The 62,544-nt window shown below is 40.9% G+C and overlaps 2 protein-coding genes and 1 non-coding gene across 3 annotated transcripts; 2 read left to right on the forward strand and 1 right to left on the reverse strand.

The window, feature by feature from the left end:
- The first annotated feature begins 8,753 nt into the window (after window positions 1–8,753).
- On the forward strand, window positions 8,754–8,826 carry Trnam-cau (transfer RNA methionine (anticodon CAU)). Its single transcript has one exon. It is a non-coding gene; the product is annotated as a tRNA-Met (tRNA).
- A 22,849-nt stretch (window positions 8,827–31,675) lies between these two features.
- LOC135484103 (dual specificity protein phosphatase 10-like) lies at window positions 31,676–48,419 on the reverse strand. The gene is made up of 4 exons (XM_064765218.1): window positions 47,533–48,419; window positions 44,527–44,691; window positions 42,875–43,060; window positions 31,676–37,034 (listed from the first exon to the last, which is right to left on the reverse strand). The coding sequence occupies exons 1-4, from the start codon at window positions 48,215–48,217 to the stop codon at window positions 36,769–36,771; spliced, it is 1,302 nt and encodes a 433-aa protein (XP_064621288.1). The 5' UTR covers window positions 48,218–48,419; the 3' UTR covers window positions 31,676–36,768.
- Window positions 48,420–48,630: 211 nt separating this feature from the next.
- LOC135485509 (kelch-like protein 10) lies at window positions 48,631–60,745 on the forward strand. The gene is made up of 7 exons (XM_064767606.1): window positions 48,631–48,717; window positions 55,717–55,967; window positions 56,641–56,787; window positions 57,421–57,610; window positions 58,207–58,325; window positions 59,718–59,873; window positions 60,318–60,745. The coding sequence occupies exons 1-7, from the start codon at window positions 48,692–48,694 to the stop codon at window positions 60,536–60,538; spliced, it is 1,110 nt and encodes a 369-aa protein (XP_064623676.1). The 5' UTR covers window positions 48,631–48,691; the 3' UTR covers window positions 60,539–60,745.
- Window positions 60,746–62,544: the final 1,799 nt, after the last annotated feature.

Consider the following 62,544-nt stretch of genomic DNA (forward strand, 5'->3'; position numbering starts at 1 on the left):
GGAAAATCGTTACCTTTGTTGACCCATGATTGCTCTGATATTTTTCCTGATACTTGGTTGCATAGCTTCTGATTGCCTAATGCAAGAAATCGGAGCTATCAATGACATTGCCATGGTCATTTCTTTTGTGCAGTCCACGGTATATTCTTCAAAACCGGAATCGTTCGATAGGTAACGACTTCGAGATATCGTCATTCGTGGATCGACTGTTGATCAATATTTCCCTTCACACCGTGTGTGCTCCATTGATGGAATGTCCATCAGTGCTGGTATGTGCACTGTTGCTTGTGCGATTAGGGGAATGGAACCGTTGGGGTTTTGTAATGAAATCTGTGCAGGGATTGCTCATTAGCGCCGTGATCAGGTGGTTGATACCGTGTCTATCACCAACAGGCGCTCGTTGGGGTGACTGCGGCAAGGAGTGGTTAGCTTGTTTGGAATATTAACAAGACTCCGGCGCTAAGAAATAAAAAGGTACTCGGTGCACTCTAAATATTAGTTTGTAAAAAGAACTTTTATAGTATTTTTTATCACTCTGGCAGCTCCTATTGCACCGACTGTGAAATTACAATGCAGTTGTATGAACTCTCGGCCCCCTCACTCAGCAAATAAAAGGGGAGCAGTGCTCGGACAAATATTCTAAAATGACCCCCTATAGGGGATTGCCAAATAAATGTTGACCCCCTTTCTATTTAATTAATGGTTAGCTTTACTATCATTATTACTAATTTCACAGTTGGAGCAACAGAAACTTCCAGATACTAGTGGTTTTCACAAAGAGATTTTGATACTGCGCTGGACAACAATGTTTTTTTTAAAACTTCTCTGACCACTACGTCATCTTAAACTATCAAAAAAAAAAAAGCTTGATGACGAATATCCCGCGGATCTCATGTATAGAAGTCAGGGTTTCTATAAGAGAATGGTCCCAGGGTCACAGAACCATTGACGGGCAAATATGTTTTATATGTCACTCGGGGGAAAAACTGAAAGACATAATTGGTTAAAACGTCTCTCGGCTGTTCCGATTCTCCAGCGAGGCCAACGAAAATATCAGTCTCTGTTAATTTGTGAGATTCAGCTGAGATGATTAAACAAGCGAGACTCCGTCGCTAACCGGCTTCGATCAAAGCTTCATTTGATTTACCAATGTTTGACCAACTGTAAGAATGCCGATGTTATGAGGATTCGATGGATAGATTTCAAAGTTTATGGTTCACGTGTTCGTGACTAACTCGGTGTTGGATATCAAAAGATATACATGTAATGACCTTTTGATGAAAAACTTCTCGCATTTCACGTTTGGCTCATAAAGATTTGCCCGAACCAGTTGGTTTGTCGTTCCTTTTTTTCATTTAGCTATTACTTCAAGAAGAAATGATTGAATTAACTTACGCAATTCTTGATTTTATTTTAACTAGATAATGAGGAAACTTTTCTCTTTCTAAAAAAAATTGGAAAGTTACATTTTGGGTTTTGGGCAGGAAATTGATTAGTGCTAGGCGCATAACATGAGTTTTAGTCTCTCTTCATCCTCAGGCATACTGATACATTCAACAAGGCGTCATTTCCCTTCTCTCTCTTTTCAGATTGATGGCAGGTCAAGGTGCAGTCTCGGTATAGAGAAACTGGGGGCCAACTGAAAGCCGGTCCGTAATCCAAGACGAAGCTCACACTAACCGCTCACGGCTTGGAAATCTTCCTCATTATTGCTCACTACGGAGTTTAAAAAGTACAGAACTGAGTCAGCGGCCGTGGGTCTCGCATCTGGAACGTTTAGCTCTGGAGTGCATCATAAATATATTGTTTTTTATTGGCACTTAATTAGCAGACAGACTTTTATTAGATAGGTGACAGGGCTTGCCAGTTCATGGCTGCGGCTTGCTTAGTCATCGTAAAAGTTAACTTCAAGCTGCTAAAGCTTTTTACGGGTTAGTAATAGCACGTTGACCTGAAAAATGACTTCTTTACAATGTTTCCTGGGGACCATTTCCGTTGTTGGAGATGATAAAACTTTGTTTCCATAGTTTGCCCGCGAATGTTAAAACTTTTCGTTCTGCGCATGTCGCACCTATAGGAAAACTGTCACGAAACGCTTTGAAAAATTGGCAATATTGAACGGCCAGGCAAAACCCTAATTCGGGAATAGGTTCTCATAAATTTTATCAGTTTAGATGACACCCAGGCGGCACAGTAGACCTACCCAACTTTATATCCCATGAATAAATTAGCAGTTTCTCAAGATATATTGTTTGAAACAATCCAAATCAAAATACGCACGTGTCTGGCGAAGAAAATTCTGAAGTATTTGTTCCATAACATATCATTCATAGCGCTGGTTAGATTTCTTTGACTACACGATGACAGCTTTTTCTTACACGGGTCAGTTATGATTCCAAGAAGTCTAAAGAACTCTCTTCCTTATCGTTATTCCTTGCTATTCAGGCGCATGATTGGAGAGTTTTTGTGGTGTGGTCCCGTGCCTTTGTTAAAGTCTCTGCCGCCCATGGTGATGACTCGTTTCTGAGATGTTCCAACACTCTTGACAAGTATCAGGTCTGGAAGATGATACTTAAAAGACTGGCTCCGTCTGGGACACCTGGATTCCATGTCCGGACCACTATTAGTCATTCGTAATTGTAACTGCGCAGTGCAAAATAAATTACAGTAAAACGAAATTGCGAAGTTCACATTTTGGTGAAGAAAAATATGTGAAATATAATTATATTGTAGGACAAAAATGTAACGCGGACCGACAAAATGTTACACAGTTAGCAAATGTTTATTTACGTAAACAAGTACAAGTAATGTATCACACAAACAAGTAATCTACACCACACAATAATTTCTTCTTTACATAAATCTTTGATAGAATATATTTGTTTCTTACTGAGGTAGAAAGGTGTATCATGTAATGTACATGTACCCCAAGAGCAGCGTCGGCTATACTGTGCAATTTTGTATATATCTGTACAGAAAATAGCACCATTCATTGATTATTAACAATTGAATAGCGCGTGTTACATCTAATTTGTCCGCATTGACAATTGTTCGTTTTATATCAACACCGATACAAGTCTGTTGCAAAATGCAACTTGGTCCCGAGTCACAACATTCTCAAGCGCCAACATGAATCAACTTGTAACAAATACTGCAACATAAGACAATCCCTAGAAACTCCATCGGGCATTGTTAACTCAGAAAGAAATGATAAATGTGCTTCCTCTGAAATGGCTTGTAAAATATGAGTTTTAGTCACTGGAGAATGACGCCAGAACGCAATTTACCTGAGGACAAAACCACGTGAGAAGAAATGAGAGAACGTGCTGTACATGTAGCACGCTCAGTCTCAACTAGTGACGTCATCATGATTGACCAGGTGACTGATTACAGCACACGAAATAAACGTTTCCAAATTAGAATTTGGCCTACCAATATCACAGTCATACAATAAAACTGTACTCTAGTTTCTTCTATTCTTTTCTATTCGGATTTTTTTTCACGAAATGACAAACTAGCTTAGCGGTACATCACATCATTCCCAAGGCATTGTTTCCGAGAAGAAAACACTCATAAAGTGCACTAGTGTTCTAAACACTTTTTCCCTCTTTCTAAACAATTAATGCGCGCGCTACTCAGGCAGATGCTGGGAGGCCATCATCAAAACAGTTATTACCCTCTTGATGTGAGCGCTATCTTTTGTTTATGTCTCTTTATTGCCATCATTTAGATTATTCAAGTTATTGGCTGCTCTAAACTCAAATGACAGTAACTATTTTACTTAGATAATGGTATAAAAGGACATATAAAAAGAACAAAGTCATGTCAATAGCACCAAACGTAGTGGTTCTCCTTTCCAATGTGGTAGAACCTGTAATAATTCGATGATTCCAGTGACAAAAACATCCTTAATATTTACAAACCACATATACATGTATTGTTATAATTGATATCTAGACATGTCAGACATGTCCAATAAAACACTGCCAATGTAGTTGTTGATGTCGTACAGATGCTGCATGCAGTACTCAGACTGACAGTGTCTTCCATGTCATCAAGAAAATTTTCAAAACATGTTGATATTTTTTTGAGAACATGTCCAAGTTCTCATTTCGTGATATTTAATTTAGAGGAATAAATGGTTAATTAGCATTGATATCATTCGCTTTAGCATCAATCAGATTATTAGCTCACGTCTGGGGAGCTTATACGATACCGTGGCGTCCGTCGTCCGTCGTCGTCCGTCAGTGGCGTCCGTCGTCGTCCGTTAGCGGAGTACATTTCGTCGTCCGTTAGCGGAGCACGTTTCGTCACCGCTGGGACTAGATGGCTAAAACTTGGTGTGATGGTAGCTTTGGGCAATATGCCCAGACGTATTTTTCTTTTTCACGATATGAGCTACTTTCTGGCCTTAAGGCGGCCATCTTGGAAATTGGGTTTTTGCCTTTTTGAAGCTAATGGTTGTAGGTAGAGTGGCCTGTGGTCTAACCAATCCCATTGTGAACCTGTTTACTATCGTACCCACAAATGGCAATCAGCTGAAAATGTTTTCAAGTATCAGAAAAGTCCACCAAGTTTGAGTGTGCATTATAGCCTGATCTTTCTACACCACCAATAACCATCAACACCGCCTTCAATCTCATCGGCATTATTGACAGAAAGCTCCACTCAATCACATGCTGATCGCGATATTGATCAGCAATATATTCCATGTATATGTTCACCTTTATTTTCATAATTGATAAGTTTAGCGCTGTAACAACAACTAAGAGATTGGTACATTCATGTATGTTGTTTGGGAAGCTAATGTGAATGCAGACACCAGTTGGGTTTCATACCTAGATGGAAGTTGGAGTATTTCAATGCTTTCATGAAGTTCGCCATTGTCGCTGGTTCGGAACAGTACGTAGGGGGCCTGCGATCCCACTCCACTCTCAAGTGTTTGTTTGTGCCTGTTTTTTTCTTCTTTTTTGTTTTTGTTTCTGTTTGGCCGAAACGATTGAAGATAAGCAATCAGCTCGATGGCCGGGCGAGCACTCTTCCCCCGTTGACACTGTCCTAGCGATTCGAAAGAAGTCATTGACAAAATAACTAAATCTTTTATAAAAGCTGATATAAGCAAATTACCACATTTTGTTGAGCTGACGACCAGATATTCTTGCTGATGCTGTATGTTCTACGTTACCAATTGTAGCCATCTGAGGGTGAGGCTAATTCAATTTTGTGGAATCTTAATTACTCATTCGTCATTAAATCACTTGGAGTAATTTCATTAAAAGGGTAGCGGGGGTTGCTGAGGTCCTCTCCCCGATACATTCTGGTCCCTGACTCATACGCAATCTGCTATCGCGGTATTCAAATCAGGAATTTCAATTTCAAAATACCAACACTGGCGTTTTGTTCCGGTAGATATGTCACTGTTGTGCTGCAGAAAAAAACATAAAAAGCTGTTAAGGCGAAGGACAATTAGTCACGACTGCTGTGTGAACTATTAATACGAAGCGAATACCTTCGCGTTGAATCAAACGGCTCTAAAAATCAGCTAATGATACGATGACTAATCTAGCAGATGTGACAAATTCAATGATCGCGTGTTGGTCTTTATCACAATAATCAAACGCACCTTGAGTACGAGCTTCCGGTCCGCTACTGCGCATGCTCGCGCAAGCGAAGACATTACTAAATCGCCAGAGAGTATCATCACCTCTTTGATTTGAAAATGACGCACCTCGCGCCTGGTTATATTTCAGATGAAAGCCCAGCATTGGCTGCAGTTGCAGTTAGAAATCTGATGTCATCTTCGGCAGGTGAATTTGTTAAGAATCATTTGAACGGTTTTGCATTGAATGGCAACTTAATTCGATCACATGACACCCCGATTTCAGCAACTAAAATGATTATCGTTCCCAGTGTTGACGTAATCAATGAAGTCTTTGCCTGAAAAAATCCACTAAATGTGATGTGATTAAATTCACACTACGATGTGAAAAGCTATAATTTCAAGATGCGTTTCTCTGTTAAATGGGTCGTGTAAGATCATAGTTTAATTTCAATGCGCTTTAAATGTTACCATTAACAAGATAATTGCTTTCTGACTTGTGTTTCACGTGAGTCACTTGAAGAATTCGAGTTCATGATGTTAACGATGAGTAGAGGATGAAACGGGCGCGTCTTCACCATGTTCGACTCGGCCTGGCTATTTCAAAACATCATATTCATGTAGCATTGGAAATATATCGATGAAAATACAAGGTCAAACGAATAATCTTTTTGTATCCTTAATGGGTGATGAAAAAAATAGAAAAAGCGGCATTCGGGGCAGCTCTTGGAATCCTTGTGATCGTTTTAGCAAGTTTGTAATTAAAGAGTTGAAAAATATTAAGCCGCATTTTTGGATTTGCCCCGTGTGACCTTCAGATTATGAGACTGACGCGCTGCCTACTGCGCTAAAGAGGCGGCTGAAAATTCTTTCCAATGATCACGACCTTGCTGACACTTCCAGAAAGTTCAGAAATGCTAGTTCAGTAGGTGTACATGCATTTTGGTCCACAGTTTTCAGCCAAGCAGCGCAACAAGCCACCGTCCGTATATTAACAATTTACTTCCCGCGTTAGTCATCGCGCTATGGCCTGGGAGCTACTAACATAATCAATAACATTATGTACGAAATACCTATATTTTCATAATTCATGATAGGTATTCTAGATTACTTGTTTAAAGGTTCGATTCGGTTCGTTATCCCGCTGGTTGTTTTAATACGGATTAATTAGCACGTGTTTTTCTTGCCCTTTTCGTCAAAATAACGGCTTTTTATTTTTACCGCGCACGGGTGTTGCGCTTCAGGAAGCAGACGTTACACAATGTACAAAAACAAAGTGGACGAGGTACTAATCGTTTGGGGCGGTTGTAACCGCGGCTTGAACCCAGTAACAGCTTTTGAGTGTTAAGCCGGAAATGATATCTTTACTATGTTTCCACGGGTGGGTTTCAAGGCAAATCAATGGATTGACTTCGAACGCGCGTTCGAATGCTAACTTTCTTATTGAGATATAACAGATATGATTTTTGAACATGCACTTTCCTCCACTTGCAGGCATGTTCGTTCGTGAAAACTGGTACATGTACATTTGTACATTTGAACATTTGTACGTGTGGCCGTTCGGTGTAAATCAAAAAAAATAAACATCGCGGGCGCGGTGTTACGTAGGTTTCGCCGCCGCAACTCTTCACTTATTCACCCGTCCATTTGCCAGAGAAAGGATACGGTCAGTGGCTGACTGGGAGAATTACCAGGCAGATTCATAAAACTTTATCTAGCAATGTTTCCTGATTCGAAAAGAAACATCACTTGATAGCGAAGATACCTTTGCTAAATCTCAATCGACAAGTCTCAGAAATCTGCGATCTCCGAAGATTTTTTCTTCATCCCAAATACGATCTGGTAAATATTTCTGGTTTTGGTTTCACTCAAATTGCTTCCTGCAAGGAATGCAATTTTCACTGTAAAGTATATTCGCCATCAGCGGCAAAACTACCCATCAAGTTGCACCCGTGGCTCCCTAATTGGCTGTGGCACTGACTCACGTATGACGCATGCGCACTCTTGTTTATTTTCGAGTATACACTTGATGCCATGATATGGTAACCAATCGATGACGCACAGATCGAGAATTGACCATTTGAGTGCGGAGAATTAGGCTAATGTTCGGACTCTGCTGTTTTAAACAGCTAATTAACAATTAGTCAACTATAGTCTTCGAGCTGAGCAGTTCTAAGATGGACAGTTCTCACACCTGAGTCATTAAGTGGTCTTGCCATGGAATGTGTTCTCGTTTGATATGACTAATTATCACCCCCCCCCCCCCCCACTCCCCTTATTTAGGGAGTACATAGGCTTGTTCCCAAGTTTTAAAATCACCCCCTAATGGAAGGAAACAGCATTTTTTTGTACCCCCTATTTGCGGGCTTTTGTGAGGAAATTGACCCCCTATTTTAAGGAAGGATTTGATCTTATTGAGGCCCGAGCAGAGTGTAGGAGTTGAGTGTAGCTCAACTACATGGAGAGGGAATTGACACGATTACCAACACCCCTGACGGACCCTATTCTCTCTGCAGCGTGGAAAGAGCGGAAAATAGCAGTAATAACACCCCTATTTATTGATTTTTCGGGGATTTTTCCCCGAAACAAGAGTGAAAATTAACCCCCTTTTCCCGAAAAATCGGGAACGCGCCTGCGGCCCCCTTGACTATGGAAGTGGGGGGGGGGGAATTATCATTGTCATAACACAGTTGCTTACATACATTATACACATGCTTTTACAATACATTGATAACATTTGTTGGGCTACCAAATGTACATCTTGTACGTCATGACGTGAAGACACAGAGAACTTCTTTAAAAGTACACTCGTGCCACTGAAAGACTGTAGAAATTGTCAATGCAGTTTGTAATCTGTAATCTATACATAGATTAACAATAAAGCCAAGACAATCTTTAAGGTATTCATGAGAAATCAAAGCATTTGGTGATAAAGTCGTGATTCCATCGTGTCTTTCCGAAGGTCAATCTCTCCCTCATGACACCTACAAGAGAGCATGATGAGCAATGACACCCCGGTCAGAAATTTGAGCCAATAAGATCAGATACTGTGTCCCCGTATCGTACTATCCTTGATACAATCGTTATACTTTGCCTTTGCGGCAAATCCAAGCAAATTAAGGTAAAGACCGTGTTAACCCTGGTATCGTCAGCCGCCTCGTTAGCGCAGTAGGCAGCGCGTCAGTCTCATAATCTGAAGGTCGTGAGTTCGATCCTCACACGGGGCATGTTCCCAAGTGCGGCTTCCTTTTTTCATCAATCTTGATTATCAAGATGGATAAAGACAAGCGCCACTCAGGACTCTACATCCTTTTTACTTACTACTCCACTAATTATCTTCTAGTGTATCTAATTCGACATTCGATATCAAATAAAATGTAATTGCCTTTTTTTCTGTTGCTCAATAACGGCATTGCACAATTAGCTATTTATATAATCGATGAACAACGAATTTTGGAACTGCATTGGAACCAATCCCATCCTTTTGCCGAATAATCCATTCCTCAAATAGCAGACATTTTACTTGTTTCTAAAATAGACTCAAACGTTCAGAGCATTAAGACGTGCTGTGGGAGATCGCAAGGAACCCTCCCGCACCAGGGAATTGCAAAGCCATCCGTCCTCGTCAATATATTCGTGAGAACATACACGGAAATAATACGATTGTTTTTTCACCTCATCAGGATGAGTGATACCGTCCTTGAGCAGTCGTGTTATTTGCTTCCAAGTAATCAACCTTGAGGGTAATGTCTTGGATTAATGACGCCGCCATTTCACTTGTTCCCTAATTGCATTCTCTTCTGTCCCCGGATTTAGCAAGGCAGATTCGGCTCGATTGACACCCTGGATTGCCTGATGGATGGTACATGATGAATTTAAAGATCGACGAAAAAACACACCTCACACGGGGCAAGTTCCAAAATGCTGCATTTTTTGTAAAGAATGAAAAGAACAACAATATTGTTACGCAATGACCAAGTGGATAAATGGTTGAACACTTTTATTTTTATTTTTACTTGATGTTAGCATCGCCTTTGTTCTTATTGAATCAAAATTTGATATTTCCAAACAAAGAGTGGCTAAAAACCCACTTCAGCTCGACTATCGAGCTTTGTATAGTTTTCAAACGCAGAAATATCCATTCACAAAACTCGAGCCAATTTAAAGAAATGGATTTGATTTTATGATATCGCATTTCATGTGAAAGAGACTCTCATCATTATTGCAAACGGGGTCAAATTCCTCAGCGAGATCTTGAATGAAACTGGTAATCTTTGTAATAAATTGCTATAAATCTTCCAGGCTCCGGCGGACTTTGACACCTTGATTTGTAGTAATAAGAGAGAGGTGTCACTTAACTCGAGAACTGGATCTGCGATATCAAAGTTACCGCACAAGTGATATTACACTCGGCTAATTTCAATCTCTGGAAATACAAAAGTTGGTACAGACTGGTGTGTTACGTGATTCACGCCGCGTGCGTACCCTGCCGCTCTGAGTCACGTACATGTAGCGTCAAAAGCGTCCCTTCACCAACAAAACTCAACTTTAAAATATTCATGAAAGAATCTAACTGCTGAGTCTTTTAGTTTAAGACGCATGGTTGACTCGTTAATTTTCGAAATGAAATTTAAAAGTTCGAATGTTAAAAATGATAATCTGTAAGCTCGAAATGATTAAGTGTAGTGTCGGAGACATTCGAGCGGAATTGACACTTCATACATATTTCATGAGAGATGTTTCTACGCCGTTACGCTTAGGACACATTACGCGATTGGATTGTACCATTTTGAGACCTCTGTTTGATGTACGATAAATTGCGATGGACCCCTTCTTCATTGGGAGCTACATGTACTAGCACTAGATTTCAGACCCTGATATGGCCGCCACGTTAGCGCAGTAGGCAGCGCGTCAGTCTCATAGTCTGAAGGTCGTGAGTTGATCCTCATACGGGGCAACTTCACAAATGCGGTCATATTTTTACTCTAGAAATGTAGTAAGGTTTGCTGTCTTCATTATTCGATATTTTCAATCTATCGCCCAAGGAGGGTGATTGCTTTTTGAGTATCATTTTTCGCTTTTTTTCATTGGGTTGATGTTTCGGAAAATTGACCGAGATAAAAAGGGCCGGAATGGTGAATGACTCAGTACAACTACATCATGACATGTACGTCTAGTGCGTCAAGTGTAATCACGGAAAAGGTCGGAAACATTCGGCGATCAGGAAGGCCAGTCGTTCCGGAAACACTCAACTCTGATTCTACATCACTTCCGGCCATAAGTGGTGTGCGTCATCTCGTTGGGGGTTTCCAACCTCGTCCATATCAATTTCAGAAACAGTCTATACATCACGTGCTTAGTGGTACGATGTACAACATACCTGATATAGGTTTGATGTTGACGAGGCTGTCCGGTCGATGTCCTTGGTGAAGAGGTAGTCATTGAAAGAAAGAAAAACGCTTGAAAATATGAATCAGGAGGATCCTTGAGAATTATCCTCACCAATGACTAAGTGACAAAGAAATTGGACGTTTCATTTATTTCGTTTGCTTGCATTTTTCCTTTTCATCCGAAAATCTACCTTTTGACGGTGTTAAGTTTACACAGATTAAACCCGTCTGTTTGAAACTGATCGAAGCTATCAGTTCTGTATTGTTTAGTTATAAGAAGATAGCTTCGAATTCTGAAAGTGAGAGCGGGCGCTGATATCATGGAGGGTAATGACAAAGCAAAAACACATTTTGCGGTCATCAGTTTCGGTTAGATAGTCCCCAGACCTACGGACATTCACGTCAATCATGTGCAATTCGAAGAAGATATCTATAGAGTTTTTCTGAAACATCCTGTATAGTGTATACCCATTGCTTCCAAAGAATGCGCAATGAAATGAACATATCAATGGTATCTTCCCGCCATCTTTCCTTATATTCGCCCGGAGCCGGGCATGAGCTCATGCGTCTAGAATGGTCACTATTCTGGGCAGGTCGCCGCTATTCCTCTTTATCTTCTTGTTAGTGGCTACTAATGCTAGCTTCGTTGATACCAGTTATCGTCAGAGATAATGGACCAGTGAAACTAGCCTTTGATGCAGCGGTACTGATACAGCGCATTATCAATATTCGATTGACCATCCGTGGCGCCTGGGTTCCCATTACCATTGGGAGGGCAAGAAGGCGAAGATACCAGCAAGAACTCGGAAGTCGGGCAGCATTCAATAGGGAAAAGTTAGTTTAGAAAACATGACCTTTGAAAATGTCAATTGACTTTTGGGAAGGTCAGTTTAACATGACCTTTGAGAAGGTCAGTTCAGATAACATGACCTTTGGGAGGGTTGTGAGTGCCTTTTGGTCTAACCAATGAAAAATAGAACCCTACCGCTTGGCTCAGAAACCTGCCCTCGGCACGAAGAGGAAAGCGAGAGTAATCAATATGACAGGGTTTTTTAGACGTTGGGAAAAGTAAGGAAAATAGTATGACCGATGTTAAATGTCCTTCAATGACCTTGATACCAATATCCTTTTTGCGAAACGACCTTGCACTTTCAACCCTAATCATATGAAACACCAGGGAAATATAATCCCCACCATGTTCAGGAAATACGACTCATCCAAGAGAAATTGAAGAAATTTGAATTTGTAATCTATTTCTCGAGAAATTTCCTGTGGGAGTGGACTGGCCTCTGGCCGGCGCCATCGATCTGACGAAAGCAGCTCATTCTGTTCATCTTGGGATGCATACAGTCGTAGCACTGGAAGAGGCAACTGGTGGGTGCATGCCGCAATATGATGATTAATCCCCTTTGTTGATGCCGTATATACACGAGGTCTTAATGCAATTTATCCATTATTTTCATTTCTGGCCGGCCATTGATGATAAATGCTTTCAGAGAATCCTTTATATTGGCCTTGAGACTCGTCAGCTTTCACGGACTTGATTTACGAAGAACCGTTTATTTTTAGAGAATATGCCTTTACTGATACATCAATACAATCTGATTATTTTTCTGAGATTTTTTTTTGTCAACACATATATGCATCCCTTGAGGTTTTTTCAGCGAAATAACAACCCTCTAAGGTTTTTCAGAATCTCAAAACCAATTATACGAGTTTTTCACCTCCCGCAAAAACCTCTTCGAGGTGCATCCTTGTGTTGGCTGCAAAAGAAGGTAGTATCCATCTAGCGAGCGGGTCAACAGCGCTGAAAGAAAGAAAGACACCTTCCACAAAGTCAAATAGATACGGCGCAAATTATGACCGCTTTTAGTGGACAACGCCATTGATCGGACTATGATGATGCCATCACAACGCTTTCTTTGTTCGTCAGAACGCATATCGCCTTTTTTACTGCAACCATCATTGTTTGCGGCCACTGCTTACAGAAACATTATTCCCGGTGACAAAGCTTCGAGTTTTTTTATTCCCCAGTGTTAGCTTGACCAGTGAGTGACGGATCAAACAACTCGAAGAACTGAGCGCAGGAAATGGCGGATTGGGTATCGCTAATCGCCATACTCGATCATGAAACGTCAAGAATTGGTACATGACAGGAATCGATGACGTCATTCACATCTTTAGAATGACCAATCGAATGAGAGAAAAAATGCACTGGTCAAGGGATAGGTGTTTTTCTATGCATCGAACGCGTCTCTGATGAGGTTTTGGGCAGCTCGATCATTTCTCATCACAAATTAAACCGTTGGTAGGAAGGTCAATGTAATGAATTTGTGGCATGGGCGGAATAGGCAATTACGGTAAAGCAACAGAGGGATGATTCGTCACTTTTTTATCAAATCGTCCTTTTTCTTGTGTAACCGATTGCAATGACCATTTCTATCATGCGTTACGAAGTAACGTGTGTTCATTCAAAAATAACTTACTGCGTACGTTAATCCAAACGTTGCCGACTTGAAAAAGAAAACTTGGCATCACATTTGTAGTGGTATGTACGTTTGGATAACCTCATATCTTACATTGCAGAGGAATTGATGTCAATGGAATGACTGACGGGTAGAGCATTTATAAGAATGCGTCACTGTCGGGCCATTTGGCGTCTTCTAATTGCTGGCGCCGACCGCAGACCCACGATGCCTCATCAGGCGGTTATTTGGAGATAACCTTGGGCGCCATCAAGACCATCGCAGCCATGCTCAACCCCGGATTTATCCAGATTATCTAAATTATATTAATATTAGTAACTCATCCGTATTTGATAAAGTCTCGTCCGCATTGCGATCTGATGACTGTTCGTGACGTCATCAATTCTCCGCTCTTCTCTTGGGGAGGGTGATTTGTACATTTTTGAAATGTCGATGGAAACTTGATTATTAGTGAAGAATGGCGCTGAGCTTAAATTGATGACCGACGACTTGGGAGTTTGTCCGAGACGAGATTTAATTATCGAGATTTATCCTTGATATCCCGCAGACTTTCTCATGTTTGAGTCGTGATGGCATCTCATACCGTTTAAGTAGAGTTACTTCTACGCATAAGCTATGATTCCTCAAGAGGAATGGCGGACTTTGAGAAATACCAGTGGCCTGAAGTATGGCTCATTCATATTCGTATGAAATTAATTGATCAGTCATCGATATGATGGTTACAGGATGTTTTCTGGCGGAAAGTTTCTCTTGCGCTTTTCATCACTTGAATCCAGGTTAAGACTATTAAACGGAGGCATAATACATGTATGTCAGTCGTTACACCTCAACAACATGCTAGATTGCATCACAGCAATACACACTAGGAAGATTTTAATTGAAATCAACGCTGATTTGTAACAAATTACTCTAGAATGTTTGAACCAATTTAAGCCAATTCACTCAATTTGCAGCGACATTATTTCACTTAGGTTACGTGTCAGCAACCACGAATATTCCATCAACAAATTTGTTATATTTCTCACCAGTTTCCCCGAGTTTATTTTCACTGCACTCACCTCATGGCAGTGCTAAATGAAGAAGTACGCTTCGATGAGTCAGGTTCGATAGAAAAGTGATGAACGGAAAAAACATACCATCACTGCGACTGTCAATTTTAATGGAATAGAATGTTACCGTGAGAGACGCGAAGTTATACTGACGCTTTTTCCACCCGTTTCGTTGCTTTTCTGGTGACACTCTCCCTCCTTTTTATCTCTTATACGACATTAGCTGATTCAGATTATTTTGCTCGCAGGTGATAAGGAACATTGACAAAATTAGTACCAACATGCTTTGGTCTTTTCTGTTTCAGTGCTTTAGATTTATGTTTAGAACGCAAATAATACTAAGGATTAACTTCGAAGGAAAACCATTTCGAGAAGATGATATGTACATTCCAAACACATTACAATCTAATTTAATGGATGTTTTTAAGTATCTCATTAATGAACCATGTCCCTTTTCTATCATTGCAATTCTCAAAGTGAATCTATGTACACAAGTTAATTAAATAAAAGGACGACAGGTTTCCGGAGTTCTCGTAATTTATTTGGCCTCATCATCATTCCTCCTTTTGAGGGTTGACCATTAGCATCACTATTCTGGCTAGAACTCGAATCCTTAGCCAATTAGAAGTCTTTTTCAAACGAAGTGAATGCCACTTTCAAGGCTGTGAGCCTTTTTTCCAGAGAACAACCTCCTTTGATGTTTTAGATGGGAATTCACTTCATTTTGAATTTGTTCTGATTGCTTAAGGATTTCCACTTCTATCCAAAATTGCTTCGGGATTTCTCTTTCTAACCAAAATGGTGGTCCCTATGATCAACTCTGAAAAGAAAACCTTTGGTAACCCCAGCAAATATATCTTCAGTCGCCAATATCATTAGTGCATGTTTCATAACATGCATCCGAATATAGAAATACATAAATACATAGCGTATTAGCTATGACGTATATAACTCGACCAGGAATGAGTCATCCAAGTATACATGTGTTACATAGAGAAATATGAAACTTGTGGTCGCTTGTGATGCCAACAACAATGGTATCGGATGAAATGGCCACAGGCGGTACTTGCAACGAGCATGCAATCGCCTTTAGGCCACAAGGAAGAACAATGGATTTATTTCATAACGCAGAATATGGATTTATTGAAATCAACATGTGTTTTAATGTTCATATTCTGTTGCACTCAGTGTAAATGACTGATTTGACAGAGCACATATTCTTTAACTACTTAGGGCAGTTGTTAAAGAAAATCAGTGAAAACTCGATTTTGACCAAAGATTCTCACAAAATTATGTAATCGAATACAATTGTCGCTGTCATATAATATCACTTACATATACTTTCTAAAGGGTGACACAAACTACAACTTCTGTGGTAGAAGAGCCGGCGTATCGGTTGTTTCCCATATTTATGATCCGAAACACGGTGTGACAGCGGATATAGTCCCCCTGGAGTCATAGTCCGGTAGCATTGTATTTGATTAAATAAGCAGCATGATCTATTGTACCGCTAACCCTAACCAAAACATTTAGCAATGCGGGCTATTGTTATACGGACTATCAGCCCTAGGACTACTATCCCTTGCACACCGGGACAATTTTTAGTACTTAAGCATGGTTAAAATCAAATTCCTTTAGCATGTCAAAAGCAACTTAACAACGATAGATAACTTTGCTGATCGCCAGCGCATTACGTCATGGATAATAGCATGACTCTTCTCCGTTCCGTTTGGCTGTCAACTTCGAAAATAACATCTTCCAAGTTATCTTTTCTTTTTATTCTACCACACAACATTCATGAGCGTGTTAAGCCCAATCTCGATAAACCCGCACTTTTTATCACTCGCATCAGCTTTGCCATACGCAAGGCTTTTAGCATCGCCAAAAGGTCGGGGACAGATTTTTTCTGGATAAATAGGTTAATCGGGAAGAGTGGGTTCGCCTGTCAATCGAAATTGTTCAGTTTTTCCCAACAGTGTCCATTGTCAGTTCTGTATCTCCTCGGCAAAAAATCGCATCCTCCAGGGGCATGTTGAGTCACATGTGATGACGTCACGCCTGAGCGGTGCTAAAAGGTATACGGTGGGAGTTCTTTGACTTCTATATTGCTTCTAGGGTTTCTTTAAAGGTTAGTGATGTTATGAGCGGATGATTAGTTTACGATCGTATAAGGTTTTACCTATCCCTTTGTGAGTCATCTGAGGTATTTCAATAAAGGGTCCAAGGTGTATTTGACACCCACTGAACCTGTTGCTGAAATCTGAATGAAGAGATTGAATTCCTTGATGAGACATCTTGTCATCCTTTTCTCCTCCAAGTACAGTCATACTAAGGAAGAAGGGGGGCTTTTGAAACGGTGCGGTTGTTGATCAAACATGCTAGTTTTCATTGCCGTATGGATAAGGTATAGGTTGACTTTTCATATTGGCGACGGAAAATGTTGGCGGCATGCTAGGAGCTCAGTGCGGTTAAAGGGTTGTAGATAAAACATGTTAGTTTTTCATTGACGTGTGGATGCGGTATTGGCTTATCTTTATTGTAGGCGACAGAAATTGTTGGCGGCATGCTGTATTTGACGACGATCTCATAATTTCCCCTTTTTTCTATTACCTTTAGCCTATTCTTTTAAGATTGCAAAGACACCAAATCAAAAACATGAGCAATGACCAGTGAGCAAGTCTTCATGTCGTAACAGGCAAACTAAAATATAACTGTCATCCATTTAGTGCCTCGCCTAGTTTCACCACCTTCTGCGGACGGGGGCCTGTTTAGTGACTCAGACCGTACGGTATAATGCCCGGTTCTTGTGATGGAGAAGACTGGTCATCTTGCCGATGGGGTCATCGGAACAGCCCGATGACTATGCCTTATTTGATAAATGTTATTGTCAACTGGACCAAGAAATTGTCTTGCCTCGATGGTTAGTCTAGTTGCGCTTCTAATTGAATGCCGAAGTGCTGAAGAGGAGTTATGAACATGGTTAATGAAATTATGTGCCAGTGCCGTGGATATGGCCAATATTCTTTCTCAAAAAGCCAACCTCTGCAATTTGCATCAAGGCTCCCTGTCGTCACCTCATTGGTCTGCAGAAGAAGGTAACGGGGCTTGCCATAGAAAAGGGTTAGGGGCCAAGTTGAGTTCACTAATGAACACTATGTTTTGGTTATCTTCGACTGCCCACTGCCCACTTCAGTTGGCGCGTCTCCCGCCGTTTGCCGTCAACGGACACGCCACTAAAGCATCGGACGTGCATGATGAGCTTCTGCTGGAAAGACATCGCTGACCATCGCTGACCATCCTGCCAAACCCAAGACAGTCCTTCTCTCCTTCGGGCCGGCCATACGCGTACATCCCTCGCCCATCATCCATCGTTTGTTGTCAACGAAACTGCTCCAATGGCAAGATGGGACTCGAACCAGCTTTCTTTGCCCAAGCCTTTATTCAACCACTCTCTAGCCGTCACTCACAACTCCGATCCATTCGTTTTCAAATATCTTAAAGCCTATACAAATCAGTGCGTTATCATCAGTTACGTACGTCCCCTCTCCCGTGCTCCCGCCACTCCTCTCATTGAGCCCACTCTGACAATCAACTGAGCTGACTGATCTAAAGACAGACGATTCGGCATCAGGGAATTACCGACATAGTTTTGCTGTCTTGCTATCCTTCGCGCTAATGGTGGAATGACATCACAGATCATTTTCTGACTCCCGAAGTAGTTTGCGTCTGCACTTCTGGCCCGTCCCCGTCACCCTCCGCTTGCTGTCAACTCATCCACCCGTGATCCTTGGATGACATCACGCGATCATCTCGCGAGACCTCAGGCAGTTTGCCTCTTCCCCTAATTGATTTTATATACGTTTCGCGCCTGATTACCCGTTTGACAGTTATAACGCCAGCTCATTGTCGCCGTCTCTAAAACTGATTCATTATGGTAAGGAACAATTCATTGATTCGGTTTGTCATCGCGGGGTGACTTCAGCTAGCGGGCGAATCGATGATCAAGGCCGGAAGATGGTACAGGCATATCGTATCATATCATGAGACGCCAAAACCTCACATTATGCTGGTGTTGGCAGTACATCTAACTCAGGCTACATGCCTGGCAGGTCATTTCTGACGATGTTTATCATTTTTATTTCAGGAAAATAACCACACAATTGTGGGTTTTTACGCACTGAAATGTGCTTCAAATGGCCATTTTTGTCACTTGCAACATCCAAGCATTTTTGGCACACGAGTGAAGATGGTGTGAAATTGACTTAGTTTTAACCCCGAAACTAAGCAGTCTCGTTCCTGATTTGTCCTCGTGCTTATATTATGCAATGATAAGTTGCTTTCATTTGCACGACCCATACAAATGCATCACCTCGCAACCTTTTCCTTTCATCTTCTGATTATTCACAGCCAGGGCACTGATCACAATGCGCTTTCTTCCTAACTAGCCGTCTTCATAATCAAGCAGAAACGCGTCGCTTTGTGTCTCATCATACCGCGATTAACGCGACGACATCCGCGGATATCTCATATGTCAACAGACTTTGTGACAAAATCACATGAAATTCCTCTCTTTTCCTGCGGTGATTGGACTAAAGAAAGCAGCAAAGGGGATTAGCAAGCTTTTAATTCTTGCCATGTGTATTGCGCGACTGCGGCAATATGACCAGGGATATAAAGTGATTCATATTTGGAAGCCGGCGAGATCTTAGCAAGACGTTGCTGATTACTTCCCCGCTTTGCTACTTCACAATAAATAAGGCATTAGCATTTGAATCATAGTTAGCTGTTATGACAATCCATGATTCAGCCCCAGTCAGGGAACGCTCCGCGGCGACGGTTATGTCATCGCTACACCACGATGACGCACATGTTGTCTCCATGATTCGCCATCCCATCGAGGACAATGACGCATTTTTTCAATTATACAATACAAATTTAATTTCCAGTATCGGCCTTGTATGATATTTGAAGAGAGCGTATTGGGAGTATCAGGTTTCTACAATGACAGGATAGCATTGATGATGTCATCAGACCCAGATTCAGACTGGTATATTGGATGACGTCATAAAGTTTGACGGAAGAGTTTTCAAAAAGACTTGAGAACAATTTCACTGTCCTTTACTCTTGTGCGTTCCCTCAATCCATCTTGTGATACAAATATTTGTGCAATTTTCCGGCCAGGCTGACCATTAAAACCAGTATGTCAAGTTTTTCTATTTTGTCCTTGTCAGTTCCGCTAAAGGTCAATTGCAGTGGATTATTCATCGCGGTTTAAGGTCACCGCATTTGTCTCCTTCTGTGACCGTTCTTTGTTTATTTTCCGCTCCTATTCTACGCGTCAAAGATACTGAATATACCCATTTGGCAAATACGTTCTGATCAAATGGTAAAGAAAATGTCATCAACGGTTTATTCTCTTATCTGCACTCTTCAGTTTCGGCAAAGGTCAGTTCTGTAGAATATAGAATCCCCCACCCCTGGTGCCCTCCATCAGTGCGCCAGAAACAATAGCAAGTGGGCAGGAATATCCAATAGGATTTAGGAAGTGACTACTTGGCAAGCCCGGCTTACCAAACAGCGACTTTTTCTTGTCCTGAATGGAGAGCCGAACTCATTAATATTAAAGCAAAGTCTCCAGCTCGCCAAACAGGGTAGATTTTTTACCTGTTTGGCAAGCCCGGCTGGCCGAACAGGGTGGCTTTTTACTGCTGTTTGGCAAGCGGCTCTCCAAACAGGACAAAAAAAGATGCCTGTTCGGCGAGCGGCTTGCCAAATAGACCCAGCCTAGGATTTAACAAAGTACCCTTCTCTGTAATACACTCAATGAAACATGACTCAAGCTGACGTCGATATGATATACTATGTACTATCTGAAGTGATTGAACTTTTATATGATATTGATAGCATGGGTGGCTTACACTCTTACTATGACATGTATGATTCAGTTGCAAAAGCAGGAACGGTCATTTGGATGGCATTTGGCTAAAATGCCAAGATGGCTACCGAAAACTATGCATGTATTAAGGAGATATCTTGTTCCAAAACTTTCCTCCACGGACGTCATAGACATAAGTGGGAGCAAAATTTGGATTTCAAAGTTTTATCTAAAATTCCATTATGGCTAGGTGTCATCAGGGTTTTTTTTATGTCAGAGAGCTCATGCTTTCAGAGTGAGTGTTTTCCTTCAAAAGGTTAACTATCTCGTTCCTTTCATATCAACAGAAGATTCAGTTAGGGGGAAGTTGTATTATTTCCACAGGTCGTCTCAAAGATTCATATTTCGGCGAATGGACGATCAGCTGCAAAAAACTCGGGCGTTTCAGCTGCTTATTTGGCCTTGTCAGAATCGTGCAATCCGCCCAAATCTTGGATTAATTCATCACACAATCCGCTTCTCTTTCAGAACGTGACCATTCACTGATCTGATGGAGATAGCATGCATCATGCTAACCCGCAATGAGCCAAAGAAAACAACTGAGATAGATTGTTAAACGATAAAAACCTTAGTCCAACATGATGACGAATAAAAAGGCCATGAACGGTTGGAGTGCAGTCTTATTTAGCAGCGAACTCACTGCTAGGATGAAAGAAAACACCCATCTTATAAAATTATAGCTCAGTTAGTTTCTACTTGTTTATTTATTCCGGTTAGTCATGGCGGTTTGAGGCTTTGGTTCTGGCGTGTCTCGGCGTGCGATCTGATGTCAGAAGCCCGGTGAACTCTCCTCGGGGAGCTAAGGATGAGATTCATTGAGATAATCGCACTCAAGATCAGCGCCAATACTGCGGCAAGCTGTCAACGAGAAAACTCCAGTTTATTATGAATCATGTCAGTCGCCTTGAGGATTGTTCCACGCGAAAGAAACGCGTGAATTGAGCGGAAAAATGGCGCGGTAATCATGACAATTATCACGTGATACTTCCGAGATTGACCCGTGACTTGTCAGCCTTGTTTCGGTTGACAGGCCCGCCCGGAGGAAAGACGCTGATATCGTTCTGGCAATCAGCGGCAAGATTGCTGAAGTTGTCACTGAGTTGAGACATGCCACCGCATTGACCCCCAACATTCAATCGCAACTGCTTCGAGTCATCGACTAATCAAACTCGAACTGAGCTGGCTTTTTGACAGGATTCAGAGGTTAAAAAGAGTTTCATCACGTCAGTCACGCGACGTATTCTGACTGTTTTCTTGATTTGGTTAAGGAATATTGGTTTCGTAAAGAAGAAGAATAAGCTTTATTCTTGCGCTTTTGACATCTTCAATCGACAGGTCAGGGTTTGTGATATTGGAAAGTGCCGGGTAGTCACTTGCATAAGTATTTCTTCCATGCTTGTTTGCTGGGATAAGCGAATTGCATTGAACACTGCGCAAACGCCTTGAATTTCGTTCCTTCTCTTCTTAACATGTTTTGAAAATCTAGCTCTTTACCGCATCACTACCATGACTATTTTCTGCACTCGGCAACGGTGGATAGGGACAAATGATACCGCTACGAAATACATATTAATTCTTTCAATTGAGGCTTAATTTTGAGAGTCGAAAAATCTTTTGGTTCTTGAGTAAACTTTATGAAAAGAGACAGACCCAATGACCAGTTACGACTTATAGCAAAGTATCGCATTGGTCAACTTTCGCACGTACGGCCACCGCAAAACAACGATAAAATCCAAAGTAATCGATCAAAGCGGCCCGGGACTTTTATTTATCTGCAAACATTCACCTCCCAGCTCGTGATTGTCAATTTAGAATTCATTTTCCTCTCCATAATGACAAGCTGACCGATCGATGGCGTATCATAGCTTCATTTCTTCCGCTTGCTTAGCGCGCAAACCCTCATTCATTACGATGATTACTTATTGAGTTATTTCCTATTCAACATATTCCTGTTCTGACACCGCGCGCTTTCTTCAACCGCCGCAATCTCATGGCGGAGAATAATGGTCCACAATGGAGTATTATTGTTGGGTATCGGTAGTGATATTGATAACACTGGCAATAGAAACAGCTGCCAGTGTTGCGCACTTGACAGGCACGATCCATTTAATGAAATCTCTGGGCGAAATGGATGGACAATTTCCGATGAAGTAACACAAAGCAACTTTTCAAAGATGGTAAGAAGTCACGTGATGATCATTTGACCAATGAGGTGACGTTATTTCAGGTTGTCGATTTCCTGAAGAAGAAGGTGTGATTGGTTTAGTAGGTGCAGGTGTAAACGGAAATGTAGTCCCAGAGAGAATATCCTCACAAAACTAAATAGTCTGCTGTACCCAAAGGTTTAGTTTTGTCATTTAGAGTGAAAGTAACTTTGCCAATCCGAGTTTTTTCATTATGAAAGCCATAACAAAATGTGCTCGATACATTTATTTTAACCAATGATATACTGCGACAGCACTTTCCGGTATACCTGGCCTCATGTTTTGCCTCATATCCCGGCTTCATACAATCTGACTGGTTTCCGGTCCGGCCCTGAATATCAGCCTCAGACGATTGTCCTGTTGGCAACCTGGGGTTGATGTTAGTTTTTTTTGTAAATTTAACACCGGGGAATAAAAGTTGGCTCAGTTTTTATAGAGTAACCACAGCAAAATGGCCGACATTAATGGCAGGTCCGCAATTATTGGCATTGCCATGCGTGATGTCAAATATTTATGGAAAACAAACAATTGCCTCCATTATATGGAGGAAATAGAACCATGGAAGTCGTGAAGTGACTCATTCCTGTTTAAATTAGTCAAAGATATATAACAAATTTATCGCAAATATCCCAACGGTTGGTAGGCTGCTCTACCATGAGAGAAACAAAGATTGGATCGACGGAACACAGGAGCGTTGTCCGATTCTTGTTTGCGGGGAAATAGAATTTATGCCATCAAATGTTTATGTACTGAATCATTTTCTGTTTACATTTTGCGAAGCAGATGTAGTCTGATGTTATATCAACATGGTATGATTTGTAATGCTTCGATGATCTGCTGTGGACATCATACAATGTAATGACGTAGGCTAGGTCCGCAGCAATTTTCACCCACATAAACCTCGTTCCAGAGTGCTTTGTTTCCATTTCGTACACACACGTATACATTGCAATATGGGTTATTTGTTTAAAGGATGCGAGGTTTTAGCGTCACCCGCATCCTCACCATCACTAACCGCCAACACTTCTTGGTGGCCAGCATCACTCTCACAGGATGTCTGATTATGATCTATGATTCAGCGATAATTAAGTATGTTTTGTTATAAAACTCACGAATACAATAGATAATGATGGCTGTTCTAATACAGACAACTAATAGTACATCATATATACATATCTGAGTCATAAAAATTACGCATGTGGGTCTGCGGAATATTCGTAAATTGGTATACCTCTAAGGTATTACAGGCTATTACAGGATGGTCATCCCGGTGTAATGTTTTTGAGTATTTCTGTTTTTGAGTGTTTCCCCTCATTGTTTGGGAACGCTCAAAAATAGATTGACAAGTTTTTCTGTGTATCCCCCCTATTGAAAAGTCGTGGTCTCTCTAGCTGCCTATTGTTTGGAAACACTGACACATGGGAAACAACCACAGATGTTACACCGGGATTACCTACATACATATATGGGCAGACATATGTCTGCTGAAAAACTTGCCAGTAATTGCTAGATTTTATTTGAGAACATATTGTTATAATGCTTAGTATTCAAATTTGATTTTTGCAACAGCGATGGTCCGTTTACATATTATATGGTACTACACTTGACCAACTACGTGTATATATCACATCCTGAACTTCATGGTCTTATCTTAAATCCTAATAAGATACGAAAAACCTTCAGTTGGTGATCAAAATGCCTACATAATGGCTGAGCGTCAGTTATTCAAGTAGGCATGTATCCTCAGGGGAATGGTTCCATGACTATAAGTCAGAACTCGTATAGTCAGGCAGAATTTTAACAATATTGTCGATAACGTACAATGACCAAATTATTCTCATTACATTAAACTGTAGCTGAAAGGGTGGATGTCGTCCTGGGTGCCGACAAATGGTACCCAGGTTCGAGATCGACTGGACAATTATCTGTTCTTTTTATTTCGCGCACTGCTAATGCCGCAAGTACCACGGCGCGAGATAAAACGAGATTGCAAGAAACGTCCTCGTCCCTAAGATCCGTAAGCCAGGCAAAAAGAAGCTGGGTGCTGTTTGTCTAGCGTAATGGCACCCAGGGTGCTTATTGTCCAGTCGATCTCGAACCTGGGTACCATTTGTCGGCACCCAGGACGACATCCACCCTTTCAGCTACACTGTGCATTACAAATGTGTAATGTAATTGTAATGAATGATTTCTGTAATTTTAATCACTCGTTTTGATCACCCAAGCTTCATCAATTTCAAGAAGATAAGCATAATATTGGTATAGATAAGTGATGCTGTCATCTAATGTGCTGATTAATGAATTACCAAGACAGCGTGAAGTCATCATTTCGGCCAATGAGACAGGAGTCCACCACTTCAAGGTTGTGAGCAAGACTTCCTACAGAATATCTGATAAAACCTTGACATTATATCCATAACAATATTACAAAGTGACAGACCGTTACTCTTGACATTTTATTAGGCAACTTGGCGAGCGTTTTAACAAATGGTTGATGGTGATGTCACTTTGAAGTGGGTTATTCTAACATCTGAAGTAGACTAAACCAGGCTTCATCGGGTGCTGCGCTGACTCACTATGACGAATGTTCGCTGGTTGCTGAGAGAATGCCAGTGCCGCTCCATCAAGGTTCCTCTAATTCAAACTTACACTCGTACTAATGGGATAAGACAGACTAAGGTCCTCAATGGGCGCTGGATGAGCCACTGATGACCCCCGAGAGACGCGAGGAATGTCCACGCGGGGTACTAGACAAGGAGAGAGATAAATGTTTGGTCAGCGGATCGACGAATTATGCCTAGTCAAACAATTATTTCGATATGACCATGGTCATGATGTCATATTGGACACTTAAGAGTTGTTGATAAGTTACTCATATATCAGTGCTATAGTCCGTGTATGCCAACATGGCCTCGATCTATTGGCAGGGTCCGGGACGCGGGATGGAAGATTTTAGTCCTTTTCATGAGTGGTTCGCAAAGCAAAAAAAGTCACGGAAAGTCTGACAGTGTTTTACTTCAGGTTTTAACGGAGGGATAAAAGCAGTTCACCACATCAGTTAAGACTTTAGAACAGAGGGGTATAGGCAGTTCACCACATCAGTTCAGACATTAGAACAGAGTGGTACAGGCAGTTCAGCACATCAGTTCAGACTTTAGAGGGGTACAGGCAGTTCAGCACATCAGTTCAGACATTAGAACAGAGTGGTACAGGCAGTTCAGCACATCAGTTCAGACTTTAGAGGGGTACAGGCAGTTCACCACATCAGTTCAGACTTTAGAGGGGTACAGGCAGTTCACCACATCAGTTCAGACATTAGAACAGAGGGGTACAGGCAGTTCAGCACATCAGTTCAGACATTAGAACAGAGGGTGACAGGCAGTTCAGCACATCAGTTCAGACTTTAGAGGGGTACAGGCAGTTCACCACATCAGTTCAGACTTTAGAGGGGTACAGGCAGTTCACCACATCAGTTCAGACATTAGAACAGAGGGGTATAGGCAGTTCACCACATCAGTTCAGACTTTAGAGGGGTACAGGCAGTTCACCACATCAGTTCAGACATTAGAACAGAGGGTTACAGGCAGTTCAGCACATCAGTTCAGACTTTAGAGGGATACAAGCAGTTCACCACATCAGTTCAGACATTAGAGGGGTACAGGCAGTTCACCACATCAGTTCAGACTTTAGAGGGTACAGGCAGTTCAGCACATCAGTTCAGACATTAGAACAGAGGGGTACAGGCATTTCACCACATCAGTTCAGACATTAGAACAGAGGGGTACAGGCATTTCACCACATCAGTTTAGACAGGTTCAACCTATCGGTGAGATAATAATTAAATGCTGGCCTGGTACATTTAAACAATTGGTCGATATTGTCTATCCAGGGTCCTAAAATGTCCAGACATTGTCACGTAATATCACGAAGCTATCTTCGCATTTTTCGTAACATGATGGAGATTTAGTCAAAAGTTACAGCACGAGTCCAAAACGGTTATATATTTCTTGTCATAACCTAAGATCTCTGTTCACAATCAGCGGTGAAATTACAGACAAACATACGTATCGACGTCGCAATAACATGTTATTGCCACAGTGTTACATAACAATTTCTGATGACGTAAAGCACATACTAGTGATAATTGCGGATCGGAATGAGTCATCAATCCGTTTATATCGTGGTGGTTTGCAATGTGAGGGAATAAATTATTTGATATCCCTTCTCGGCCATTCTACAGGTTCTATAGATTTTAGCCATTTGAACTATGGAAACTGGATATACATGTATTAGTAAGCGGATTTGTGGTTCCCCTTGCAACGTACATGAACAGCATAGTGTTGCATGTCCATCCATGTGACGCAGTGCACTGCTTGTTAAAAAATCTCAGTTTTGCATATTTTGCTGAACCTCCGCTTGCTATTTGACTTGTGGAGTATTCGGTGAAGGTATAACTTTGGGTAATGACAGAATTGTATATTCTGTCAAAGGGATGCAAAAGAAAACCATTATGTGTATCTTAATCTGAAACTCGTAGTTAAATGCAAGTACATCGGTTATTTATTCATGATTGTACCAACGTCTATTTGTGATCTCTTGGCGGCAACTAACATGACTAACCTTCCCTTCAAGGGCATCATCGTGATCATGTCAAGGCTAAATTGTTAGCACGGAAGAACAAGCCATTACAATTACCCATAGATTAGCAATAAAGCCTGGAAAACCTTAAAGGCATTAGTGAGAAATCCGCGATTCCATCAGGTCAATCCCGACCGAACAATCTCTCCTTCATGTCGCACCTTAGTGAGCGATTACTCCCCGGTCAGAATCACACTTGAGCCAATAGGATCTGATAATTTGTCACCGTAAGCTACAGGCGTCCAAGCGGAGAGATGCCCGGCCGCATCATGGTCAGTTAGGGTAATGGCTGGTGTTGATTCACCAACCATCCCAGGGGGGCTCGTGCTGCCATGATAAATCAAGGACCGTGAAGATCACATCAGATAATATGCAGAAAATGCATGGCCCTTTTGGTCAGCAGTCATGTTTCCCCATTTCTTGCCGCTGATCGCAGCATGCATGTACATGTACTTCGATATTGAAGCTTACTTGCAATTGGGACTTATTATATAATACAAACACAGTACGTTTTACTAGGACCTATATATACCTCACATCATATCTTGATCCTTAGGTTTTGTCTGGACTCCACTACGCCGACCCGCACACGGGGAGGCTACGGACGGCGTACCTCTACGAATTCAGAAGGACATCTTGTGAAGGTAATAATGTATAACGGTACCTTCCCATTAGCTCATTTCTTATATCCAGATCACTGACACCGAAATGTACAAATGCAACCGAAGTTTGCTCGATAAAATTGAAAGTAAGTGACCTTTTCAGTGTCTATCTCAAAGGTGGCGTCATCATATAGTGATCTCACGACTCTTTATCAATTGGTCAAGTCTGTGGACTCGGGCTAAATGAACCAAACATGGTTATTCTCAGAGGTGGTGTCAAGAACAGCCCCGTACATATCACGACCCAGTATCACGTCGCCTCCACGGGCTGGTGTGAAATGAACTGGACACATGATAATGGTGCATTTCATGATTCAGTATCAAAACGGTCATCTCGTGCACATCACTCCGAGGGGAAATGAACTCGACATGGCCATTTTCGCCGTGATATCAAGATAAATAGCTCTTCTCACGCCAGGCCAGTGGTCAGCAGTTTGCACGAAGGGACGTGGCAGGGAAATCGAATCACCGATAGATTGTTAGGGATTGGTCAAGGCGTGCCATCATCTCGCGCAGCCGGCCCAGGGTAAACAGAAGGTAATTGCAAAATAATAGAATGTTTCTGCAAGGTAAACTGAGGTATTGACGCGATATTTTGCTGGACACTTGAGTTATGTATGGTCTGGGGATGTTGCGGTGTTGTGGCAGTCACGGCATTTGCAACTCTACACTTTCTCCGTTGGCCGCCGAGTTTTAGCTGTGAAATAACTGAAGCGCGAACGTGTCCACATCAGAAAGAGCAACTTACCAAATATTGCAATGATCTCGAACTTCTAGATAGCACCGCGTCTCGTCGTAGTTTTCAAAACTAAGATTACCCTCGCTATTGTCCTGAAAGGATTTTCTCCGCCGCAATTTCAGGGGGATGGGCCCATCAACCGCTTGCAGCAAATGACAGCGAAGATTACAACGACGTAGAGGTAATTACTACTGTGTTGAGGTTATAAGGGGAGCTGCAGCTCCTCGATCTCAACACGTGCTCCATGGTTTACGGCAAGAACAAATAGATTGCTTACTCGCTATAGCAAGGTTCTTTAATCTATCAAGACGCTGACAATCCCATTAAAACTTTTTCTGAAAATTGCGTTAATGTGATGACTTGGTTGCATTAACATTCTTTTATACTCTTTTCTGATTCTAAAGCACTGGATGGTTGCTTAGAATTTGAAAGTTCAATGCCGGAGAACCTTGGAGCGTGCTATGCTTTTGCTCCTTGTTGGTTGTGTCTGTCGCAGTAACATCCAAATGAAACCCGTGATTTTGAGCCGTTTTATCATGTAAGATCTAAGTGGAGAAAAGATTATCCCCTTTATTCATTTGGAAAGCACCGTTTTTTTCGTCTCTGAAGATGACATCATCAGGTGACCAAGCAATAAGTCATTAAGAGTGATGACAAAATGGAGACGACTTTAGCTTGTACTGTGTTTTTCTTAGATTGTCGCGTTTCAACAACAACGTGTTCTTCAATTGTGTTACCAATCTTGCCATTTCTTTTAGTGTTAGTAGCAGCAAATTGAGTCACCAGAACGGAATGAAAACCATTCTACCTTAACTTTCTTTTGCTTGAAGAATATAAAAACTAACGTTTAAGAAACTGGGAACTTTTTTCAATTTTGATCAGTTTATTACCCAAGTGAGTAACGCTTCGTCATCACCGCTAACCATTCACCATTTGAACCTGTTCGATACCTCCCCTCGAACCTGTTAATCAGTGAGTCCCGTATGATTCGTGTTCTCGCACTTTAGTTGAGTCCATAAGAAACCCGCTGACAGTTACGCTGACAATAACGACCTCCTCATATTGATTTGCTTTCTATTAGCAGGAGACTTCTCATAATGACCAACCACTCCAAACAGAACCACAAATTTCACTTCAAGAAAAACACTACATTATCATGAAAAATTACTCCAATTGCATTAAATGGGCATAGATGAAATTAACGAGACTCAGGAGCATATCTTCGCCATGATTAGTCATCCGGCACGCTGCGAGTTTCCCCAGCGCTGTTTGCAATTAAAGGAATTCCCCCTCGGGGAGTGTCCCAGGGCCTGTGTGCCAACATCACTTGTGCAACGCCCTCAAAAGTTCAATTTTATAATTCCACGTTTCAATTTCGCGTTGAAAAGGCGCTGATTTACTGTTGCTTTTTTTGCTGCGCGGTTATAACCAGTCACGCGTAGTAATGGATCTCGCGGCACGATATCATGCAAATGTAATGGCGATATTATGGTGATTAGCGCATGCGTGGTTTGATGGATATCAATAAAAACAGGTATTTAAAGAGGAGATTAAAAAAGGTTCATGAATAAAGCATTTTTGTATTAATTTGCTGCAGTTATAGCAATAAATTACGCTTTGAATTACGCTGTGTTTGTCTCCAATACGTTAGGAATGAGATTTGGTTTTCATTGATTTGTAATTTGCGGTGATATTTATCAACATATATCGAAGCCTGGGTCTATCTGGCGGACAGGTCGCGCGATCGGCAATCAGTGGGCAATTTGGTGCCTAGCCCAAGAGACTAGAGTTCGATGCGCGTATGGCATAGGCATGGCATACTGTAAAAATGTGGCAAGAGCATATGATATACTGCAAGAGTCAGAGATCACGTCAGTCTTGGCAATCAAATTCCATTACTTTCTTCTGTGATCCGTACATATATAGGACGGACGATCTAAATGGCGCAATTTGATTATGGTAAAGGGACTGTTGCCTGTTATAGACATTTACTTCTAGATACATGTACAATGTACTTCGCTACATTTTTTTGCGCATGTAATCACGCGACAGGCGTTATAGGGTAAACACCCTGATTTACTACACTCCCATACTATGAGTAGTAACTTGAAACCATAGTAAAGTTCAAAGGTATGGATGTCACATGAAGATGCGCCCCACCCTTTCTAAGTTTCAACGCTTTTCCAATACCATGTGCATTTCAACCATGACCATGTTTACAGTGTACACAGCAGTACTAGAAATGAACGGCTGAAGTATTAATAGGTAAGTTATGGATCGACTCCACTTCACCGTTTGATATCGATCCAGCAGAACATGTGTATAGCTGCTCACTGGTAGAAAGCTTGCGAACGAATTTGTTGAAAAAGTGCAGGAATATATATATGTTCAGTAATCTACACTCTCCTCCACACAATAGGCCATGTTGGCGCCCCTCGGGTAGTTGATGTTACGTAGGCACATCTCTGTACAACATCTCTGGGGTGTCCGCAAGCTCATTCAAGCAAAACTCGCCAAAGAACAACCATCAACATTGGCAGCTCCCAATGTTAAGCGAAAGCATTTTGTCAGTGTCGTTCTCCATTCAGGTGTAGTCTCCTAAAGGTCCATTATTGGCAGATGCCAAGAGTCCCGTGTTATTCGTGTGTTTGTGGGGGATCCTTTCATGAAAGGAACAGACCGAAGTGATCTGAATCTCAGGATGGGTAAGGGGTTACGATCAGGGTCCAAAGTGCTGCAGCCACTGAACGAGTTCTGGTCAAGGAGCGTGCCCTTGGAATGGGATGCTCCCGGGGGATGTTCGTTACTTCGTACCATTTAAGGCAGGAGAGGAAGGTTACAATCCAAGCTCTCAATCCAACACGGCGGGGACCGTGCTTTGTCTTTGTAGTCTCCTTTTTGATGCCGAAGGTGCAGGGCTCAGGCGGGGAATGAAGATGCTCGCCATTTGAAGAACGTAGTCAAAATCAGATATGTAGGTATGACTAGATTTATTCTTTCGTCATATCATCATAAATATAATAATGTATATATAGGTTTTCAACAATTGTTGAAGTTTGTACAAATATTTAGATATACATACAGTACATAATGTGGAGATGTTTTTTACATAGTACGGAGAGGAAACGAGGAAGTGTGCGATGCACAGCACATGAGTACAAAATGCACTGCTTGATACACAAACCGAAAGTAATAATACACGGAGACAGTGAAATAAGGTCAACTGTATTTAAAACGGCCGACAGCCCAAGAAGTCAAAATGAAATTTAAGTTAAAAGTTTCAATTACTTGTGAGGTGTCAATCACCACTAAAAAAATCTTATTTCAAACCATTAATTGCTTAGGCTGTCTGTCATTTTAGTTTTATTCCTATATATAACTATTTTAAGTTATAGTTGTACGGCACTGGAGACCAGTTTAAGATACATATATATTTACGATAAGACCAAGTACATGTGTAAAATGAACAAAACTAAAACAATTAGCTAGCTGTGATAGTGAAATCAATGCGTTGCTTTTAGAAAATCCCCCACCAGCATGTCCACTAAACCGAGCAGAGATACATTTAACTGTGTACAAATTATTTAAAATCATTTATCAAAAATTGCTGCAAACTATATTTACTCTTTAAAGGATCAGAATTTGAAAGTGTCTCACAAAATGTTTTTGGTTTAATTTTAAAACTAGAACGAAGAACTTTCCACAATTGCCAGTCGATAGACTGAACAACACTCAGACACTGTCACAGCACATTATTCAATTAATAAAAGCATTTTAATCATGCAGAATTTTCAGTCAGAATCCTGTCACGAAAACACGAAAACAATTCTACAAAATAAAAAAACAAGGCAAGCCTGACAACAATTATGTTACGTCAGACCGGTGTATAAACTAAAATTCTAAAACTACAATCATAAGGTCGTCTTTATGGTGCAATTACAAATACGAAAACCACAATGTCTAATTCTACAAAATTGAATATAGTTGAAGTCAAATATACAGCCTGGATGTACAAAAAAATAATTTACAACTGATGAATACATGAATTATCTAATCATAATGACGTGATTCGTCTCAACCAATCAGAGAACGGGATTTTGAAATTGAATGCGAAATCTGATGACGTAAACCACATAGACATTCTGGATCCCAGGATGCTGTTCCTGGTTAGCATTGCCACAGAAAACTGCAAAAATAACATTTGGACACACGATATTTATATTATGAACAAAAGACTCCTCTCTTTAACATTGTGTACGATTACAGCAGTGCATAGTATAAGGCATATTCGGTACTCCGGTCAGACACGGCTTCCCCTTATGCTACAACCAGAACCTCGCCACTAGGTATGAAAATAATCATGCATATTTCTCACTAGATACACTAAATCCCTGATAATAAGGCCAATTCAGAAGCCATGTAATTCCATCAATCTTACAGTTCCACCTCTCAAAGTCCTTCGTTCAATACCTCTTTTAAACTTTTAAGAAAGTCTTAACTTTTTCCTGTTTAAGTCCGTTCTATTTTTTGTCCAGAAAACCTAGAAATCAATTGCACAGATACCCTCAATTGTGAGATTCTGAAGGGTTTCATGTCATTTTCTAAGTCATTAAAGGGCCTATTGCCCACTCGGAAGAAACCTTAACACCAAACCTTCATCGCTATATACATGTACATGAACTCTTACATAGAAACTTCTAGTCTGACCTCGTGATGGAAGTCACTCTAGTTGATTATATATTGCACATTCACAAATACAAGTTACAAACTGTCAATAATTAAATCATTATTAGACAAAGTCAAATTCGAGATGCATTCCAATTTCATGATTTTGCTCCAATATGGAATGTCTTGTCACTCTAAAAGACTGGTGTCACTGCCTCAATGTTCCAGTAATTGTAACTCAATTGAATATCGAAATTGTCATATGAATAAGATGCTGCAGTGAAAAGGGGTTAACAATGACTAAGTAACACGTCGAGATTTCATCATCTTTCTATCTGCGCCATCAGAGATATAGCGCTATATTGATGCCAGCAACAGGTCCAAGCAAGTCGCTTTGTGCTCCGAGCCAACGTCAATACGTATGAATCATCGCTTCTTGAAACTGCGCAGGTCAGTGACACCAGGGAGTTGGTTTCAGGCAAGGCTGGCGGAACCAGTTGTGTACTTGTACATGCTAAGGTACATAAATGCACAGCAGATTTTGGCAAACTTGCCTGAAACAATAGATCGGATCAAGGCAAGGTCAAATTGGCTATTTTCTATCTGATCCCTTGAACCTTGATATCGTCTGTAGTCAAGTTTATAAAAAGACCGATATATTAGATAGATAGAATATTCTAATTACATTTACTGTACATGCTTCTAAGGCCGCTGTGAATTCCACTTTTGGTACAATAAACGTACGTACATGTACATGTACGTCATCACAATAAAACATGTGCGTTCATATACCAAAGATTGCGAACAATCTGGATGTTTATATCTACAGTTAAGGCTTGTTACCTTTGCTTTCTGAACCCGCAGATTTTACTAAACGGATTGTCTGTCACAGAAATAGCATGAAGTCATCATTGATATATTTCACAACAACCGATTTTTGATACTTCTGGCTTTAGCATTATCAAAATACTTCTTTTACACTTAAAGCATTACGTATCGTTTTTTGTCTTGGTCCATCAGTTCCAGCAAATACACTTAAAGTACAAAAATAGCTCAGCCTCGTTTTGACTGTTTTAATGTACGGTTTTTTCAGCATGACGTTCACATGCCTCAGCCCTGAATTTATCTTAATTAACTTTTAACTAATCAATTAATTAAACACTTATGTATGGAAGATATTGTTTCTCATAACCATGAATAGATATTTAACAAAATATAAAATAACTCACGTGATCTGTTAGATATTTTCAGTAAACAAGTGCCAAATTTGGTCTGATAACGTTGCCCTGAATAAATTAGGAAAATTTCTCTGAAATCTCCCTATGTGTTATTGTTTACCAATCCAGATTCGTCAACGGAAATTCAATCCAGGTACTTGTCCTTGGGAACAAAAGATCTTCGCCGATCAAGGGATTTCGCTGAGTCAGCGATTCTCACCCAAACTCGTTTTCTTCAAGGAAACGCAACCAGGATCTTGTATTTTGAATAAATTTGATGAAGATGGGGTGAGAGTGACCGAAAAGGATATTAATGAATTCGTGAACCCAATGTCCGTGTTTGCTTAGAAGGTCATGTGGTATGTAACTAGACACGGCATATCAAAGAGGTGACTAACACAAGGTGACTGCGTTCGTTCCCCAGGAAAGTACTAGTACATAAAATTAATTGAATGTTCATCAGAATCATTTCCAGTCGACTTCATCATATATACATTGATGATAAACGAGTGCAGTTGATCTAACCGTCACTATATGGTTTCTGCTCGAGTGGACATCCATTACTGACCAAGGTTGTTCATTTTGCCGTACAGGTCACACTATGAGAAATGTTTTTCACGCGGCAAATACTCGATAGACCATTAGCAGTCACCAATAATGGCATTTGCCCAACCTTTGCGCCCAGAGCTTAACTTTTCAGTTTCTGTGCACACGCTCCAAACCTGACCTCAACTCGCCCAAAAGCGTGTAGGCCGACAATGGCTGCAGATGATCTTTTGTTGCGAAATATCAAGCATCGTCTGCTTTGAGAGTTTGATGACTGTGTTTAGCATGACAAAAGACCAGCTGCTGTAGGTTGGGGTATGGGCTGCACCTTCGTCGGGCAAATACAGCTTAACCTCTCTGCCACTTCAAGTCCGAGATCTTATGGAAGCATTAACATGATGGATGACACGATGGGCCTATTCAGCGCCATCGGTGACACATTATGAATAAATTAATTGGTACCTCATCAAACAATTGATATTGCACTTGCCTTTGTTTTTGACTTTGAGAGGATGTCATTTGGAGTGAGAAAAAATCTATCCCAACTCTAATGAGTTAATGAGGATTGTACAAGTTATTAAGTCTGTGATTCAGTAATTAAGATACGTAGCAATTAACAGAGAGGTTTAGAGATGTATTGACACGTAACGCTTAATTTTTTTAACCTCTCTACAACGACTGTATCCTGAACACCCCACGATCGTGATGCATGATAGCAAAGATTTTAGGAAATGAACCGATAATTTTTTATGTTTTCGGAAAAGGTTTTCACAGACATGACATAATAAAACGAAATTGGAGAAAACCCAGGAAATCAGAAATTGTCTCATGTCAGAAAGGGAAGTAGTTAGCGTCAACAGTAAAGATTCTCCACATGACTTTTCCCTAATTGTGGAAGAAAAAAACACTGAATCACATGACTTTTATCACGTCCACTATGGAAACATGACTACTTTTTGCCGCCAATCTCAAGCATGATTATGTTTTACGTCCATTGATATCTAATAAATCGTTGCCTTCGGTATGCTTTTCTGACTCTATTCCATACTGCCTTCAGCTATAGGTGGTACATATCATAAATTAAGCATTTTATAGATGACACTGCATGGTACAAAAATATCTCTAAAAATGGCACCTGTAAATGCTCCAAACGATATGTAAGTTGTTCCCATGGCATTGTAGAAAGGTCGGCTGCAGACCACTTGCATATTATAAACAGATGTATTGTAGATCTAAGTTTATAAATGGCGTCGTAAATTTGGTAGAAAAAGAGTCTTATTTCTCTGATATGAGGGCAGCCACGCTGCCACTTTTGATATCTTAAGTCTCCATATACACTCATTTAGTCATTGAGACGGAATGATGAGCAAATCTAAGTCCACAATTTATCTTTACCCGCGTTGCCATGACAACTGGTGGTTCTATAGGTGGCGCCACTGACCAATAGGGGGCACCACTTACAGTTTCATAACGTCAGATTTGGTACACAGTCACGTGTCCCACACGATAGAAGGTTTGGTGTCTGATGATGATAGTCACAAGCAGAGAGCATATTCCTCATTTTGTGGAAGTCTTTTGAATCCAACAGTTTGTCACATCAGGATGGAATGTTTTGTCGGCAATTTCCTTTCGTTTCCATCAACAGTTAGCTTCCGATCCCTGCAGTATTGGCTCTATGGTTCTCTGTATTTTTCCTGAGTTTAGACATTGTTCGAACTCCAAGAGTTGTCCCATGAAGTTAAAGTTTGGTGAGATGATGGGCCGCCTGGCCTTGACGTACTTGTAACAGTCAATCATTGAGAGATGCGTATGTTTCATGATATAAGCGATGGTCATGGTGGCTGACCTTGACACGCCAGCTTGACAGTGGATGAGGACATTGCCATCATTTTTATAGGCTTCTTCTGCAAGTAGAAAATGAAGAGGTTCATAAGTTAAGGTTGGACAAACTTAATTGCTTTGGATAATGGCGAAAACAGGCAGTTTTTAAGCGCTGAAAAAAAACCATTTGAGCCTTCTGCAACTAGAATATCCAATGAAATGTTATTAGTTTTACATTTTTGTGACGTCATACTGATGGCTTGAGGAAACAAAACGCTCATTGAACTAAGATTTCGCACCTGGCATCATAACAAGTGGCTAATGTAAACTGCTTAGCGAATCTATTAGCATGATCTGATGGTAATAGTCTGTTGAAACAGCGTGTGAAATTAGTTAGCATGCATGATCTATTAATTAGACGTATCAATTAACCAAATTAGACCAGGTGCACCATCAAATGCATCGTAAATGGAATATTAACCAGTGTTTCAATCCACTTAATGCTACTTCGTAAAACAGTTATGGTGACAATCGATTCTCAATTATGCTGATAAACGCTGGATAACTAGTCAATGGGATGTACTCGGAGGAAGTGAATGGGACATTGTCTTCTGTTAATACAATAGTCCCTTTCTTTGCTTTATTCATAAGTTTAGGTTCTATTCATGCTTAATTTGCTCCAGGACATACGTAATATGTAATCAGTATTAGCGTTTTTACAGTCTTTTTAACAGTTTTCATGTTTATAAATGGTATCGATTTTTAATGCTGAACCACGCTGTATGATACAGGCGAATCTCCCCGATGGATTCATTTTGACTGAACCATAGTTGAACCTTTGTCCAGAATTACATATTTCATATGGATTCTTATATCACCACTCCTACATCAATACTGAACGCGCAAATACTACATGACGTAGAGTTTTTATTAATAATACCATTTTACATGTAACATTTATCCTATTCAATACCTGAACATTTTTGTCAAATGATTCAGAGTTGACCTTTAAGGCCCAAAGCGCACCTTCAATGTGTGTGGCGCGGTTTAATGATATAGCTGCACATTCCATTAAATGTAGAAGCGTGAGATACACCCCTCGGGAGGAAGTCGAAATTGCTGGTGTCCGCTAGAAGACGGAACCAGGCGACCGCAGACCATGTAGTGCCTGTCCACTCCTCATTGGGCATGTGGCTCCGCGGTAAGCTAAAACAAATTATGAATTCCCACTTCCCAATGAAGTGCTCTGTACTGATACAACCCCAAGGATGAAATGGTAAAACAAGCAATTGAACTAGAATCCTCTTCAAGACTAACAACCGTGATACAATGAGCTTATTGGAGATGATATTGTGTTGGAACACGTGGTGTGTTCCAACAATGACGCACGGGTCTTCGTGATGGGAGAAGATAACTTAATATCACCGAGACATCTGTGTCGGCTTTGTATGACAACAGCACGAAATATGACAGCCAATTATGATGATCTGTTTACAAAATCTCCACATCATATCTTGGCTTTTTGTTTCACTGAATGATGTACCTCGCTCCCAAAGGAGTGATTTCAGTCTCAAGTGTAGTTAGGTATACCTGTATACCCCTGGGACATGTCATTTGGGTACGAGATTAAGAGCAGACGAGATGACAAATCATAATTTGGGTCATTCTAGTCCAAGTTGACATATTTCCCAATACAATAATGCACAGCCGCGGATTGAAATGCCCATGTTATTCAAGTCAACTGATGTTGGGACAAAGCAATGGGGAATCTCCGTCGATTATTTGTCTTTGTTCATGATGACTCATAATTAAATGGGACATATGAAACGCGAGACTGGGCACTAAGTTTGACATAACCCCAGGTAACAATAGGTGATGAAGAAGACAAAGAGCTAACCGGCATTGTTTTCAGCATCCTTTGTAATTGTATTAACAGCTCCAGATTATGAACCCGTGATTGCGTCCCCAGCTACAGCCCATCAGTGACGTTGAGTCACATCCAGCGTCTTCATTCCGTCGTTTTCGCGAGTAACATTTACTTGCGCATTAAATCAATTTTCGAGGCGAGAGAAACAATGTTTCCGATCGAATGAAAACATTGACAACTCAGGCAGAGGGGTAATTTATCTCTTCGGGAAGCTTTGGGCATTGTGTTCGTCAACTGATGGCGTTAAGCAGCGCAGATTGCGGGAAATGGCACTAGATGTAACGAGACTTTCAGTTTCTTATACAGCTTGGAGCTGTACTCTTTATGTCGTAATAGATATTGATAAAGAAGGCAATTTATTGCCTGGTTTCAAACCAATTATGATGGTTATTTTTCCATGTACAGTACTTAGTACTTCAGGATTAAATTCGAGCGAAAATTGCTATTGTTAATGTACTTTGAATCAACGAATCTGTCACATACAAACTATATCGTTTCTGATAATCCTTGCTTATACCATTTCTCGTCGCTTTTTTCAATTCGATAACCATTTTGAATTATGCTCGCCGACACGTATGATTTAATAATAACTAGCAATAACAGGGTTTTTCTTGTCCTCACGGCCCATTTGTAATCTAACGATCACTGGGTGGTCTTTGTAATGCTATTATACCCCCAGCGTCCCCTCCTAATATATCATAACAACCCAATCTATCATGCCAAGGATCAACCTAATAAAAAATTAGCGCAAAGTTGATTTTTATGAAAATCTCAAATCGCGCACCTGAATCAAGCAAAAATGACTAATATTCGTCCGTCACTTTAGCCGGCTAAGAAAAAGGTAATTATGAGAGATAATTAGTGGAGGGGTGAGTCATGAGCGGACGCTGCCTCGCGCTGTACCACACAACAATGGCACCTTCCACCATCTGGACGCAGCCAAATCCATTGTTCCAAATTCAAAGTTATTAAAAGTTTTGTAAGAACATAATGGCGGGGAGGTCGTATTATTATTGTGAGTCATCGCTGGGTAACTGTTCATTCTGGCCACAGTTCCCGCATCTGCTCGTTTGTTTTATGCAGTACTCCCGTGGTTAAGTGGAGGACAATGTACCCCTTCTAATGTCACTGATGGTTTTATTTCATTAATGAGGACAGTTTCCGCACTGACAAAGATCATTGGGTGAATCACTGAAATTGATCCAATTTTATAATTCATTTTGACTTTGTTCTCTATTGAATTGAAGACAATTAAATAATTACAGAATCTAGATTCAGCATTCTAGATGTCAGTGCTCTAATTACTAAACCAATGACTTAATCACCCCATGTCGCCAAGGTTTGCCTTCCTCTCACATTCAAGTGGCCGTAATATTGGTGTTAATAGCCAAGAAACAATTATAAGCTCCCTCAAGGTGCTGAAGGACCATTGACTTTTTTCGACATTTCGTAAGAGGGTGATCCGTGGCACACCTAAATAAACTGCTGAAACACGAACACTTTTGCTGGCGTAACACAATTTCGATTTATCTGTTTTCAGAGAAAGTAATGTTGCAAAAAGTCCGGATGCAAAATAGACAGCCGTCACAAGGCAACGTCAGTGTTGCGTATCACATTGTTACTTTACTTCAAGATAAAAGAAGTTTGCTATTCAATCGGGCCACCAGCGGTTCAAGCCGCAGCTCCTTCCGTACGTGCGCACCGTCATGACGTCACAGTATTTCCGAAACCATTGCAAAACGAAATACCAGAGACAAACTTATTATTACACCAGCATTCGTCATTCATGCCTTAAGTGTGACAACAATACAAATCCCCGTATGACATTGCGACACAATTCTATCTAAACTGTTAAAACATTCATGTTACCACAAGTTAGCAAATCTCTCCGCGATATCGCAAGATCATTGAGACATTCACCCGATCAATTATTTCACTGATTCGTTTGTTATATTAGTTAGAATCTATTGTTCTCGGTGTGATAAACTGTTGTTTCACATTCGGCTACCTTTATGACTCACTAGACCTATTTATCGTGAGGATTATGATGAATTATTGAATTGCACCAATTCAGATTTTCCTCAAACAACTTACCATGGATTTACGAGTCATTTCAACTTTTTGGTCTGGTAATCTCATGACAGTGACTAAGTTCTCGTTTATTTTGAAATTAAAGATTGTTTTTCGCTAACTATAGTTGCGGTATAGAGGCATTCCACAGATGCACGTGCTACTATGAATTGGAGTTAGAGTTGTTGAAATTTATACTTTAGAAGCAATGAGCCCCCGCCGGACCAGTCCTGTTTTTTTATTACATCTCTTCAGTCCAACTCCCAACCTTCACACGCCAAGTTATTCCAACCATTCTTTCCCCACCGCAGTGATTCTTATGAATATCATAATGATGTTCATCTAATGATGTACTTAATGCATTCTTGAACAACCAGCGCATGTGGTTGCACCTGTATCTTCTTGTGGTTCCTGTCTAAGCAGGCATGCACTCAATAACCCCCGACGAAGTGAAACTTTCAAAAGAAACATTTACAACGCCAATATATCACGTATTTATCCATACGATGATACCATATTCGAAATTTCACGAAATCCTTACACAATTTTTATTTGACTAATTCTATTTTCCTAGACACAACAAAATGACATAGCGTTACAGAAAAGAATATGACCTCACGCTGAGGACATTATCCAGTACAATCATACCATGACAAGGCGATTCCACCAGCATACTTGTACGTACTTGCTAAGTTGGTGACGTGGAGCTGGCAATGCTATTGGACTCACTCCAATGCTAGCTAGCATGACTCACCCGATCAGCTGATCACATCCAATAGGGATTGCGGCGGGATGTGAAATACTGTTAAGTACATGCATTTAGCCTTGAGCGCTTCAGTGCTAAGGCCATTAATTATGGAATCGCACTATTTGCCAATATCTGATGTTTTATTAAAACATATTGTTTAGTGCCTTTTTATATTGGTGATATCATAAAGAACTATTTATGAGAAAGATTTATACGACACTGTTCTAATCCTTCTAAGAAATAGAGAATGCAAAACAGCTGGCACTATCACAAGTTTTTTCCGATTAACCTAACCCTTTTTGTAATCAAAATCGTCTTCAGTTCTTACACTGATTGCACACGCAACAGTTTCCCGCCCACCCTGAATACTTCCATTGTTTTATCGATCCATCCCCCAGAAAGCAGCGGGATCTTGTTGCCGTTACTAAAGTGGTAAGGCCATTGTCAATGATTCTATTGGATTAGCTCTCGGCCACAAGTGCTATGTCCTCAAAGACTGTTGTAATAGGTTTATTCTGGCGGGGATGGATCCCTCAGGGTCTGTGAGCGGGAATGTTATTGGAAAACGGCGTCCGCGAGGCGCCCAGAGGAAGAGCTCACTCGTTGAATATACTCGCGGAAAGCAATTCCAGGAGCTTTCACCAGAGTCTTTTGAGACATTGTATGCTCCCAAAATCAGAATGTAGTGTATTATGTTTAAGGCACGTTTTGCTTTAATAGCGTACTTCAAAATGCGAAGTAGAAAAAAACTACGCAGAAGATAAACAAGACATATACAGAGAAACACCTACGCTCAGACCTGCAACATTCAAAAGCATGCTTATAAGAAATGTTGTCCCTCATCTCAAAGGAATCAAAGTTGGATTAGCGAAGCCATTCCATTTCACGACAATTGCTAAAAAGATCTGACACTTTCTGGTACCATATAAGACTATATCCAGGACCGAAGGTTCGTATTTTATCTAAAGGCACGCTGATCCTGGATATAGCCGAAGGAATTCGTCTTTGGTGGTTGAGAAAACATGAAAGTCTTTCCAAGTGGGGTGGACCATCACTTTGAGATCTCGTTTCTTGGCCCTTAAGGTATCCGACATAATGTGACAAAGGAAATAGACTTCAAAGACCCAGTGACGCTTATAGCATCAACGGATGAAATAGGGTTTTTTTTCTCAACTTACCGATGAATCGAAAAGCCTCCTCAAAATACTGTCTAAGATTTTGCTGCCCGCAGTCCGTCGCCGGAAGTCGTTTATATTTGATGCCCTGATTTTCAAAGTAGCACGGAATGTGAGATGTAACGTTCAACACATATGTAATCCTGAAGTCTTTTAGTAACTGGTGGTTGGCAGCGTCACGCTCGTTACCTGAAGAAAATTATAGCTTTGGTTAAAATCGAGCTCATTTTAATGGAATATGTAATAATATTGATAAGCTCATATTTTCAAGTAACTTGGACAACGAGGAGAAGAAAACTCAGTCTATGATCCGATTTGTTTGTTAGCTTTACACAAATATGCAATGTAGTTTTAAAACTTGAAACTTCTCAACTTTACACCAGTCAGTTGGGATGCTAGTACATTTTCAAACGCACGTATCTCGTAAACCCGATCGGTCTGCGGCGTGAAGGCAACAACATCACAGACTCAACGAGGTTGCTTTTTAATTAGTAATTTTAATCATGTACTTTAAAATACTTGAACCATTTGTTATTATCAACAACCCAATCAGTTGGTCTCTATATTATTAATAATGAAGGTGATAATTGTATTTATATCCCCTTGAATATGACAATGATGTTACTAATTAATTCTAGTGTCATCAGTCATCGCATTAATTATTCACAATGATTTATCTTCATTTTAAATGTATCAATTGGTGAATCACTGGTTACAGCATGTAACTACTATATGATTCAATGCAACTAGACCTTATACAGCAGTGCATTTCCACAGTGCAGTGCACTGATAACTTGTCAGTTTATCGGATGGAAATCACTAAGAATTTAATGTTTGAAGAAGCATTTACAACAGTACAAACAGATAACATCGGAAAAGTGTGGGAAATGATATAAATTAGTGCACTTATGTAACTGCAACTAAGGGATGGCCTCTGTCCACGTTTTCATTGGTTTTATCCATCTCAGGGTGGCCATGCGTCGATCGCCCTCACGAACTTTGACGACAAAGTTTATGAACACTTACAGCATTGGATAAGGGAAAGTCTTTGGGTTTTTTGAGTTTTCAACCATGAAGTAGCCTTTGAAGTTTTATTTAAGGTATCTGACATTCTTATTGCTCGACTTGGAGAATTGCAACGAGGTAACCACGTGAACATTCCATCAAAATGACTGGATGGAAGTAGCATCGTGTTCCCCTCTCCATCCCAAGGTAGTGGAATACAAAGGTGATACCTGGGCACTCGAGATGGGGCTAATTGTTCGTTCGGGAATGCGGGGTTTGATCTATCCAATATGTTGGTCATTGGGCCATGCTGGGGCCGGCCTTGAGAAGGGCGAACCACTTCTCACAAACGTGAGGTGTTTGTCAGGCATCTGTGTTGCGGTGTGCTTTCACCCCAGAGAGATCTTACCCAGTTTTCGCCAGAAGAATCCAGTCAACGCCAGGATACTTCCAGTAGAAGTACCTACTGGAAGTGATACTTCCAGAGTGTAATCAGTTGGAGTTGTGGAGCTAGAAAATTCCATCTTTAATAGGACCCCACCTGCAGCGGACACGTCACAAAGATCAAACCACTACGCATTAGCTATTGTACTAAAACATTTTAGATTTAGAAAAATTCTAGTTCTTTTAAACTTTCAATGAAGACTTACCTAAATAAAGGAATTTGAGAACAGCAGATGCATTGGCAGTTTCAATATCAGGTTCATTGGCGCTGCTGGTCGGACTTTGGAGGGGTGTGAGGGGGCAGTGTGGATGGGATTTTAAGGCGTTCTCACAAAGACTATGGTATTGCTTTTTGAAGTCGGAAATGCCACCTGGAATGATATGAGAGAAATAACATGATGATTAGTAATTAATAGATTAATTGGTTTTGAAATTATTCAGTCATGTCAATACAAACATAAGTAGGTTAATGCATATACATGACACACCAACAAAATGGAAAAATACATAAAACACTTAAAATCATGTTTATCAAGTTTCTCACCAGTTAATTCTTAATTTATTCATATTTGGTTTTCGACGAATTAAATGAACCACCCAGATCTGAGTTATACTTGGTGATACATGATGACAAAGCAAAGTTGATCAAAGTAGTGAGTAATGTACTTAGTGGCTCATCGACCAGTGCTCTCGAACATCAGTACTGGGTGTTGGATGAAAATAGTAATCACTTGTGCCGGATACTTTCTGACCTAGTGAAAATACTGGGCCTCGATTTTAACGAGCTAGGCCTAGATGAATCAGAGTTTATATGAATCATTAAAAATGCCAAAGTATTAACAATGGTTTTGTCATATGATGTTTTGCATTCAAAGGTCTAGACGGACAGCCAATGATTCATTCGATAAAACTCATACGTGAAAATATTTCCAGCCCTATCAGGAATTCGGATACCGGAGTGTAACTGTATTGTATTAACAGAAACAAGTGTTGACCGATAGGAGAAGGCAAAGCAATGCACGATAAACTTTTTGGACAATGAAATCGGAAATCCAAAGAAAAGTTTAACAAAGTAATGAAAAGGTGGGAAAAGGTAATGAAAGAAGGAATCGGGGAAAAGACAAAGGGCCTTTAACCGGGAAATGAGCAGATACCGACCTGAGAAAAAAAGCCTATCTAACTTGATGACCATCATGACACGTTGGAATAATCCCACGATAAGAACGCCGAAACTTTGCAACAAGAATAAACTGATCTCGAAGAAGGATGAATGTTGTTGATGTCCATGATGACTTAGCACGGTTTGTGTGTTTGATGTGGTGTGGTGCTGGGGCAACTCCAGGTTGAGGTGCAGTGATGTTGCCATGAGGAATGGTGGACTGACAGTGACTCACTCACGGGCTGCCTCGCAGTAATATGGTGAGCTCGACCATCTTTGTTTTAGGTGATGCATCACTGAGACATGACTCATCACGAAGTTAAGGTTACCATGGAAACCTCAATGGGGAAACACCGTCTCTCTGTTCAACTTCTGTCACGTCTTTGTGAGGACGGTTACTTTGTGTGGGACGGTTATTGTTCTTAAGAAGCTGTTAGCGGGTTCTTTCTTTCGTAGGTATGGGTGCGAGTTTGGTTAGGGGTCAGGGCTAATCCGCTCCGCAGCACATGTGCTGAGCTATATCAAGTTTCCCGCGTCCACTTGGATACGGGTGATTCATCCCCAGTCAGATGGGCCCCGCTTATCAAAACAAAAGGTAGATATAACTATTTTGGGCTGAAACTCTTCGCGACCTTTCGACTTGTCTTTGTGACAAAGAGAAGCCACGATTTCACCAAATTATAATTTACCGAATGTAATCTTGGCCAATGTATTTGTCACGAATTTTCATTCTGAGTTTTAAACTTTTATATCTTACTTTTTGATTTTTGTAAATAAAACATTTAGTCAGTTTAAAAGTATATTTTTCTGACTCCGAAATTGTTACTTTCAAAGTATATGGCTGAACCGCATCTATTCATGCTGTGAATATACGTCTATTACTGTATCCCTGACCTTCGTCTATTTTTAGGTTTTTATCAAGAGACTATCGATGAGGCCATCGATAGCCAATCGAACATTATCAGTATCGTCGCACTAAATGCATCACTATCAGCGTTCTGTCGCCATGCGTGAGGTCATTATCACAAAAGCATGACACATCACTCATGTTGTTACCAACCGACTACAAATATCATACTCCGCGCAGTTATTACAATGTATGTCTGTGTGGAGTGAAAACAAACATATTTACTATAAAATACCACGATGATTCATAAACCAACTGCTTACAGTACGGCATATGTTCTAAATGTAATGATTGATCACTCGAATTATTATTGACTCATTTGCCAATAACTGGCCAGCTGATGTATACAACTACAATGTGTACACATAGACGCCTAGTTACAAGGGAAACAGTCTGGTCAAATGTTTTATCATTAAATTTCATAAGGAACTTTTAAAGATATGATATGAATTCAGGCGTAGGTTGTGTTTAGAATGAGAGCGTGCGTCATAACTCAGCTGGCACTCTCCAACTGGGATATCCCCATTGAGCAGCACTCAATTGCCCTGCATAGTGCACTCGCTTTTATTATTCCGAATGAATTAGTGCGTGAACAGGAATTCCCTTCAAGTGAATGACGTCAGCGAGTGTTTACTTGAGTCGTCTGCTCGACCGAACAACCGCCTCAAATCCAACGTTAAAACCATTGGCAAGACCACTTAAGAAGAGCCAGTGTTGGGTCTATCGTCTGCTGTATGGTCTGATTCATGTTATCACGAGTAGATGAGGCATTCTTTAGAAAATAGACGCCCAAACACGTGTAGGCCTAGTTTACCTGAGATTTATACTTTTAAGTGTGAAAAACAAGTATTTACATGTTACCTGTCATTTATGATAAATGTTACATGTCTAAAGTGAACTGAGATTTGGAGAGAGCCAAGCGTACCATGGAGTTCCGCTTTCACAACTAAAACAGTGTTATCCTATGAGTAATTTCCCAGCTAGGAAAGGTTAAAATCGAGAAGACGAGGAAAAAAGAACCAACAACAATAGTAAAAACTTTGTGGTAATAAAAAACAAGTTGCGCTAACGATTAGCATCCAATGAATTCAATGCATGCACAGGACGAGGGGAGTCCGCAACCACGAAATTAGGACACCAACTTACCTTTTAGAAATGTCACTTCTTTCCCGTCCCTGAGTAAAGATTGGACAATGAGTTGCATAGGCTCTGTGGGCGTCACCAAGCTGAGATCAGACGTACCCTCATCATACACAATAATGTCCCTTAACATATGTTTCTTCCTGTAACAGTCCTTGCCGTCCTTGGAACTGATTAAATCCACTAGAGTAATTTTTCCCTGCTGCAACCGCTTCTTATTGTATCTGTCCGTGCATGTCACATTTAAAGCACCTTGGATATGATTCTGGTTAAAGTTTAAGAATGACCTACAATCGAGTAAGATTGGTCCCTTGGCCCTGTTCATCTTGTTGGCCAAGTCGCTTGGGTGGATTGCTTTGACCTGCCGCGGAGGGGCCGTGTTGAAGAGACACAGTTTCGGCGGTAACCCGACTGGCCCGTTATCTATCCTAAGCCGCTTGGTTGGCGGGGATGAGAGGGTGATAGGCATGGCCACTGGGCGACACGGGGAAGCCAGTGTGTCCAGTGTTGGCCGACCAACCACGGGGAAATCCAGCTTGAACTGCGCCCTCTTAACCTCCAAGCCCACTGGCAGACGATCTAACATTAATGCACCAGGCATTGACAAAACTTCCAGTGTTAATCCTAAAAACTGCTTCACAAATAAAACTCCTTTAAATAGCACTTCATTAACAAGTGCTACGATGGGCATCAATAAAACCTTCTCCCATACTCCGCATCACCAGATAAATATGATATACTGGTCCTTTGAATTGAATGTTTAACTGAATTAAAGGTCAAAGGCAATGTCCTACTAAAATTTTAATACCAAGCGAAGTGTATCCTCAAATCAGCTGATAATGTTCAGAAAATATTCCCAACTAGTTTCGTCGACCTCTCTCCTCAACGGCTCTATCCGCTTTGTGCCATTAACTGAGCGAATCCAACTCGCAGTTTACGATATCAATGACATCATCATGATTCTATATTTAGTCACCTGGCCACGAGGCACACAAAGGCTCGACGTCATTGGTTGGCTCGATGACTCATAAAGGAAATCTCGAAAAATCTCGTAGCCTGGCGCGATCCACCTGTTGCCAGGCTTTGTGTACATTGAGCACGTGCCGATTGTTGTTAGCTTAGCTTCTGTTGGGTAGATGGTGGAGCTAGCGTATTGGGAGCAAGGATGACTAGTCGGCAGCAGTTAGCACGGTAACATAATGACGCGGCATCAACAGCCCCATTCATTAACATAATTTAACAATTTGAGTGTTTTCCTTTAACGCCAAGTAACAATATTCTTCACTGAGACGTTTTCCCGCGCGAAAAACTAGATTTGAAGAACGACATAAATGGAAATGAAAACACAAAAAAAGCTTTCTATTCGGGCATATCTTGCTTTCTGAATTAAAAATCAGGTATCCTGAGTTCATGGTCAGTCAGAAATCAGTCCGTGTATTGATATAGCCCAAATACAAAATCTCCAATAATATTAGCCTTCGTGATCTCCTTGTATAACAAAACAAATGCTTTATTTTGCGCTAATCTTTCAAAACATTAGGCTAAAGGCCCAGGCCGGGGATCTATAGTATAAATGTAAAGGTCAATACATATTGCATGTGCATATGATATTCGTAAAAATTTTTAAGAATCACTGACAGTAGGGGCAGCAATGAGCTGGAGAAGGAAGGGAAAGACAACCGCTGTGAAGGAAGGGGGTGCATGAGGCCCAATCCCCTCCCTATTCGTCGGAATTTGCAAAATTTCCGGATCCGCCGGGGAGTGGATTGTCGCTGTTATCAAAGATGAATTGAAAGGAAAAGATGCTGTCGTCTTATTTAATCTCAAACAAATAATCATGAACTTCTGAAATACATGTATAACGATAATATTTGGTAAAAAAATATGATTCCAGAGTGAATAATTATGTAAAACTTGTCAACATTGAATAGCTTGCTTCTTAAAGGTGGAGTCATTATTGACCGGACAAGAGGGTGAATAAGTGGGTCATACACTTGATGACTAAACGTATCATCAAATTACAATTTCCGATCTGAACTCATGCTGGCCTACTCCCAATATACAGGCACTATGTACATATACCTATTGGAATCATGACCCAGTTTGCTCACCTGATGACGTCATTATACGTACAAATATTCGGTATTTGCATTTCACGGTCTATATTCAGGCCCTGGGTGGCCACAAGTAGATCGTCTAAAGGATTTCATGCCCTATTTTAATCATCAATAGTATCTTTGAATCGTCCTTGGCATTTCTTGATCTATTTTAAACACTCAAGTTAAAGTCTCACGGTAATTACTATCACAGCCTCCTTAGATATGGAAATCATGCACCATTTTCATCATGCAATGACGTCATCAATTAAGTATCTTGACATCGGCCTTGACATTTCTATTTTGAGACACTCAGGCCTAGAAGTGTCACAGCAATTAGAATCATCGTCCGACCCCTTAGTCACCTTATAGCCACCTAACTGACCATATCAGGTTTAGTCACCGATTTGTAATTAACTAAATAGCTGTTGTTGGCCAAAGTACAGGACGATTTCTCACCGGTGAACCTAATTTTAGAAACTCGATATTTGCTTGTCTGGTATGAAGGATTAATAAAGCGATTAGAATTTTATGATGAGTTGAATATATGAGTATACTAACTGACATCCCAAGTAACTTTAACGTACATTCTATAACGACTTAGGGAAAGCTCAAAGTGGAGGGTTGCTCGGTAGACGAATGGTGCCGAATTTCTATCAGACCTTAAACAGCTGTAAGGTCTGATAGAAATTCGGCCCTTTCTCATTTTCTTTGATGTAGCCTACTCGACGTGCTAAATACAGATTAATTCATTTTCGATGTATTTTAATATCTCTGATATGCGCTGTTTATTACTGTCAAATCTGATGATAATTTAAGTTTTTAAGGAAGTAATAAATACTGATAACGTTATGACCTTTATTATCAAAAAAAGTTCAATGTACACACATGTAGCTTATTACCGCCATAAAAACAAAAAACAGCGAGTCACGATCAAAAATACATTGGGAAAAAGATAGGTCAAATTGCCATCACATATTAAAATCTTTGTGTCGGAAACGAAAGCAAACCGAAAAGTTACTATTATCATAAATGGGTATGAAATTAAAAAACGGTGGAGTCATATTTCGTTTAGAATGAGGCCATACACTGACCAGGCATTGCTTGCATGAGATAACTTTCATCATTTTCCGTGTCAGACCTTTTGCAAAATGAAACCTGTAGCAGAATCGAATAAAATATACATATATAAGTGCGTGATGAATCACCTCCAAAAAAGAAAAAATCATAACAATAAAAGTAGGTCACACTTAACTGAAAGTACAAGACTATATTAGTGCTCGTACTAGTTTTTTTGCTCATATACTATTTTTATACTTTCAAGTGTGCATTAAGAGATACTAAGTATATACAGCAATTTCGTCAACCATGTTACTTCATCGACGAAAATTACAAAGCACTACATGTAATTTGTTTTTTTCTCAAAAAGGACGATTCCAAAGTCATCTTACTTATCTGAGAACGTTTGCGTCCTTGCTCAAGTCCATTTGACTACAATTCATGAAACATTTGCTTCTTTGAACCATATTTTAGCCAATGATTGGTATTCGTTACTTTACATGACCATAACTAGTCAAAAGTAACTGTTTTCAGAATGAATGTTCGATTTTTCCGAAGAATCATGGACATCAACCTTACACGCAATGCCAGTGCCATTGATACTTTTCGTCGTAAATTATCTAACATACTATAGCTTGTTGCTATCGAGAATGGTTCACCGTGATTTCTACCGCTATGTAATTAGTAAAGATCCGTTTTCCTGTAATTAGCCCGGAAATTAATGACATCATTCAATATACTCACCAGGTGGCATAACTTTACATAACGAAACTAAGAAACGGTGAGGTCACGACCGTTCCTGTTCCAGAACCATGTTCTGAATCAGAGATGTTTATCAGATGGGATTAAAACGCGTTCTTAAACGTTCAAAATTATCTTTTCACCAATGAATAAGAAGTTTGTAAAAAACTGGTTATTTTTTGAGACCGAAACATACCTGGGAACATCGGACCTGGGGGACACAGAACCCGAGGAATTTACAAAATAACCCGCGGAAAATTATCAATTACATGTACAAACATGTACGGCTCCCAATATACAGAGGCACGATATGACTGTTTTCCCCGAGAAACAAAACTATTTTTCATCATGAATATATATTTACTGTTCTTTAACAGTGCTTTCTCTGTTTTGAAAGTTACAAATGATGACCCGTTTTTTTCTCCAATTAGTTACATTATTGCAATCATAAATAAAATACAGTTTATATAGTTTATTGATACAACACAATAATCTATTGCAAACATAAAATATCAGAGTTACACAGAGAAAGGAAGAAAGTTTGCGTTCATTGATGACTGAGATCTTATGGCTAGAAGTTTAGAGAGATTTTCCAATTTGATGAGCGACGTTACACAACAAGACTAAGAAACGATGAGGTCACGACACGGTTCCTATCGCCACCCTATTGCCAAATGTATCGTGAATCAGAGATAGATTTGGAACTGACTGACTCTTGTTTTGATGAATGGATCATTGACGTTATTCACATTGCATCCTCGGGTATGATGCGAGGTCCAGTCATTCATACGGGACAGCTGAGAGAGCAAGGTGTAACTCTCTAGGCCCATGAACAATGGGAATTTGAGTCATGACCTCACCTGGGTCATCCGGCTGATTCAACTGCAGGATGCAATAGACTCATTAAAATAATAAGTCTGGCGATCATGCATGATCATAATGATTGCTCATCCTAAAGTTGTTAAAAAACTAAACATGAAATTATTCCAGAGTCTTCTATTTTCGTTGATGATACCATTGACGGCAATATACATCCGTTTTGAATAATTATAGGCCTACTATACAATGTATATATACACGTAGCTGAATCGAAGTTAGGTTGTGAATCAAAATCAAAAGACCTCCACGTAAGTTCATAAATATTCTTGACCATGATTTAGCGGTATCAACGAAGTCCTTGCAAAATTAAACTCATTCTTATCGTTCAAAAATGTAATTCCAAATACATGTAGTTATATATAGCCTGACTTTTATGCGATGCTAATAAAGTTAGTGCCTCGTCTATTTGAAGTGCAAATGGGTAAACGAGATTTTTGCGACCAAAAGCTAATTCTCAATTTCTGATGGGCTGTGGCAGCCAGTACGCATCATCATTGAGATTGCTCAACTTCCAGGCAACGCACGTTAATATGGGCGGAGGCAATGCCGCTTGAAGTCAGTATGGTACGGCATAGACATTTCTTGATACCAGTAGCAGTCCCCTTTTCGAAAGTCATGAATCCAAAATATCTCATCTTACTCAGGGTGGTGGCATGGTACATACAGGTGCGACTTCCTGGACTTTTATCCAAATTTTGGACATAACTTGCGTGGACTCTGAGTGGCATCAGAATGAACACGATGTTTCAACTTTCGATCTTCCATATATGGACATGGACATTGTTATCGCATGTTAATGAGTATCTAGCACACCACATTCGATAACAGAATGATATGTCCACGATAAGTAAATAATGACGTCATTAACTACGACATAATTGTTTAATGACTTTATATTATTTACTGATCAGTATCAAGACAGGGCGGACTCGCATTGACTTTGTAATTGTGATAGTCAACTCCGATGCATACCTTGCATTTCCAAATAACGCCCATAAACGTTTATTTAATGAATTTAAACATATTGCTATCTGAAACACCGTCATGGAGAGAAGGTTACATCGAGCTAATTTAATAATCAAATACATGTAATAGTCTGAAGCATACGGTTTTCAATACAACAAACCTCCCGATATTTCAAATTTTGTGTATGGCGTAGGAGTGGAAAAAGCCTAAATCTCAGGATGCTTAGTGTACACAGACCTTTGAATCATAGTTTGGCCCTTCCGATGAACTTTACAAAGTTTTGAAATATTTCTTTCTAACACAGTTTTCGAGTGTTCGCAGTACAGACAGCCCTTCCCATCATTTTACCTACACCTTTTCAATTTGCAAATATTGAGGAAAACTCATTTTCATCGTACCGAAAAAGGTGTACCTGCTGATGAGTCGCTCATAAAAAATGCTGGGAATTTTCGCCAGGATGATTCCTCAGATTTGAATGATAATGTGCGCACACACCTTTCTGAAAGGGTTTTACTCATTTCATCAGGTGCGAGTTTGCTCATCCAGTGACAGCGAGGGGAGGTATGGGCCCGGCCCTGCACAGTCATGTTGATTCATGTCAGTCACTATAGCTAGCAACAGTTACTCATTACAAGATCCAATGTTGTTCTTCTAGTAATTACCAAATGTAAACAAGTCATTAATCATCAAAAGAGCAACATCGACAGCACTGAAAATTATCATGTCTCATTTCCGAGAAATCTGGCCGAAATGAGCAATCATTCTGACCAATCATGAGCCAACATTCAATTGACGAATTGAAATTCTCAGTGTCGCTATCTGCGGGGAAAGTATGGAACTGAAATTCTTGTAGCTGAAGTCAGAGTCACTTGAAAATTATGAGTCAGATTTTTTATTGATTGGATAATTAGTATGTCCTTGATGACCTCGTGTTTAGAGAAAGTTGTGTACAATGCAGCCATCATGATTCTGCTTGAAATTAAGTGGAAAAATATTTTTATTTTGCGGGCAGAAAGATACAATGTACATTTAGCATCAAATCAGGCTAACTCTGTTGTTACAGACTGAGAAGATGATATGCACTGTTACAGACAGAACTTGAAAAGTTGAAGAAACTGTTAGCTTATGTCCTCACATCATTGACGTTACAGGATGGGTATTCTAACGCCTGATCATTTCAATTCAGGCAGACTTCTGTTAAATTTAAATGTGATTTTCGTTCAAACAGAGAGTTTCTAACGAGTCAATTCAATTTTTCAATTCAATTTATTCTCCACTTTTAAAAAAAGTACAAAGAAGAAAAACCTAACAGAACAAAGAACAAAGTTGATAAGAACGGCATGATAACAATTCACATAGGCATGATATTAATTAGCTTCGACACCATCTGTCATTAATTGTGATTGACGCAATCGCCTTGAAAACCAAGGTCAAAGAAAACCAAGTTCTAATAGTCCGATCTGTCCCCATTGCATTGTCCTGTCACAACCAAGATGGTCGCCTCCGCCGGCGCGTTCAGAGGCGGTTTTTTGCGTCCGTCGACATCGAGACAGATGGTATCACGACAGGACATTCTCTAAAGAAGATCATTTATTTCAAGCGGCATTTAAAACTGCCCCTATCCAACCTTTGGGTGGACACTCTGCTGAAAATCGAGGACACCCCGCTTTGTCGCACGGGTAATGATATCTTAACCTATAAGCGAATTTTGATACAATCTTTGTCCAACACAAAGAGTAATTGTCTTTCTTTTGGGGATTAATGAAGGGTGCGTTTTGTCTCAAAGGGAGTGCGAGATGTTGACAGAATGGCCTTATCAGGGGTAGAATGTCCTGGGCATTGTCAGGCCACAGACGGCGAGGTATCGCGAACAATGTGACAGTGTCGCTTGTCACCGCGGCTGATGAGTCAGGAGCGATGAAGACAATGACATTAGTCATAATCCCAGATTCACAGATAATACACTTGGGTTAATTTTGAAAGATTAACAGGCACAAAGAGGCGATTTTTGCTGATTCGTGCACAAACATGAGCAGGTTAAGTAGGCTGGTGAGAGATTGGACATCAAAACTCTCCTTGCCATCAAGGGCCATCACATGAGACAGTGACGAGAGAAGATGGTCTTGATTGCCTTGACTTTGATACGGACTGGCCGCGAGATGATTGCGAAGTCAGTTCAAAAGCGATGAAGGTCCCTTAATTAGTATCCCGCGGGTTCATAGTGTGAACAGTCTGGTTTCATTTACTGAACGCATTTATTTTTGAGACAAAAAAAATACAACGATTTCTAGATTAGAGAGATATCGTTTATTCAGCCTGCGCCGTACCATAGCGCATTTAGTTTTAAAATACCATTACTAATTAATTAATAATTAACAAAACCAGCTTGAGCATTAGTAAAAACGCTGATCTAGAAAGGGATCCTGATGTCATCAAATCTTTATTTCAGGTCACTGGAGAAAACCAGGATGGACCTGGAAGGACTAGATCTGATAACGCGTCCTCCCACGGGGGTGCGCTGGTTCGATTACGTCCTAATCTTCGACACGATGCTGGGCAACCCGAAGGTCCACTACATGATGATTAACCCCCTCCACCCCACCAAGTTCTTCCCGATCGTAAACACAATGAATATGGAGAGGTTACGGAACCTCGTTGATTACAGAGTGGCGGTGCATCATGGATACCTTTATATCATCGGTAAGTTTCTTCAATGGCCGTTCTGTCCTCAAAAGAGTCACCTCAATTGTTTTAGGTGTGAATCGATTTAAAATTGGTTGGGTTATAATTTGTGTGGTGTCTCCTCCAGGTTGGGACAGACGGCTCAGACCGTCTCAAGGTTGTGACTGTCTCAACCCTGGGAATGACTATTACATAATAGCCTAGCCTCCTTTTTGAAACAGGTAAAGATGTTGTGACAGTCCTCTGGTCCTTATTTTACGCGAACTGTAGAAATCAGAGATAGAGACGCTTGAGAAAGACGCCACCGCGACGACAGGATGATATGATTTGTAAACAAATTCCCCCTCCTCCTCTTCAAAGATTACTAAAAGCTTTTAGAACTATCGCAATTTAGTTTGGACTAAGGTTCCGATTAAAGCAGTATTTCGGTTGTGACTTTGTCCTCATAAGACCACTTTGTGGTGAATGATCTAAGATGATAATAACATCACGGAATGTCTCTCGCCAATAATTAGGATGATTTATTATGCCTTTCCATTTCAATAAAATGACTCGCTACATGGATTCATCCAGACCTATTATGAAGTAAAAGAAATTAGGAGGGAGGCTGCATTTTACAGTTCGCAAAAATTGACTTTTTAGAAAAATTAACAAGGCGGAAAAATGATACTTTAATCTTCTTCTCTTGAAGGTGGTAAAGATTGGTCGAGCAATGAATACCTGACAACCATGAGCAGGTACAACCCAACTACGTGCAACTGGGTGGCCGTGGCAAAGATGTCCACCCGAAGGGCCAGGTTCACTGTCAATATTTTAGGCGGATGTATATACGTCACGGGTAAGGCTGGTCTTCACTACCATTATTCTTGTCTTCATCTCCTTTCCTTGTTTGCACCGACATTCTTCAAGCAAACAACAGAATCCATGGATCTTGTGTCTTTTACTTAAAATGAAGGCATTTGCCTTTTCCGCTACCATATAAACAGGACTCACTCCGACGTATTGCTCTTGTCGTGCTCGAGGCCCTGTCCTCCTGGCTGTGACTTTGGCGACCAGCCCGGGAGCTGATTTTGTTCCGGCCTTCTGGTTGTGACTTTGACGACCAGCCTGGGAGCTGATTTTGTCCCGGCCTTCTGGTTGTGACTTTGACAACCAGCCTGGGAGCTGATTTTGTCCCAGCCTTCTGGTTGTGACTTTGGCGACCAGCCTGGGAGCTGATTTTGTCCCGGCCTTCTGGTTGTGACTTTGACGACCAACTTGGAACCGCCTTGGAGCTCATCTTGTCCTGGCCTTCTGGTTGTGACGTTGACTACCAACCTGGAACCGTCTAAGAGCTCATCTTGTCTTGGCCTTTTGGTTGTGTCTTTACAACCTGAATTTGTTAGCGCTTTGACGAGCTTGAGGTCACAGAATGTATCAATAGATTCTTCTTCTACTGAAGGACACTTTTCGTAACCTATGTCTTTTTAAGGCGGAGAAGTCAAACATGGGAAAGTGACGAATTCAGTTGAGGCGTACGACCCAGTGGCCAACAAATGGACCGAGAAGCGCCCGCTGCCTAAACCAAGAGCTGACCACGCCAGTTGTGTTTTCAACAGAGACACTCTTTTCGTTTCTGGCGGCTTCGGAAATGTCACAAAACAAATGTCGGACGTGTTTTGGTAAGCTTCTAATTTCGTCTTTCTTTATATCGGGTGTGTCAGAACACTTTTTGTTGTTCCTTTTGCTGGTGAGGGTAAGTCTGGGACACATTACCTCAAGTCCAGCTCAAAAACTAGCAAGATGAAAATACCACTGGTTGTGAGGAAGTGTTCAGCTCACCAAGAAAAAGCCAAGGATGTCATATTCCAAGTACATTACAGTCTCCTTGGCCGCGTAAGCTTAGGAACAACCTATTCTTTCCAGAGGAAAAAGAAAAAGGGTATGACGTGGCCTGGGAGGGTCTGGTTCAAATTAAGCCATGACAATTTCTCCGTTTTACTCAAGGGTTGACCATATTATAGGCACCAACATTTTCGCTAGAAAGTGAAATCCTAAAGCAACTAGAACTCCTTCAGAATGAAGTGAATGCCAATTTCAAGAGTGGCTGTCTGATTCCCTCACTTGAAATTATCATTCACTTCGTTTTTGAAAGAGTTTTAATTGCGTTTAGATTAAAAGTTTCTAGCAAAAGTGGTGGTGCCTATGGTCAACCGTTGAGATATGGCCATATCTCCGCTTCACCGAAAGCACTTTAGCTCCTCAAACTCCATTTCAGGCAATATAACACGAAGACGGACCAATGGAGTGACGTCCTCCCACATCTCTGGGGCCTACCATGTCCCAAGGAAAGACACCTCATGGCCTCATACAGGGACCAGCTCTTCATATTTTCGGGTAATTACACGTGGAGATTTTATAAAATTGCTTGAAAGTAAATAGTAGGATGAGAAAGTATCAAACGGCATATCTCATGTCCCTGATAAACTACATAGTTTCGTGTAGATGGTGAAGGAGAAACCCAGGTCAAAACTAGGACCTGGAAATCGAACGTTTCACGTCCCTGATCGAAGGATAAACCTTGTTTTACTGTCAGAAAATGTATTTGCCAAACGCAATGGTGAAGACCAAATGCATTGGTGAAGACCAAACGCATTGGTGAAGACCAAACGCATTGGTGAAGACCAAACGCATTGGTGAAGACTAAACGCATTGGTGAAGACCAAATGCAATGGTGAAGACCAAATGCATTGGTGAAGACCAAACGCAATGGTGAAGACCAAACGCATTGGTGAAGACCAAACGCAATGGTGAAGACCAAACGCATTGGTGAAGACCAAACGCATTGGTGAAGACCAAACGCATTGGTGAAGACCAAACGCATTGGTGAAGACCAAACGCCATGGTGAAGACCAAACGCAATGGTAAACACCAAGAGGAGAAACCTCTTTATACAAATTCGAAAGTAGATGCAATGGTGAGGCTATCAGAGTCACAACCTAACGCGATTATGCGCGTGCAAATTACATTGTTCATTGATATGACTAATGATTTCGTTAATCATCCCATAAATATTTCCCACACTGATTATTTCCCTCATTTCAGATACTAATACGTGTCCTTAACCTGGTTTCCCCCTGCAATCGTTTGGTTTCTCAGCACCCTTGTCTCACCCAACCCTTCTGCTAAACGACAAAGTGAATGGTTTGTACCTTTAAAAGTCGTGCCTGCTACGTGACAGAGCCTGATTGTCCCGACAGCACTTTAAGCTGTTTGGAACAACCAGGTTGTGCACTGTGTACCATTTCCTCTTACAAGTGTACATGTACATGTCTCTCGTAGATCACAGCCACCAGCCTGTCCCATGTGCATCAATTCTTACTTTTTACTTATATACGTCTTTCGTAGATCACAACCTGCATCATCAAAGACAGAAACAACTACACAGGAATGTGTGTTGTGTACAACATCAAAGCAACGAATATCTATATTGATATAGATATAGATTACGGGTCAGTGATTTGCCAACAGAACAAAATCTATCGGCCTCACAGTCCATCTCTCCTCACCACCTCAACTGTTTGTGTTGCTGTATCCGGCAACCGTCTCTTCCATTCCTTTGGCAATGCACCGTAAATGCAGATAACTATAACAGGTCTTCATAACAACATGTGTGAGGTGTCTCCTCTTATACTATAAGCCTGTCTCATGTTGAAAAACGTCAACGAGAAATTAATGAGAAAGAAGCGGTTCGGTGGTGAGGGAATTGTCAGTCTCTTTCTCTTACAGGAGTTACAACCAAAGGCAAATCGAAGGAAGAGTCTATGGACGACCCGGTACCTCATGTCTTCAACATCAACCATAGAAGGGAGCACAAGAGGCCCTGGACGAAGGAGGTGCCCGTCATGTTTAACGTCAGGAGTAGAGCAGGCATGTTCGTCATCGGTAGGTCCACATCCTTGTAAATGTGTGCGCGGGGAGAGTCTGTTAATGCCGGTGTAGTGGTAGAAATGGTCCCCCTGGAAAAAGTGTCCGGCCATATTGTATTTTGACGGATTATTGTACATGTATATGGTTTTATCGGAATATTTGAAAGACTCTAAGGTTCCATGGAGGCCATGGCTGTCAAGAGTTCTTCATGGACCCCTTGTTCCCCGGACATTCTATTCTTTAGAACATATTGGCACGTTTCACCTAGTTGCACAGAGTCTACATCTATCCTCAGATCATTGAACCAATCGTCCGAAGACATCTTTCTGATTGTGACTGTCTTTACTATCGATTGGAATCGCGTGACACCTGTAATCGAAAATAAAGATGTACAGTTTGCAAATGAAATGTGAATCGTAACTACACGAATAGTATATTAAGTCAAAATTTCTATTTCAGGTCACCGCGCGTACTTAGTCGGTGGACGAAACAATAAATGGGGTAAACCCGTTCCTATGATCGACTGTCTCCACATGCGTAAGAAGAGGTGGTATGAGACATTGTCCCTAGGACTTGACAACCTGATGAGTGCCCAGTGCGTTGTCCTCAGAGTCCCCGAATCGAACTATGAATTCAGCCATCTGGGCATAGCCATGTATGATAAGTGGGTTCTGTGGTAGTGGTCACGATGCCGTAGTAAAGAGACAATTTCTAACACAACCAAAGCATACTGGCCACAACTAACCCCATTTGAAATTATCACTTGCGGCTCATGCACAAATTAGCCTGGTTAGGGGATTCTCTACTGAGCAGCACTGTTCACAGATATGAGACGTATCAGCATGGTGATAGGAACGACCCTCTCTCACCGGTCGCACCTTGTGGTACGAACCGGGTGACTGACCTTTCTGAAAAACTACATCAGCACACCAGGGGTACACAGTTTGATCATTGCTATAAAAGAAATAAAATTCTGTAATGTCAAAGGCATCGAATATATTTGTTAACTTATTAGGGCAGTGGAAAATGCATTGCATCCCCCCCCCCCCCCCCCCCCCCAACCACCACCACCACCACCACCACCACCACCACCAAAGAAGGGAGCACAAGAGGCCCTGGACGAAGGAGGTGCCCGTCATGTTTGATGTCAGGAGTAGAGCAGGCATGTTCGTCATCGGTATGTCCACAACCTCGTAAATGCGTGCGCGGGGAGAGTCTAATGCCGGTGTAGTGGTAGAAATTGTCCCCCTGGAAAAAGTGTCCGGCCATATTGTATTTTGACGGATTATTGTACATGTATATGGTTTTATCGGAATATTTGAAAGACTCTAAGGTTCTATGGAGGCCATGGCTGTCAAGAGTTCTTCATGGACCCCTTGTTCCCCGGACATTCTATTCTTTAGAACATCTCGGCACGTTTCACCTAGTTGCACAGAGTCTACATCTATCCTCAGATCATTGAACCAATCGTCCGAAGACATCTTTCTGATTGTGACTGTCGTTACTATCGATTGGAATCGCGTGACACCTGTAATTGGAAATAAAGATGTACAGTTTGCAAATGAAATGTGAATCGTAACTACACGAATATATTCAGTCAAAATTTCTATTTCAGGTTACCGCGCGTACTTTGTCGGTGGACGAAACAATAAATGGGGTAAACCCGTTCCTATGATCGACTGTCTCCACATGCGTAAGAAGAGGTGGTATGAGACATTGTCCCTAGGACTTGACAACCTGATGAGTGCCCAGTGCGTTGTCCTCAGAGTCCCCGAATCGAACTATGAATTCAGCCATCTGGGCATAGCCATGTATGATAAGTGTGTTCTGTGGTAGTGGTCACGATGCCGTACTAAAGAGACAATTTCTAACACAACCAAAGCATACTGGCCACAACTAACCCCATTTGAAATTACCACTTGCGGCTCTTGCACAAATTAGCCTGGTTAGGGGATTCTCTACTGAGCAGCACTGTTCACAGATATGAGACGTATCAGCATGGTGATAGGAACGACCCTCTCTCACCGGTCGCACCTTGTGGTACGAACCGGGTGACTGACCTTTCTGAAAAACTACAGCAGCACACCAGGGGTACACAGTTTGATCATTGCTATAAAAGAAATAAAATTCTGTAATGTCAAAGCCATCGAATATATTTGTTAACTTATTAGGGCAGTGGAAAATGCATTGCATCCCCCCCCCCCCCCAACCACCACCACCACCACCACCACCACCACCACCAAAGAAGGGAGCACAAGAGGCCCTGGACGAAGGAGGTGCCCGTCATGTTGAATGTCAGGAGTAGAGCAGGCATGTTCGTCATCGGTATGTCCACAACCTCGTAAATGCCTGCGCGGGGAGAGTCTAATGCCGGTGTAGTGGTAGAAATTGTCCCCCTGGAAAAAGTGTCCGGCCATATTGTATTTTGACGGATTATTGTACATGTATATGGTTTTATCGGAATATTTGAAAGACTCTAAGGTTCTATGGAGGCCATGGCTGTCAAGAGTTCTTCATGGACCCCTTCGTTCCCCGGACATTCTATTCTTTAGAACATCTCGGCACGTTTCACCTAGTTGCAGAGTCTACATCTATCCTCAGATCATTGAACCAATCGTCCGAAGACATCTTTCTGATTGTGACTGTTTTTACTATCGATTGGAATCGCGTGACACCTGTAATTGAA

Source organism: Lineus longissimus, chromosome 3, assembly GCF_910592395.1.
Source record: "Lineus longissimus chromosome 3, tnLinLong1.2, whole genome shotgun sequence".
Lineage (NCBI taxonomy): Eukaryota > Metazoa > Nemertea > Pilidiophora > Heteronemertea > Lineidae > Lineus > Lineus longissimus.

Bases quoted from the DNA above. Each gene is read 5' to 3' on its own strand.
- LOC135484103 (XM_064765218.1), bottom strand. From the start codon at position 48,217: ATGCCCATCGTAGCACTTGTTAATGAAGTGCTATTTAAAGGAGTTTTA. The intron at 44,692-47,532 runs GTAAGTTGGTGT...ATATCATTCCAG, and splicing joins AGAAGTGACATTTCTAAAAG to GTGGCATTTCCGACTTCAAA. The intron at 43,061-44,526 runs GTAAGTCTTCAT...AATTTTCTTCAG, and splicing joins TCTCAAATTCCTTTATTTAG to GTAACGAGCGTGACGCTGCC.
- LOC135485509 (XM_064767606.1), top strand. From the start codon at position 48,692: ATGACTAGTCGGCAGCAGTTAGCACG. The intron at 48,718-55,716 runs GTAACATAATGA...TCTTTATTTCAG, and splicing joins AGTCGGCAGCAGTTAGCACG to GTCACTGGAGAAAACCAGGA. The intron at 59,874-60,317 runs GTAGGTCCACAT...TTTCTATTTCAG, and splicing joins AGCAGGCATGTTCGTCATCG to GTCACCGCGCGTACTTAGTC.